Below are 72,089 nucleotides of genomic sequence, written 5' to 3' on the forward strand. Positions count from 1 at the left end.
ATGAAGTGTGAATACAATTCCTTAATGAGAAATAATATGTGGTCGCTAGTTCCACGTCCTACTAATGCTAACCTTATTGGTTGTAAGTGGATTTTTAGGATAAAATGACATTCAAATGGAACAATTGAACGTTACAAGGCGCGTCTTGTTGCAAAAGGGTTTAGTTAAGAAGAAGGTGTGGACTTCTTTGAAACCTTTAGTCCGTTAATCAAGCCAACAACCATTCGTTTAGTCATTTCTGTGGATTTATCTCGAGGTTGGAACATTCGTCAGTTGGACATTGACAATGCATTCTTAAATGGATTGTTAACTAAAGTCATTTACATGGAACAACCGTGTGGCTTTGAAGACTCATCTCACCCCACATCTGTGTGCAAGCTTCACAAGGCCCTTTATGGAGTCAAACAAGCTCCACGAGCATGGTTCAATCAACTTAAACACCACCTTGTTACAAATGGATTCAAAGCCTGTCATTCTAATACCTCCTTATTTGTGCACACCTCTTCCATTGCCACCATCTACATCCTCGTCTATGTGGATGACTTGATAATCACTAGGAATAATCCACTTCAGATCCAACATATCATCAACACCTTACATCGGTCCTTTTCACTCAAAGATCTAAGCCAACTCAACTATTTTCTAGGTGTCCAAATCACAAAAACAACCACTGGTCTCACCCTATCCCAAACCACATATATTCAAGATCTTATCACCAAAAGCAACATGCTTCACTCTAAACCTATAACCACACCAGCAGATCCATCCACTCGCCTTGTACTTTCTGGTGAGCCATTCACTGATCCAAAACTATACAAACAAACTGTTGGCTCCCTTCAATATGCAACCATCACCCGTCCCAATATCGCCTTTGCAGTCAACCGTGTGTGTCAATTCATGCATGCACCCACCACTCTACATTGGCAAGCTGTGAAGCGCGTACTACGTTATCTCAAGGGCACCTTACATCATTGCCTTCACTTTAAACCTCATAATATCACTTCTGTTTTCCATGGACCAAATTTGATAAGTTGGACCTCACGGAAACAAAGTTCAGTCGCTGGATCCAGCACTGAAGCTGAATATAGAGCCATTGCATACACAACTGCTGAATTATTTTGGATTCAACAACTCCTGCGCGATCTTCACATCACCTTACCACAACCTCATATTCTTCTTTGTGATAATATTGGTGCAACATTCTTGTGTAAAAACCCAGTTATCAGTACAAGATCGAAACATATCGCCTTAGACTTCCATTTTGTACGTGAACAAGTCGAATCTGGTGCATTACAAATCTCCCAAGTTCACTCCGTTGATCAAATCGCTGACATATTTACGAAACCATTGGGTAAAGATCGCATAGCTCAGCTTCGAACCAAGCTTCAAGTCACTCCAACAGCTTGCCGGGGGTAATAACGTCTATTAAATTTCAAATGTATCATATAGAAGTAGTCGTTAGAATGGGTCATAATTGTCCTGATCTCAAGACATCATTGTTCACGTGCGTATGTATTATGAATTAGGTATTCCTTTGTATTTTCTTTGTATATAAATACATGTATATGATGTTGTATCAATACAGGGAAAATTCACTTCAATTATCAATAACTTATATTGATCAAGTTTATAAAAAAGAAAAACAAATAAATGTGACAATTACAAATTTTGGTTGCCATGACATGTAATTATCTCTTTTGTAATATTAAAAACAATTTGAATAATTGGTTTTTTCAAAAAAGAAAAAGAAAAGAAGTGATTTTGGCTTTTCATTCATGGACCGCTGGATGATCCAATAAGAGATTATAATGCCATCCTTAGCTCCGACAAACATAAACAAAAAATAAAATAATTGATTTATTGGTTGAGTTGATTATAGCATCCGGTTGGTAAATGGTAGTTTCTTTTTGTTTTTATTGTTCCGAAAAGTATAATAATGAAGAATAAAATGATGAATGCACGTTTATAGTTATACAAGCCAATTACAAAATGACAATTGTGGACCCGAAAAGTACAATTTTATTAGAATTTGAAATATTGTAAATCATCAAAACTATCCATTTAAATTAAAAAAATTCAATGATCTTAGATTAAAAAATTTCAATGATCTTAGATTTATAAGGGTGAGCAAAACACCCATAGATCCGAACCTGAACGTTAACTTACCGAAATCTAGTAACTAGTTCGGTTTTATTATCGGTTGCTTCATATTCATAAATTCAGTTCTCATTTTTTCAAAACCAGTCTGGTTCCGAACCCTAACAACTAGGAGTGAGCAAAATACTCGTTGGAACCTAACAGAACTTGAACCGAAACCGATCGTGAACCAGATATGTAATTCGGTTCGGTTATAAATTCCTCCATATCCATAAATTCGGTTCTCAGCTTTTGACTCCGTTTGGTTTGGTTCTGGAACAGAGTTCACCCCTATATATATATATATATATATATATATATATATATATATATATATATATATATATATATATATATATATATATATATATATATATATATATATATATATATATATGTTCAGGTTTATTTGATACCATTCTAATTTTGTGAAACTGTGAGACCAAATCTAAAAATAATTTTAAAATGTAAAATAAATGGAAAAATCCAAAAATTATTTTTTAAATGTTATTTTCGGAACTTGAATTAACTAAAAAAAATTAAAAAAATCCTGTTCTTTTTTTTTTTGAAAAATACGTGAAATATTCTAATAGAATATTACACTGACATATTCTAAAAAATAATTTTAAAATACAAAATAAATGGAAAAATCTAAAAATTCTTTTTTTTTAAATATTATTTTCGAAACTTGAATTAACTTAAAAAAAATTACAAAAAATAAAAAAAAATCTTGTTTTTTTTTTTTTTAAAACGTGAAATATTCTAATACAATATTACACTGTACATATTCTAAAAAAATAATTTTAAAATGCAAAATAAATAGAAAATTCCAAAAATTCTTTTTTTAAATATTATTTTCGGAACTTGAATTAACTAAAAAAAATAAAAAAAATGCGTCTCACGGTCTCACAAAATTAGGCCGTCTCACATAAACCTAACCCTATATATATATATATATATATATATATATATATATATATATATATATATATATATATATATATATATATATATATATATATATAGGGAAAGGTTATTTGAAAAACAAAAAAACCCTAAAAATCATAAAAATGCATAAAAAAAAATACCTAGAGATCACAAAACTTTTTTTTTTGACATTTTTTAAGAAAAAATCGCAGATTTTTAAAGAAAATCGCTGAAAAAAATTTGAAAAAAAAAACTTTTTTTTTTACAATATATATATATATATATATATATATATATATATATATATATATATATATATATATATATATATATATATATATATTATATTTTTTTTTCAACGAATTTTAATAAAAAGCTGCGATTTTTTATAAAAAAAAAAATCAAAAAAAAGTCTTGTGATCTCTAAGTATTTTTTTTTATGCATTTTTATTATATATCGTACTTCGGCGTTGTGTGTTATCTGTGCGGAATCGTTGAAGGGATAATCTAAAGTAACACAACCACTTGGGTTGTGGTGACTTGGTAAGGCATGTGGAAGATATGGTGGATAACCTATTGACCCATGTTCAAATCCTGGCACTACTAAGCCCTTGTGGCCATGGAGGTTCGCCTGCAGTGACTCCAGGGCATGAGGCAAAGCCTCATGTTTGCAGCGGGAGATTAATCGGTGCGCGAAAGCTGGCCCAGAAACCCTCGTTAGGGAAGTTCCCTTACCAAAAAAGTAACACTATATTGATGATGTTAGCAAAATAGTTGGGTCTATAATCCAACTTCATGGGTATCCTCTTTCATTCGACTCTACAACTTTTTTTTGGAAAGATATATGGTTAGGTGATCTTTCCCTTATTTTCCGATTCCACTGTTTATTTCTTTTGGAGATCAATAGATAGAGATTACATTGTTGAGAATCATTGGAGATCAATGGTACGTTTATAGTTATACAAGCCAATTGTGGACCCTCCACTTCGACCACCTTGTCAAAAACATCCCTCAGACTATTTTCTACTTCAAGATCGGTCTAAGTGCTCCATTCATTAATACCATCGTCTAAACAATGACAATAATCAACACAATACCAACATATACAATAATAAGTAACAACATTTATTTTCACGATATTAAGATTGTAAAATGTTAATATTATTTCAACATCCTCCATCACCTCAATCTTAACATTGAAAGAAGCCAAGATTTTCTTTTACTGAAATTGATCCACAATGTAAGTTTTTCAAGTAGAAAAATATCTTGAATAAAACTTAATGACTTTGTGAAAATATTTCATTTATAAGAAAATTTCTTCTACTTTTTTAATTTTTATTTTTTTGAAAATCTAGGTTTAAACCAGAAAAATGTAAAAACACATATCTTTTATGTAATTAACCATTTAAAATTCATTTGTAATTTGATATGATCACCAAAAGTTATTGCAAGAACATACACCATCATGAAAATGATGAAATCTCATGTTATCCCTAACAACAATCTCCCTACCACTAACCTTGGAGGCCCCACACATAACCACATGACAATCTTCACATATCCTTATATTCTTCACAATCCTAATGATTCTAGAATCACCAAGCAATCCATACGCCAATGCCAACTTTTCACTATGTCCCCACAATATCTTCATCTTCTCATCATCACTCACATCATAAGGCACACAACTCAAAACCGGCTTATACCCATCTAACCTTAATTTACACAAAAGATCCTCCAACTCTCTCTTAATCTCCAAACTCCTAGGATGACCCATGTCACCCGCAAGAAACTCGTGAATTACCCCTTTTGCCCCTTCTACCCAACTATACGCAGGGTTCTTCTTCAAACCCTTGGATCTAAACAACCCTCGAATTCTTGAAACATCATTCCATTTTTTAGCAGAAGCATAAGTGTTTGAGAGTAGTATATAGTTTCCTATAGCATTTGGTTCGAGTTCAAATAAATGATTCGCAGCAATTTCAGCAATTTTAGGGTTCTTATGAATACGACAAGCACCAAGCAAGGCTCCCCAAACACCCGCATGGGGCAAAATGGGCATTTTGTTTATAAGATCATATGCATCATCAATGCATCCAGCTCTTCCAAGAAGATCCACCATGCATGTATAGTGGTCAGCATTTGGGGTTACATTATAGTCTTTTTCCATTACTTTAAAAAGATCTTGACCTTGTTTTACTAAACCTCCATGGCTACAAGCTGTGAGGACCCCTAAAAATGTTACTACATTTGGTTTCACATCCGTTTTCACCATTTTTTCAAACAAGTTGATTGCTTTTTGTGCATATCCATGCATTGCGAATCCAAGAATTAACGAGCTATAAGAGTAAACGTTTTTCTCAGGCATTTTATCAAACACGTTACATGCATCATCAATACATCCACATTTTGAATACATGTCAACTAAAGCAGACCCTATGATGACATTATTTTGAGGTCCAAATCCAGCTTTTTCAGCAACTTCACGAATCCATTTAGCATATTCAGTTGCACCTAATTGGGCACAAGCTGAAATGACACTAGCTAATGTGACCTCATCTGTTTTAACATGAGCCTCTTGCATTTTCTCAAAATAGTCCAAAGCCTTTCTAGGATTGGCATTCTGTGAAAATCCCATCACCATTGATGTCCATGCTACCATGTCCTTTGTAGGTAGTCCTTGGAACAACTCACTTGCTTCTTCCATGTTCCCATGTCTTGCATAAGCCACAATTAATGTAGTCCATGAGATTTCATTTCTTTCAGACATTTCATCGAACACTTTACGAGCACTATCTAACAACTCGCATCTAACATACATGTCAATCAAAGTATTACCGACAAACAAATCATAAGTAAACATACCAAGACTTATAACCTGCCCATGAATTTGCATACCCAGACTAACCCCACCACCACTACAAGCTTTCAACAAAGCTGTGAATGTAAATGAAACAGGACCAATCCCTTGTCGTCTCATTAGATTATACAAAGTTACAGACTCCATAAAAGGTCCTTGTACAGAGTAACCACGTATCAAAGCTGTAAACAAAAACGGGTTTGGGTGCTTAACTTGGTGAAAGACGCGAAAGGGGTATGGGTCCATAGGGACGTTGAATTTTGCAGTTAAAACACGAATGAGCTTTGTGATTACATAGGAGCATTGATCAAGACACTTACGGATGATGTGGGCATGAATTTGCTTGGCTTGATTGAGATTGTTGGAGGAGTCGAGTAGTGAGACTATTTGCGATTCCAATATTTTTCTTTGAGGATCATATTGAGGAGGTTGTTGTTTGTTGATGATGCTAAGATTTGTGAGGATTTTGGAGGTCGTTGGTGTACGAGAAATTGAAACCATCATACATGAAAATGATACATCTACTTAGAAAAAAATTGGTATTTTTAGCGCCGATATTTGATATCCCTGTAATTCTTGGAATTGAGGGAAAAAAAAAAAAGGTAAGCTGTTAGATTCGATCAATTTAATTATGAGTTTGCACGGAGTTGATCAATTTGTCAAAAGATGAGTCTCAGCCATGTATAAAAGCAATTACGTTATGGACCAAAGTAACAATGCATGCATGTGGGTGGGTTTTAGGTCTGACTTAAAGAAAATTTCATTTATGCATTTTATCAAACACCTAATGTGCATTAAACTACCAAGTAGAGACAATTCCAATCAGTCAATTAGATGAAAATAAACTGAAACTGACTGTTGAGGCATGATATACAGAACAAACGAAGGAAAGATTCAAATGTGAGACCAATGAAACGAAGAACATTTTAAGAAGAGAAGAAAAACATTTACAGGGGATAAACATAAACAGAAACAAAAGGCGGACGTTCGTACGTTGCTAACCTGAAACGTGATGCTCGTTTTCTCTATCGATTGGCTACTGGCGTGGCATCCAAAAGAACAGAACCGGTGCAACGTATTGCAGCTATCTGATCTGCGCGATCGCTTACGGCTGTGGCATAGAAAGGAATAGAAGTGGAGGACTGGTACGTATAGAAAGAAGCAGGAAATGGAAAGAATAGTCAAAATTTTAAACTTTTGTGGTTTCCTACTTGTACTTTTATTATATCACACTTGGTGCTTTACAAAAAAAAAAAAAAAAATCCTTTTACAATAAAGCATTGTTTTTACAATACAAATTAGTTGTCCGTAAAACAAAATATGTACATAATCTTGACCTGTTTATCATATAATTAATTTTCAAAATAAGTTTTTACATTTACAATGCAACTTTCATTTTTTTTTTTAATGAAGGTTTGATATAGTGGGTAGTGACATCCGATACGACAGTAAACCATAACACCCAACGAATACGGGTTCAATCCCTCCTTGAAGAGATAACATCTTTAACAATCCAGTGATAAGGGTTTCACTGCTTAAGACACGAATCGAACTAACACCATTCCCACAGAAACCTCGGGAGGAAAAACTGGAATGTGCCTTTGCCAAATTATAAATTAAACAAAAAGAAAAAAAATCAATGCTAAAAGCCTAAAAGCGGAAAGAAAAAAAATCAAATATCCATGTATTATGTTATTTTTTTTTAACCGACAAATAAGAGGCATATATATTAAAGGAAAACATGGTAAACAACCTACCAAGAAGTTAGGAGATACAACAAGTAAAAGAAACAAACGGAAAAAACAGATAGATACAACCCTATAAAAGGGTTAGTACATTAGTCCACCCAACTAATCGCTTTTGTTTTCCCCTTGTATTTGACCCATGTATACATGGTAGATATGATGATTTCCGACACTTTTGTTGGCTGCAACCTCTTGTTGTTGAATAATCTATCATTTCTTGCCTTCCAAATACTCCATAAGTAACCTTAGCAAATCCCCAATAATCTTCGTCTTTTTTTTGGCAATTGCCCCAGTTTGAAGCATAATCTATAACATCATGTACTGTCGTAAGGTCTGCAAAGGGTACTGGCACCACTTTAAGATCCATTTCATGACAGATTTAGCAAATGTGCATTCAGATAATACATGATCCATCGTCTCCTCCTTTTCGCTGCATTGAGAACAAATTTTTGAGTTTACTGTTATGCCCCTATCGGAGATGGTCACCGATGCTGGTATACGTCCCTGTTTAGCTCTCCATACGAATGTTGTGACTTTTATGGGTACTTGTTTTGGCCATTCAAACCTCCTAATGTCCATCGGGCTAGATTTGTCCAATCTATTCCTCATAGTATTTACCTTGTAGTCACCATCTTGAGTTAATGGGCATGTCCATGTGTGACCATCCGAAGTGGATTTTTTTTCAACACCATATCAACTGATATCCCCAATTTATTCAGTTCTTTTTTTTGCGAGCAAGTTATGTTGTTCCAAACTCCCGCTAGAGTTTATAGAGAAAAAATGTGATCCGGTTTACCCTGTAGTTTGGGCATACTTGTAATTGCTTTGGCCCAAATAGATCCTGGATCCTTTCTGAACCTCCACCACCATTTGACTATCAAGGCTGCATTGAACGCGTTTAATGATCCTACGCCAAGCCCACCTGATTCTTTGCTTGCAGTTATCTTATCCCATGATACCCAATGTATCTTCGCGTGATCCACCGAGCCTCCTCATAAAAATCTACATCTGATTCTTTCCAGCTTTTCGATAACTCCCGTAGGTGCCACAAATAGAGACATGAAATAGGTTGGCAAATTACTTAGAATCGACTTGATTAAAGTAAGCCTGCCACAAAATGAAAGAGATTTTGATTTCCATTGTGAGAATTTATCTTGAAACCTATCGATCACCGGTTGCCAATGTTTTTTAAGATGTATATTCGCTCCGATGTGTACTCCCAAGTAGTTGAATGGGAGTGTAGAAGGTTCGCAACCAAGCGAACTGGCCAATCGAGCCACCTCTTCCTTTGCGACCCTGACACCAAAAACCCGGGATTTGTTGAAGTTTACTTTGAGCCCCGAGGACGCATGAAAACACCTTAGTATCCTAGCAAGGTTCTTTACATTATGCTCCGACCATTCCCTAATGAATAATGTGTCATTAGCATAAAGGAGATGCGAAATAACAAGACCCCCATTCGGTAGTTGTAGACCCAGAAAAACACCCTTTGCACATGCTTCTTTCATTGCCACACTTAAGCCTTCCATCGCCGTTATGAATAGGAATGGGGATAAGGGATCTCCCTGTCGAACACCCTTTGAAGTGGTAAACTCGTTAGTTGGAGTTTCGTTGATCAAGACCGACGCTTTCGAGGAGGTTAGGCATCCGTTAATCCACATCCACCATTTTTCACCAAATCCCATATGTGATAGATTGTTGTCTAAAAATCCCCAGTTAACGTAGTCAGAGGTTTTATTGAAATCTACTTTAAACAGCAGTAGGGATGAGCAGTTTGTCCCAAATCCCGTTCCCGTACCGGTACCCTACCGGAACCGGTACCGAACTATACCAAACTTAAAAATATGGGATGGTACTCGGTTCTCCAAATACATGAACTTCGGGATTCGGTACCGGTACCGGTAATGTTAATTCGGTCCGGTACTCGGGATTGACTTTTGATCAAATTCGGTTTTCGGGAAATCGGGAACGGTACGTGTCGGTACCGGTTCCGTCCCACGCTCATCCCTAAACAACAGAACTTTCCTTTTAGTTCTTTTAGACCAAGAACATATTTCATTAACAAGAAGCAGACCATCCAAGATGTTTCTTTCTGCCACGTAAGTTGTTTGAACCTCGTCTATACAGCACCCCATGACCTGTTTCAATCTCACTGCAAGAATTTTTGCAATTATCTTGTAAATGCAGCTAATCAAGCTTATTGGTCAATAGGCGTTTAATTGTTGTGGATCTTTAATTTTGGGTATAAGAGAAATGAAAGATGAATTGAAAGATGGGTCGATTTTTCCATGCCTTTCAAAGTATTTCTCCACTGATGCAATATCTCCCAGCAGAATGTCCCAATATTTTTTTATGAATTTAAATGTAAATCCATCAAGACCGGGGGATTTGTCGTTCCTGCAAGCCCACACAACGTCTTTTATTTCCTGAAGAGTTATAGGCATTTCAATATTTGACTTGTCAATCTGTGAGATCTTGTTGAAGAGGTTACTTTGAAATTCCGGTCTGCTCGGCCATGCTTCCTGGAGTTTTGATTGAAATAACCTGAAAGCCTCCGCCTTAATCCTGATGGGATCAATGCACCATTCTCCATTGATAATCAGTTCATTGATATGATTCTTTCTATTGTTGTTATTGATGAAACCATGAAATAGCCTTGAATTTTCATTTACATCAACCGCCCATCTTATTTTTTATTTTTGGTTAGCGTCCATGACCAATCTTTTTTCTTTTTCAATTATATTTGTAACATACACGTTCAGTTATCTTGTTTTGTTAGTTTAAAATTGAATATTATTAAATATTATATGGTTTTGAGCATTGAGTTCTAATAAAATAGATTTATGAGATTTAAAGTAAAACTATTTTTAGAATCATTCAGGAAGTATTGGAAGTCTTATGAGATTCCGATCAAAAATCAACTATCAAAATTAACGAAAATATAACATTTAAGTTGGAAATAAGTAAAAATATTGTTATTGATAGTTGTAAATTATCTTGTTAGAAACGTTTTGGCAAAAACCTCATCGAAATCTCAGTTATAACGAAGAAGTTATGACTTATCAAAATTTCACGACAGAACCGGCACGCCGCCCTATGACGTAAAAAGTAAGTTTCAATAAAATACTTTTTAGCTTTAGTGATCTAAATGAAAGTTGTAGTATTCGTTAAACCGAGAACTTTCATAAAAAGAATGTCCAAATCTTACTTCGTATGAGGAAGTTATGATTTTTCTAAGATTCGGCATAGCAGTACATAGCCCGAAACTCGAAATAAAGATCGAGTGACTTTTAGCCAACACAACTTAAACGAGAATCAAAGATCTTATTAATAGTGGTTCAACGGTAAAAAGACAGACGAAAACGGACGTCAGATGAAGAAGTTATGAATTTTTAACGGACTTTTCCTGTCCCGGTCTGTTAAAAATATAATATTAAAAATGAAGTCAAAATTAGCCGACAAAGTCTAAACGAAAGTTGTAGCGTATAATCTCACCTATGCATGGATATAAAGAACGTCAAAAAAGGAGCCCGTATGCGAAAGATATGCATTTTTGAAGTTTTAGACACAAACTTCGAGGTTGGTCCGAAGGAGTACGCCCAGCGTACTTGTGTTCACGGTCCGAGATTGGCCACGTCGCCTGCTCCCTCGCATGTTGCACACATGTTCGTAGCCTTGACATGTCCGAAGTAATCCACTCCTATGCTCAACGTACGGAAGTGTACGCCCAACGAAGAGCCTTGCGAGGCAGTACGCCTCGCGTACTAGGAATTACGCCTTGCGTAATGTGAGGCTTCGGCCACTATAAAAGGGGTGCGAGACCTCCCGGATTTGTTTAGAGAATTTTACACTTTTACACCTTCTCATTTCTTCTAAGCTATCCTAACATCCCCCCGAAGCCTAGGGAACTACCCCAACACCCGAAGCAAGCCCCGGAGCACCAAAGACCCCGAGAAAATAATATTTTTAGTTGAAACTCTACCCGCACACAACCCAGTTTTCTACAAAAACTCTCGGTTTCATCAAAGAAAGTCATTTTAGACACGAAGTGCTGCCCAAATTACCATTTTATCATTCGGTTATTTCATGGTGAGTTCAATATAAGGACAATTGTATGTTATGTGGTATATGTGCAATGTGCTTTCTTGTGTTATTCAAGTAATAGTTTTAATACCTTTGGCCATGTAGAGCATGTCTCGTATCACTTTGGTATTGGTTTTGTGCCTTTGGCCATGTAGAGAATGACTCGTATCACTTTGGTATTGGTATTATGCCTTTGGCCATGTAGAGCATGTCTCGTATCACTTTGGTATTGGCTTTTTGTCTTTTGGCCACATACAGAATGACTCGTATCACTTTGGTATTGGTAGTGGGCTAGGTAGGGCTAAAAGCTTGTATATAGTAGCAAAATAATAATAAGAAATCGTTTATTTTCTGTGTCTCTTGGGTTGGAGTTTTTATGATGTATATCATGGTGAAATCATTATGTGTCATTGATCGTAAATCTTTGAATCAAATCATTGGTTGATATGGAGAGCATGTCATAAGATACACTTATGCATTTGTTGTTCTTTGTTCCTCTTTGATTCTGTCATATTGTCATATATAAGGCATAGCGTATATTGTAACTATTGTTGAACTCACTAAGCGTCACCGTTTATCTGTCTCGGTGTTTAATTATTTCAGGTAATAAGCATCCAGAGTAAGCATATTTTATGGGAAGACTTAGAATAGTTAACACTACTATGTTTGTACTTATCATACATATATGTATATGTACATGTGTTATAAATTCTTGGGTAGTTATGTATTTTATGAAATCTTGTAAAAGCCTTAATAGTCGGTTTGTATCCAGTCTTTTGTAATAAGATATAAATATGCATGTAGCATGTTTTTGACTTTATGAAAATGTTAAGTATGAAAGGGGTCTTTCAATATCTTTGTATCTCGTCCTTCTAATCTCGATTTCTTTGTTGGTAAGTGCCCGCGATTTAGCCTTTATATCTAGTTTATCAACTAGATCTTTAATTTTCTTGATCTCCATTTCTTCCTTCAGATAATGAGTTCTTCTCCATTCTTTTAATGCCTCCTCGACGCATTTCAATTTGGCATTTAGGTATCTGCTATTATTAAGAATCAATTATTGACTTAAGAAAGAACATATTCATTTCAAATTTTAAATAAACATAAACAATACAAACTTACATTTTTAACCCACCAACAAGAATTACCAACGAAAATTCCAATGGTCATCTAAAAAAAATCCTCACAATAACCAACAATTATTTCGATGCCCAGTTGCCCACCAATGATTAATATTCATTCAAGATTTCAAGGTGTTTTTGCATACCTCTTTATATATATATATATATATATATATATATATATATATATATATATATAGGGCTAAGTTATAATGTGGATGGACAACTATTGTGCGGATGTGTGGACAGTGCAATTCTATATATATCGTTATTTTCATGTGAATACGTTCAACCTCAAACAAGAATAGGTTGTTTAGTAATGTGAATACGTTCAACCTCAAACAAATATCGTCATTTTCATGCATTCTCACTAATTCTTATTCATTTTTGTTCTCATGCATCTTTTTTTACTCGTTTTCATTCTTACAGAATATGACTCAATAAACTCTGATAGAATGAGAATAATAATAAAAATTCTATAATAACCTTATAGATAATTTAATTACTGAGAATGTGTGATAATGACAATAGTTATGTAAGATTGAACATATTCATATTATCAAACATATTTTCTTTGTCATTCTCACAGAATAACATTGTCCACACGTGTAACATCCATAAATTTTACACCAAATTTAAACTTTTTCGATCATAAATAAAAATCAAATAGCATTGTTTACAAAAATGTTTTCAAATCAATATCCATCAGAGTGTCCCAAAATCATAACATAAGGATGAGGAGTGGTACGGTCACGCCTTCGCCTTGCCATGATCTCCTGATGTACCTGAAACAATAAACTGAAACTGTAAGCCCGAGGGCTTAGTGAGCTACCCCCAAAATACCAATACCACACTGACAATGTCATATCAGTGACAATTAATCAATCAACATGCATACTGGCCATTGGCCTGACTGGACCGTCCTACTGGGCCTACAGTCTATCTGAATCTATCCCAAGCCTTCGGCATGACTGGTCCGCCTCGTGGGCCTGCAGTCTCCCCGGACCGCTCATAGGGTATGTTGGCCTTCAGCACAAAGCAGGACCGCCTCAACTCAACCAACAAGCAAATAACCATGTGCGCATAACTATAATATACTGGCATATACAAACATAAAACATATCTATCACATTGATCATCAATCATAGAATTCTCTCGTAACTAGAGTACACACCTAGCAGGTCACTAACATACCAATCCTTACGGATCATAAGAGCATAACATACTATCTACCCCGATTCCGATCTAAAAGATCATAACCACATGTAGCATACCATAACATTAACAACTAAAGGGTCAGCCTTGGTGTCGTAGGCCCTATCGATATAGTGAGGATAACTCACCTTGTCAACGTCGACTCAGACATAAACTCCAACTCTCGGATCGCTTGACACAGGCTCCACCACCTATGATCATAGTACAATATACTCATAAGTCCTTACCCTTATAAGGTACTCCATAAACCACCATTCAACCCCCAGGTCAAAGTCAAAGTCCACAGTCAAGGTCAATAGTCCATGTTGACCCTAACTCGTCGAGCACCCTTGGCTACTCGCCGAGTTCCTTGAAGTACAATCCAACTCGCCGAGTCATCGGGGTGACTCGTCGAGTTCCTTCGATTCTCGTTCAAACTTTAAGGCCACCCGTTGAGTTCCCTCCTTGCAACTCGACGAATACACATGCATACATATTCTAGGGAAAACTCATCCGACTCACCGAGTTGTTCTTCAACTCGTCGAGTCTTATGGTAATCTTCATCGGACTCACTGAGTTGTTCATCCAACTCATCGAGTTCACGACCATCTTCATGTGACTCGCCGAGTCAATCTTGCGAGTCGCCGAGTCCATCCAGTCCACTTTCCATACATACTTGTTTTTATCCATGCAGTAGCTCCAAATCACAGATCCAAGCTTCTAGGGCATGTTTATCAAGTAAAGTTGCAAACTTTACGTGCATACATGGCTATAAAGGCTCTAAATGTCTATTTTAAGTTCTTAATGGAACTTCATGCTCAAGAGGGACCTTAATCAAGACCAAAACTGAAACTTTATGCTTCTAGAATCCAAGGAGGGTCCAGATCTGAAGTTACAACTTCAGATCTAGCCCATAGCTCATCTTTCCAACTTATTATCTCACCAAAAACCCTAAAACTCAACCACTAGAAGAGATTCACAAGGAAAAAGGCGACGTGGTTACCTCCATAAGATGATAACTGAGATAAGAGTTGATTCCCACACTCTACTTGCTCCAATCTCCTTCTCCTCCAAGCCTTCTCCCTCCAAAGATCCTCTTTTCAAGCTTCAAACACACAATGGGCACACACACACACACGCGTATTAGGGTTTTAAGGGGCTCTCAAAGACAGCAAAAAGGCCAAAGGAGGTTGAGGCTCCTTTAAATAGAGGTGCAAACTCCGGGATTTAGGGCTTCATCTGCCAGCTCCTACTCGCCGAGTCCCAATATGGACTCGTCGAGTAGGTCACTTAACACGCAATCCCACCCCGCTGCTACTCGACGAGTAGGTCAACCAACCTACTCGTCGAGTAGAGCTTAACCCAATAAATATTATTTAAACAATACCTGAGAATCGAGGCGTCACAACACGTCCGCACAATAGATGTCAATCCACATTTGAACCTAGCTATATATATATATATATAGGCACACACACGAGATGTAAAGGTCTATACTAAGCACGATCAATGGATGTTTCATTTGGAAAGTGCTTTAAAATGAAAGTAGAATGTTGTAATTTATGAATTTCCAATGTACAATCATTTAAAATGAACTAAAATGAAAGTAGGATGCTAAAATGAAAGTAGGATGCTATAATTTATTGATTTTAAATGTAAAGTGATTTAAGATTACATAAACTTAGAGTATGATGTTGTAGTTGGTAGATTTTCAAAATAAAGTGCTTGAGATCCAACAAGAAGAAATAAGTGTGGATCAAACCCATAAAATGATATCATGTTGTAGTCATTTTCTAGCTCGCCATGAATAGAAAAGGCTAAGGAGTAACCACTGAAATAATAATAAAAAAATATTACATATCAAATACATTGTATAACTTTGTTTAAACTAATCAAACACAAAAAAGTTAGTTTCATACGTAGGAGAAAATGTAATATAAAAACAAATGAAGGTGAATGCATGTCTTTTTTCATAAAATGGGAAGATTGTTAACTATGAAGTTGAAAGTAATGAATATATAATATGTAGTAATCTCATTTGAATTATGTATTGACCACATATTCTTCTCAAATACTGAAGTCCTGCCATCCATTATGAGATCAAAAAAACATTAAAAAATCAAACAAACAAATGATGAATATCGCTGATCAATTAATGAAACAACCATGATCATTAGTAATGAATCACGTACAAGAACAATAAGAAAATACCTTCAATTTTAGCTAATACCTTGCTATGCAACTTCATTTATATAAATTTTTAGCGATGCGATTGCAAAAGTTTATCAAGACACATATGTCAAATTATTCAAATTGAAAGCAAGAAAATGATAATAAACAAAAAGATTGGCAAAAACACAATAGCTTATCATATGGTGCATGAGTCAAGAGTAATAAAGAGGACTAAAAACTTAAGAACATGATTTTTTTCTATACAATATTTTTCTAAAACAATATACCTAAATTTTTATTTTCAAGTAATTAATAGACATATGATTTTGTTTTTCGATTTTTTTTTTCATATTTACATATACATATGCACGTATGTTGATCATAAACATATATACATAAAAAATAACATTAAACATATAGGTGTGTCTAAAACATTCATCATTCAAGGATTTTTTATTGGTTTAATGAGCAAATTATATTTGGTCTTGTTTCCATGTTCATTCTCGATACAATTTCATATATTGGATTTTCCGTTTGCATCGTACCTCTATCACTTATAGTGATTTATTATGGTAGACTAGTTTATAACCCGTGAGAACCATGGTTATAAAATTAATTAAACTTTTATATAAAAAGTCAAAATTATTAATTAATTATTTTAAATAAATTATTATTTAAGAGAAATTTTTTTAGTTATATAAAATTATAATCGTTGATTTAAATAAATACATGAAGTTATATCATGTTATAATATGTATTAAATTTATTTTATTTTTCAATCTAATTTATTAATTTAATATAATTAGAGTGGGAAAATTTAAAATTTAAAATTTAAATAAAAGAATCAGTTATTAGTTTAATGTAATTAGAGTGAAAAAATTTTAAATTTTAAATGAATAATTAATAGGTTGACAAGTGGCATGATAATGAATATATATAACATTAATGAGATGTTCTAATTGTATGACACTTGTCAATAGAAAATTAAAACTATTCTTTTATTAGAATAGGGATATATATACTAGCTGTTTACCCGCGCAAAGCGGCGGGCGAAAAATAGTTTGTTTCGACAATTAATTTCTTTTCGATGGAGAATGATTATTTTTATTTCAAACATTAGTTTGTTTTAGGAAACATGTCATATTAAAAATAAAAAAAATTCATGAAATGACCAAATTATAGGGTGTTGAGTATTTATTTGGATGAAAAAAGATCTGATCAAAATCTTGGAAGAGAAGATTTATAGGAGTTTCTTTAAATTTTAGTATTATTTTATTAGTGATTAGTTGTACAATTAGCTTAATGATTTGGACGTCTAAAAAAATATTATTATTTTATTCAATCTATTTTTAGAAATAGTGGGATTTGTTTTATAAGATAGTATATATATATATATATATATATATATATATATATATATATATATATATATATATATATATATATATATATATATATGCTTCTTAGTTTGAACTATAGGGTTTGTAAGATATTTTGTTATGAAAAACATTATGTAAAAATTTATCTATTTAATTGGAGTTTTTAATATATGAAAAAAAAATCATTAATGGTCCCTTGGTTTTTCTAAATTTGAAGTTTAGTCCTCATGATTTAAAAGCATCATAAATGGTCCTTGTGGTTTTAAAACTTTTAACGATTGGTCCTTATTGCTAACTCCATTAAGTTGTATCCGTTAATTGAAGGGTATTTTCGTCATTTCACTACCAAATGGACCATTTATGATGTTTTCTCTTATTTTATTTTATTTTTTTAAGAAAAAAATATATACCACTCTCCTTCACCCCCTATTCTTCCTAATAAGGGATCACAGGGTGACAAATGAACACCCTAATGTTCTTCAACGCCTTTTCAACTTCTCTCTTCTCTTCAATCGTTAACTCTCTTGTTTTTCTCTCACGCCTTGTTCCCGAGTTTTTTTTGTAAATTCATTAAAGGAAAGGGAAGGAAAATTTTGACAGAAAGAAAGGGAGGTGAAGGAAAATACTCATTATTCCGTGTTCCCGAGTTCGAAGGAAATGAAAGGAAAGGAAAGGAAAATTTTAGTTTTTGTGTTCCCGAGTTAGAAGGAAAAAGAAAATAAAACATAAAATATTTCTTCCCCTCACTTTCTTCCTAAATCCACTCAATTTGGGAGGAAAATTTGGAAGGAAAATATGACTCCAAATCCTTCCCCTCCCCTCACTTTCCTTCCATTAATGAAACTCGGGAACACGATTTTCCTTCGACGCCCCTCATTTTCCCTTCGTATCCTCCCATTTCTCTCCTTAAGTAGAACTCGGGAACAAGGCGTCAGAAAGATCATTAAGAAAAGAAAGATGTTTCTACAAATAAGGGATCACTTCTATGCTTTCATGAAATGTGGTGACTGTTAAGTCTACATTGAGTGCAAGCCCTTGTTGTGTTGGTTGGAGACTTTGAAAAAAAACCTTGAAGTCCAATTGTGCCACCTCCTATGTCTTTAGCACCTCCCATGGAGGTCCAGTAAAGTGAACGCCATAAAGGGATGCATTCTGACAAATGGTTTTCACGAAGGACAACATCTAACGCTTGTAGATAGTCTTGTGGAAGTGGGATTGAATAGATGTCTTCTTTACTCAGGTATTTGCTTAATTCTTTGTCGTTGAGTATCGATACAATCTTGATGTTCACCCTAAAAATCTTGGATTTTTCTTGATTCTTCACAATTTGGAGGAATCGAAGGATTACCCATTGGAATTGGGATGTTAATAAATAGTTCAAGTCTGTCTTTCTGAAACTCGATTGGGCTAAAAAGGTTTCTCTGACCATTGTAGCTAGGATTGGCACGGGATAAAATAGTGGGGTTTTGTTCGACGAGTTTTTGTTTAATCAATCGAGCAATATATTTTGAAGGTTTAGGGGAGATGTCGACATCATAATGGTAAATTAGCTGTGAAGGGTCGAATTTTTCAAGGAAATGAATGGCTAAAAGTGAGATAATTGTACTTTTGGAGTGACTGGAATTCGACCTTCTACCGTTAATGGTGGTTCTGGTAGCGATGAATCCCTAACAGGTCTTAGAATCACCTCTAGAGTTATTTTAATCACAAATATTTAAAACATTAGCGTTACAGTTGATTTAAGTTTTAGATTTTTCATACTAAATTCTTCAAGAGATACAAAACAAAAAAAAGGGTTTTTTCTACCTTTTTGATGAGATAGATATGAATCAGAAATAGCAACAAGAGGTGGAAAAAGATGATTTTGCTTCCATGGCGGTTTCTGTAAATGGGGTTTTGGTATGAAAGCGTGATTTAGAGGTAGAGGTAGATGTAGAGATAGAGTAATGGCGTATTGAGGTGGAGGCATAGGAAGAAGAGGGGGTGAAAGAGAGGTACAAAATTTTGTCTTTAAAAAAATTAATAAGAGAAAACATCATAAATGGTCCTTGTGGTAGTGAAATGACGAAAATGTCCTTCACTTAACGAACAAAACTTAACGGAGTTACCAATAAGGATCAATTGTCAAAAGTTTTGAAAGCACAATGACCATCTATGATGTTTTTTAAACCACGGGAACTAAACTTCAGATTTGGGGAAACCACATGGACCATTTATGATGTTTTTTCTTAATATATTTAAGTTGTGATCTGAAGTCTCTCTCTCTCTCTCTCTCTCTATATATATATATATATATATATATATATATATATATATATATATAGAGAGAGAGAGAGAGAGAGATAGATGGTGGTTGTCGAGGCCAACACAAATAATAACCCTAAATATTACACACTAAAATAGTGTATAGTGGTAAAGGGATCGAATCCACGGAGATTGGTTCAATTTGATAACTCTATGAAAAATCTCTTTGTAAAATACTTGGAATATGACAATGAATTAAAAATGGAGGTTCTGATGTTTTGAAATACTTGAAACAAACTAGAATTAACTATGATTTAAATAGACAATTGCAACAAAAATAAGAATTTGATGTAAAATCAATAAGGGAAAGATGGTTGACTTAAAGTTTTCTCACTTTGACTTTTGATGAACGTATCATTAGAATTCAATGGTGCAATACTTGTTTTAAATCCTCAATTTGGCTATAGTAATCCAAGGAGCTTGAGATTACCTAGACTTTTCTTAATTGTTGAAATGGCTAGAGAAGCTCATAACAATTTCCTTAGTCAAAGTCACTAATTCCAAATAGCATGTAATTAGTGAAAGTCAACTAGCATTAAGAACCAAAAAGTCACCAAATCCAAGAGGGGTCAAATGCTTTCACCACCATGTTGGAGGAAATGTTTTTATGATTGTGTGAAGCAAAAACAACACAAAAATCATTTGTTGTTTGCTAATTTGAGGATCCTTTACTTAATCAAGAAATTAGCCAACTAATCACCACAAACACATTTAAACTCATGAACTAAAACATACAAGTAATGATAAGATGTTAAAACACAAAACATTTCCATAAAGATTCAAGAACATGTTCATGGATTCTTCAACATTCAACAAAAGTTCAAAGGATTAACCAAAAGTCAACCAAGATTAGCTTAGCCAAGCATGGCTAAACCCAAAGAAACAAAGTTAGAGAAATTTGTACCAAACATTAAGCAAGAATCAAGAGGTAAAAATATGATGTTCTTCAAGGGTTCTTGGCCTTCAAAAGTCTCCAAAACTCCAGAGAGAATCTTCAAAAATCGGGTGTCCAAGAGTATGCAAAAGATGGGCACCAACCTTCCTCAAATAGCTTCAAAGAAGAATTTCCGAAACTGCCCCTGCAGGAGGTTGCGCAACATGGTCAGAATTGATTTCGCTGCTATCTCACAACTTTTTCATCCGATGACAATGGAACCATAAACCACAGCCAGGACAACTCCTTTAGGTGAGTAAGGAGGGATGAGCAGTCGCAGCCTCAATGGAACATGTATACAATGAAGAACATCTGTAGTAGGGAGAAAGCAACTGGATGGGCTCGGGTGGAGCTCTTTTTTAAGTGTACACTCTGATCTCACATTTGCCGGTTTCTCTCATGTGTAACTAGGTTTAATCGCTCGGGCACCGTTGTAGGAATCGATTCACTTGGTGTTGGCCCAAACCTCCCGTAGTATCCGACTCGACAGTCTCCCTAACATCACCAATTTGCGAAAAACAACTCGATCTATATACAATAAAACATACCTAAATAAATGAATATCAAACGCCGGGTGACCAAGATGTTGGGAAATTTGTTCAATAATTGAACCGGCCACCTATCTAAGATAGTTGCAACTGAAAATTTGCATGCTTCATTTTGTTTTTGTTTTTTTTGTTAAGAAAACCCTTTGACTCAAAATTTGGTTCCCAAAGGTGTGTAGGTGGAACCGAAAGGGTAATGATATAATCCGAATGGCCTAAGTGTGAAAATGACCATGTGTGGAGCATAAAGATGTAATGTAAGCTCCTTTTCAAACTTGTGGTTTTTCAAAGATAATGAAAATGTCCAAATGTAGACTAAAAGACTCTCTAAATTCTAAGAAAATCGCAAAAAGATATGGTGATGTAAAGAGACCGGATATGGATTCTACTCGGGGACAAGCACCAATGCTTCATCCTAACAGTTCAAACATGATCAAGTGTGATCCTCTCCGTGGTAGTGACCGCAAGGCTAAGAACACCTATTGTTATAGTATATCCTACAGTTGTTAGTATTGTATGCATAATTCTTCATGGAACTACCTGGCCATGATCACTTACCCCTTTAAGCTACCAGCATCTGATCCCAAGTATGAAATCCCAAACTGCAGCTAGTGGTCCCGATTCGATGGGTGAGATAGTAACAAGATCCTGGACCAATAATGATACAATAACTGTGAACCTGTTCCATGGCATCCAAGAGAGGTGAGAATAAACAGACAACAAAAATGCATGAATGCTAATGTCTTAAGCTAAATGTTATGCAAAAATAAAAAGTGGAAAAAGAAGAAAATAAAATCTTTTTGGAATTAAAAAAAATGAATGATGATTAGCTTAAAACTAAAATGTTATGCAACCTAATTAAAAATGCATGAAAAAATAAAAGGAAAATGAAATGCCCCACCCCAAGCTTAAGAACAAGCATTGTCCTCAATGCTTGAGGAAAAGGCGGAAAGGACCTAAATCGGGGGGTCGGGCGGTGGTTTCTTGAAATTATGACCGATAGAACTCCGCTAATCTTGAATTTTCCGGTGAGGTGGGTGCTGGAAGGTTATATGAGAGGAATGGAGTGGGAGGTCAAGATGATTAAATGAAGAAAAAGGGAAGCTGAACATTTTAATCTATGGTTCAAAAAGGGTCAATTTCGGTCAATGTTGGTCAAGAAAAGTCAAAAGGTCAACTCATTAAAACCTTTGGTCAACACCTGGTCAAATAATAGCCAAAAATAGCCCAAATTGCCCAGCACAGTGCGCGGGTCGCGCAGTGTAGCACGCGGGTCGCGCAGACCTTGCAGTTAAGTCTTGGGCCAATGTCGCTTCATCACACCTGGCCGCGCAACCCCCTGATCCTGATCTTCATTTTTGCTTCATTTTTCTTCGTTTTTCACCCGTTCTTGCTTTGAAAGGCCCCAAACACCTAGAAACTCTTGATTTCTTCAAAAACAACTCTTTTGAATCCCAAAAATATCTTTCAAACTCATTTATTCAAATTAAAAACACGAAAACACAATGCTTTCCAAAAATGCCCTTCTTTAACGTCTTTGGCGAGACGCCTCCAAACTTCACTTTAACACTTTGGGGGGTCCAAATGGACAACATCTTGGACATTTGAATCAAAAAATTCATTGAATGGCTTCAATCGATGTCCATTAACCTTGTAAGTTTTCCCCGTGTCGACATTTTTTAATTTCCGCACCTCCATTGGGACTCTTTTCTTGTATTTGACTTTCTTTTTACGGGAGAACCATACCGGACTCAGACCTTTGATAATAGCAATCATCCAACCATATTCTTTCTTGTACTTGTTTAGTAAGGTGACCAACTCTTCCCTCTTTGACATGGTGGTTGAGTAGGTGACCGGTTGGGCGTCTTCTTTCTCGGGATAGGTATCCTTTGAAGGGTCCGGCAGATTTATCGTTTCCGGATCTTGTGATTGTTCTACCACTAGAGTTAGTTTCTCATTGGTAGTGGGTGGCTCAATCTCTCTTCCGTTAACCCTTATTACTTCGTTTATAGTTTCATTGACAACATTCTCAATTTCTTCTTCCTCTTTGACAACTTCTTCCACTTCTACTTCTTCTTCCTCTTCTTCATATAACACTCTTAAGCCATCAAAAGTTTTCTCATCTTTCAAAGGAATGCAACATGCGTTATGACATGGGCTCTCTTCAGATGGTAATTTGTGTTGAGCTTCCACTATACTCAATGATTGAGCAATTTGTGTTATTTGTTGCTCTAAGCTTTTGAGGCTAGCTTGAGTTGTTTCTTGGAAAATTTGGGTAGAAGTGGCAATGCTTTTCACAATGTCCTCTAAGGACATGCTTGGTGTTTCAGTTTGTTGAGGAGGGTAAGGATAGGGTTCTAGGAACAGTGGAGTTGGTTGGTATTGGTTATTTCCCCATGTTTGGTATGGATTTTGGTAATGGTTATTTTCCTAAACTTGGTTGTTGTCCCACCATTGATCATGTTGAGGCTTATCATAACTCCATTGGTTTGACCGGTAGTAGCTTCCCTTATCTTGAACTTCTTCCCATTCTCCTTGTAAATATGGACACGTGTCGGAATGATGTCCATTTTGGGCACAAAAATCGCAAAGAAGAGGTGTGGACTGCACACTTTGGTCACTTTCAATCATCATAACTAACTGAGCTAGCTCAGAAAGTTGGTGTTCAGTGCAAGTAGTTTTCATTTCCAAATCATACATTTTTTTAATTTCCGGGTTTTAAATTAGAGTACCTGCACAATGAGATGTAGGCATAGAGAAACAAACTGATTAAATCAAAACCAATCCCCGGCAACGGCGCCAAAAATTTGGTGGTTGTCGAGGCCAACACAAATAATAACCCTAAATATTACACACTAAAATAGTGTATAGTGGTAAAGGGATCGAATCCACGGAGATTGGTTCAATTTGATAACTCTATGAAAAATCTCTTTGTAAAATACTTGGAATATGACAATAAATTAAAAATGGGGGTTCTGATGTTTTGAAATACTTGAAACAAACTAGAATTAACTATGATTTAAATAGACAATTGCAACAAAAATAAGAATTTGATGTAAAATCAATAAGGGAAAGATGGTTGACTTAAAGTTTTCTCACTTTGACTTTTGATGAACGTATCATTAGAATTCAATGGTGCAATACTTGTTTTAAATCCTCAATTTGGCTATAGTAATCCAAGGAGCTTGAGATTACCTAGACTTTTCTTAATTGTTGAAATGGCTAGAGAAGCTCATAACAATTTCCTTAGTCAAAGTCACTAATTCCAAATAGCATGTAATTAGTGAAAGTCAACTAGCATTAAGAACCAAAAAGTCACCAAATCCAAGAGGGGTCAAATGCTTTCACCACCATGTTGGAGGAAATGTTTTTATGATTGTGTGAAGCAAAAACAACACAAAAATCATTTGTTGTTTGCTAATTTGAGGATCCTTTACTTAATCAAGAAATTAGCCAACTAATCACCACAAACACATTTAAACTCATGAACTAAAACATACAAGTAATGATAAGATGTTAAAACACAAAACACTTCCATAAAGATTCAAGAACATGTTCATGGATTCTTCAACATTCAACAAAAGTTCAAAGGATTAACCAAAAGTCAACCAAGATTAGCTTAGCCAAGCATGGCTAAACCCAAAGAAACAAAGTTAGAGAAATTTGTACCAAACATTAAGCAAGAATCAAGAGGTAAAAATATGATGTTCTTCAAGGGTTCTTGGCCTTCAAAAGTCTCCAAAACTCCAGAGAGAATCTTCAAAAATCGGGTGTCCAAGAGTATGCAAAAGATGGGCACCAACCTTCCTCAAATAGCTTCAAAGAAGAATTTCCGAAACTGCCCCTGCAGGAGGTTGCGCGACCCGCGTGCTCTTGCGTGGGTGGGTTGCGCGGGTGGTCCCTGGATGTAGCATCTTTGAGGTTTTGGGCCTCCATAGCTTAGCCCACTTGGCCCAGATCGAATCCAATCACCTCCTAGCCCATTTTCTTCAAGTTTTTCTTCATTTTAAGCCCAATTTGACCTCTCCAAATCTTCCAAAGCTCGTGAATTCGCCCGATTAATAATTTACGTACGCTTGAATATTCCCCCGCATCTTGCAAATTTAAAGTTTATTTCTCTCCAAGTCTTCAAATAATCATCAAGATCACTCCATGCATCATCGCCACTACCCATCAAGCCCAACGTCATTTTTGTCTACCAAATCTCATCGCCTCCTATACGTCCCGAACACTCCCGCTCCGCTAGACCCGAAAACCTGCAATTATGCTCACAAGATTCGAGAGTACCCGAAATAGTCATAAAATAACAAAAAGGAAAATATGCATGGAAATTATCTAAATTATGAATGAAATATGCTAAAATAAACTATAAAAAGAAGTAATTAAAATGAAGCTATCAATAGAGAATTGAAAAAATGGTCCCTTTGGTTGTCAAAATTATGTGATTTGGTCCAAAAAAGTTTGATGATGCATAATTGGTCCAATTTCGGATCTTTTTAGTGATTTTGGTCCCTACACACTTAAGAAGATGAATATGCCCTTATAATTTATATTTTCTATTTTTTTTAAAGCTGAAATACATAAATTAATTTGAATTTTTTTAACTTAAAACAAAAAAAGAAATAAAAGAAATAACTAAAACCCATCCTATAAAAGCCCCTTCATTACCAGCTTCACCCTCCACCACCGGTGAATGGAACCACCGTCGCCAAACACCATTCTTGTCAGAGTTCCCTAGAGCTTATTCTTCTTCTCTCTCTTTTTGAGTATACATTGTTCCCCATCTCTTTACATTTCCTTTTCCTCAGGATAGCTTTTCATCTTCTCCAACTTCTCTACGTTCTATCAAAACTCACCAGAAATCTCTCAAATTAACCACCTTTTTTTACTAGAAGATTGATCATTCACCGGAGTACAACCCTCATTCACATAGTTAAGTCCATTGGAACCCTAACATGATTATGATTTGTTCGACTAAAACCGTCAAACTGTTTTGCCATCACAACTCTAACCTTTGTGCGTCGCTATCGGGACCCTAGACGCCATATATCAACAAATGGGGAAGGATTTGCCATCATTTCTACATCCAACGGAACCACCAGATCTGCACTCAGCCACTGGATCACCACCATCATCGACCTCCTTATGCCCCGATCTGAAACCACTAGGCCTCTTCTCGTCGTCGAAACTAAGGTAACGGAGTTGTGGATCTCATTTTAAGGTGTGGTGGGGTGTGATATAAGAGGAATGGGTGGTCTAGATCTGGTAGGTGGTGGATCAATAGGCTGGTGGTCCAATAGTTGGAGGTCTGACAGTTGGTCGTCAGGCAATCGGAGGTCCGACATATGGTCCTCCAGTAGTAGTAGTAGGGTGATGGTGTTTTTAGAGAGAGAGAGAGAGAGAGAGAGAGAGAGAGAGAGAGAGAGTAAAGTGAGTGGATAAGGGTGTACTTTTTTCTTTTTCATTTTAAATAAAAAATTAAATAAATAACTAAAAAAATAATTATATAAGGGAATATTCTTCTTTTCAAGTTCGGTGTAGACCAAAACCACACATAAATGTTAATCATAGGTGCCAAAACCACACAAAGTATCCAAAATTACACCAATGATGCACCATCAAACTTTTTTGGACTAAAACCACATAACTTTAACAACCATAGGGATCATTTTTGCAATTATGTCACACATATATATATATATATATATATATATATATATATATATATATATATATATATATATATATATATATATATATATATTATGACCTCTTAATTTGTTCCATATTTGAATGGTGCATGAAAGAGAGGAAGTTCCTCATTTTGTATATATAACATCAATGTTAAATACATATGTGGGATAAATAGGGTCTGACTATGCATGCATGCCATTTGCCATCATGAATGCGTGTAATTATGTAAAAATGGTGGGTAGAACTTCACTTCTGAAATGTACCATCCACTCTTTTATGGTCCTTAAATTTCATGTTTCAATATATCCAAAAAAAACTTCAAGGGTACGTTGAAAAATAGGTTACGACATATCTGAAGTCCTGAGGTTGTTATCTTTTTACATTTTCTTTTAATAAAGAACTAACTAGAGATGGAAAATGCACATAAAATAATAATTATTTAGCTTCTTTTTTCTGAGATGGTAAGTTTAAAATGAAAGAAATGCGAATTTATAACTTTTTAATACTTTTGTTTAAAAAATTATATTGTAATTTTATATGTATATATAATACGCCGCTCGGATGTGTTTCCAACTTAGTCTCACCTCCGGTTAATTAATTATTTCCCTTCAATGCTTGACCTGTCTGCCTCCTGTGTTTTATTTACTTATTTAACCATAGAATAAGTAATATTCTTATCATTTTTTATTAAGCAGTGAATCATTATTATTTTAATGATCTCTAAATATTATTAAAAAAGAACTTTTAATTCTATAGTTACGAAATCACGGTCATTGATTGTATTTCAGTCTTATATTCTAGTCCTTTAGATTATTTGTTGACATCATCACTTGACCCAAACACCCGTTACCTAATGTTGGCTTATGTCCTTCGTCATTTACTCTCTTTATCTATCCTTCCGTCGTAACCTAAAAGAACAGAGAAACCAATCCCTTCTACTTCAATCGATGCCAAAAAACCTAAGAAATGGTTTTGAAAATATGATTGGTTTGATTTTGGAATTCACGAAACTGAATGTCGAGTATCGCGCATCCTTTGAGTGATGATTATCAGACAATCGATTGAGAATCGGCCAAGCAGAAAATCGATTCAAACCAAAAGGTCTAAGATTTCCTTGCAATGTCTTAATTTCTTCTTCAATCTCTCATTTGCGGGTACAAATACAAGTTTCTTTCATCCTCCTCATGTCGTTCTTTCTCTACTCTATTTTATGTTCACATGATCGATGACGTTAGACTCTGGATTTTCTTCCAACCATGTTAATTTTTATAAAGTTCTCATCTTTATATACATATATGCTTCCAATGTTCATGAGGTCATGAGTTTTTTAACCTAATCAAAAAAGTGTTTTCGCCTAAAATATAGGGTTTCTTCTGCTTAGCTTATTTCATGTAATTGAAATTGACGATAACGCTATATTTGTGTATAGTTCATGTAAATTGATTACGATAGTTGATTTGCATTTTTTTTCTGGTTTATATCATTAGATTACGATTCAAACACACTCCTAACCAAAATCTCCTACTGAACTCGAATCATGACTGGAACCCCACCCTTGGCTCCCCTCCCGAAGCCTGTTGCTAACACCAAGAAGACGCGAACCCAATGTTACCGAACTCCTAACTCACACAATTCTCAATCCGAACAACCACTTGGACCGCCCTCCTCCCCGATGGGGATGCATAACTCATCCTAGTTTCCAACCTGCTTCTGATCCTGAATACCTGAACAATTCTCCCCCACTTTGGTTCGACTAAGTCCTCGCATCACGTGCGAATCGAAGGACTCCCAATCCTTCTTACCTTCAAATGAATGATCAGTTGACGATCGGCGTTTACCAATGCTAATGATGCATCACTAGCCAAATCCCAAAGGACCGCACAACCTCTAAATACCAGATGAAAACTTCTCGAATCCTACGGAACTGATAACCCCATATGCCTTGAAATGATACCATACTCAAATCTTGAATTCCAAATAACTGACGCTCTGACCAAAACCTCAACAATAGACCACTTCCCTTGGCACTTCCAAAAGCCAACCTCAATCACAAAAATTGAACTCCCGAACCCCGGATAACCACCCCGTTGAACCTTGACCGCAGACCTTCCACATAATGCCCCTGAACCAATCCTCGACCACAACCCATAATAACGTTAAACACTCCAAACCCACAAAAAGGAAAACAACCTTTCACTAATCACTAATAATTCACGGCATGCAAATGGCATATGGAATTACTTGAAGATATAACCCATACATAATCAAAGAAAATAAACCAAAGATACACTTACCCAAACCGACGCACGATAACAACCACAAAATACAGATGGAACCGAAAAGAAGCAAAACATATATACCCGCAACATTGCCTGCTGGAGTCCTGGACTCCTCCGTCTATCACTAGAAAGTCTGACTCCTCCCCGTTGGGGATCCTGCCTTACTCTCTCTTCCATTAGTGATCCTAAAAGTAGTCGGAGCAGGCTCACTCACTGCTCCTCCCCTTAGCCTTGGACAGTTGGACTTCTTGTGGCCCACCTGATTGCAGTGAAAACATAACGGGCTTCCCCCTAAGGACTATCCATGCTGACGTGACCAACCCTGCCACACTTGTAACAACCCAAACCCATGGAATGACAAAATCCATCGTGCAGTTTCTTGTACGTGCTACACTGAATCCGACCTTGTTGGCCTCTCGACAGCCGATCAGAAATCTTGGGTCTCTTCCCAGGACCCTCCAATGAATGCAATTGACATGACCCCCTATTCCCATTGTGCTCCAGATCAATCTCCCACTCTCGGGCTCTAGAAATCATTTCATTAAAGGTCTCGCACTCCGAAATACTCACAAACTCCCTGATATCATCCTACAACATATCATGATACCTCACTTTCTTCATCTCCTCATCTGTTGCATATTGTGGTACCAACAAAGCCCTTTCCCGGAACTTGACAGTGATGTCTTCTATAGGCTCAATCATCTGGCGGAGATCCAAAAACTCTCGCGCCAATTATTGCACCTCAATCTTCGGTGCAAACTCAGCTCAGAACCTGGTTGAGATGTCATCCCATGACATAGCATCAACAACATCATCGTCTAACTAACTACTAACCTCATCCCACCAATCATGTGATCGATCCTTCAATAGGCAGGAAGCGTATCTGACCTTCGCCTCCTCTGTGGGCAGAAACTCGTCATGAACGCATTAGCTATATTCACTAACCACCTCCTACTGACAATGGGGTCCCTCTCCCCATGGAATGCAGGAGCTCCACAAACACAAAACTCCCGAAAGGACAGCGTGTAAGATCCAATGATAGCCATACCATCCACATGGAACACACCCAAACGCTCATCCAACATCTCTAAAACACAACGACAAATATCCGGAGAGATGAACTCCCACAACCACTCGCTAATCGACTCAGCATCCGCACCTGAGCCAAAAACCGAACCAGAACCAAAACCTGAACCAGAACCGCCTCCCTGAGAGCTCATCTCCAACTGAAATACGACATACCAAGGATCTAAACATAACCAAGGATCCTTCTCCCATAAACTTCTTAGATTCTCCAAGCCTCTCACTAATTCGAGTATGGATCATGTGCTTTCAGTAGTACGGCCCCAATACTACCTTCCACACCTATCCATACTTTCCTCAGCAATCATCTCGAATCCTCCAAGTTACTTTCTCAACAAAAGAACCAAAACTCACTAAACCACACCACTAAACTCGTTGAAGCATATCCTAGGCTCTCCTGGGTTCCCAAACCCACCCAGCCCTCAGTTGTTGAAGGATTCCCATTAATGTCAACTAGCTACCTCATGAATATAGTCATATGCAACAGAGATCAGATAATCCTTCGAGTAAAAGACTCAATCCTAGAACGGTTGGACTTAGACGAGAGTTGCGTAATATGGCTAAGTCCATCACTCTAAGATTATCCAGCCTGTGCCACATGTAACTTAGTATATTCAATTAGTATCTGGCTCACATTACTAAGAGTCCCACAAAGCACAAAGAAAGTAGCATTCGGATAACGAAAAAACTAACCAACAACTCCGACCACGCCATTTTATCCTCTTATCAGGAATCTATACTAGCATGCAATTCTAAAGCTCATACAATCAGGCATATAAAGGCATATCTCTTATCAAATGTTACTGAGCAGATCCTTAGCCCTAATCTAGCATGTAATTCTCATAATCATAACATATATCATAAATAACATGTATTAGTATTTTAGGAACCACCTACTTGAGCTCGACCGATTGCACACATCACACCCTTTCTTTGATTAGGAAATTCCTTTTCTAATTAAAAGTTTATTTTATAAAAATTTCCACTAACCCTCAGTTTGAGTTCAAGCACACCCGAGAGCATGCCCGAATCCCTCAAACCAAGGCTCTGATACCAACTTGTAACGACCTAAAAATCCAAGGTAATTTTTTTTATTATACTCAAAACACTATAGTAACTTTTTTCAAAGAATTGAAAAGCATTTCAAATAAACAATTATCAGAGTCAAATCCCAAAGATCACGAACTGTGGAAAACACGGGTGTATGCGTTGCGATCGTCCCGAGCTCTTTCAAATGAAACTGGAGTGCTTGAAACAAAAACTAAAAACCGTAAGCATGAATATTAGTGAATTCCCCAAATACCACATACCATACATATCCAGCGATCCACACAAGTCATACATAACCGCGAGCCATACATATCATTCATATATCATAATCAATAAAGGTGCTATGTGTCGTACATAGTCTTGCCATTATGCCACGAGACACCTCTTAGTCTTTCTTGCCATGCTGGGGGCCACAACCCAAGGTCTTACAGACAAGTGCCAAGAGCCACCTCCTGGTCTTCCATGCAAGCATTACAAAGACAACTAGCATACAATCTACTCTACTTAACTAATTAGCATACATTGTGCCAGGAGTCGGCTCCTGATCTTTCATACATAATGCCAAGTCTAACTCCCAGGTCTTCCTATAATACATAATCCAAATGGGCCATCATTGGTGCCTTCGACCCATAGAACAGTGAGGAGACTCACCTCGAATGTTGAAGCTCACTGCACGAAATCCTTAGTTGCTGCCTTGACGATTTCCTAAACTAACAATTACCAAAACAACATCCAATTAGCAACTGAATTCCAAACCATGATCCATAATCTAAACTTGGGGTAAAATGACCATTTTATCCCTATCCCAACAAGAATCACAACCAAGGCCCAAGCCCAAAACCATTGGGCCCATCAAAGCCTAATATAAAATCTTGGCCCAACTAGACATACCCAAACAAGAGTCCAAGACTCTCAATTTCCTCTGACTATAAATCCCAACGAACAAAACCCATCCCAATTCCGAAGCCCAAACATGAAACAAGCCCAAATTCCTAAAGGACCACGAACGCGGGGCATACGCTCAGCTTATGTTGGGCGTACTCGAGGAAACCTGGATCATGACCAAAAGGATGTATGTAGGGCGTACCTCTAGCTACGTGGGGCGTAATCGCATATCCTTTAAACTTGATTTTTGACTTAACCAATTAAGCACTTTGCACCCAAACTTTAGGGAACCTCAAAATAAAGCTCTTAAAGCATAAGGTTGGGACCTTTATGCATTTGCATGACTCAAAGGGACCCAAAGACCAACTTAACTCAATAATACCCATCTTAATCCATCTAGAACATGCATGGACCATATCTAACCTTAAAGATGGTAACTTTATGGACTTATAACCTCAGAAATGCTAAGAGTAACAACTCAAAGCTCCTAGAGTGGTGTCCAACTAGTAGATCTCACTTAAGAGGTCAAAATAGGACCAAAACCATATAATCATAGATCTCAACTTCTAATGATCAAGATAAGAGTTTTTTTACCTCCAATGAGCTGAAAATGTAGCAAAGAGTTCAGATCCACTCGCCTTTCCTTGAACCACCACTTCTTGAAATACACTAAAATCCACCAAAAAATGCACATAAAAGGCACACAACCCTTTTGGATGAAGCCATGAATCGAGATTTAAGGTTTAAGACACTGGAGGATGAAAGAGAGGCGCACACCCTGAACTTAAGGTGCTTAAATCATGATCCAACCCTTAAAATTAGGGTTTTTGGGATCCTGAACGTACGTTGGGCGTACGTCTCCCAACCTGCATTTCACTTATCCAGCACTACGTTGGGCGTACTCACGCGCATGCCACCTTGCATGCATGGGACTGCCTTGGCAATTATTTCCATTAGGGACCAAAGCTGCCAAAAATTTCAAAATAACATCACTCCCTCGTCCTTGGCTCGTTTCCAACGAACCTTATATCCATGAAAAGGTGGCGAGAATCCCTACGCTCCTAATAACACACCCAAGCCTTAAAACCTCCCGAACAAAAACCTAAATTCATAAAAGACCAACATATCAAATTACGATTATACTGTTGGCTTCCAAAGACACAATAGAATACCTGGATCACTTAAACCATGACACCCACATCCGAAATGGGATAAAAACTTTCTTTTCCCGAAGCCCTACGCCTTGAGGAAACTAATGACTAGGCCGCAACCCCAAGCAATGGAGCAAATACGAAACTAATCGTTACAAATTGGTTTAGGATTTGAAACTTTGGGTCATGAGGATCGTTGATAATGTCTTGAATGAATTGTCAAATGGCTGTACACCTGAGCTGATGAGGGATTTGGATGCCACGTGAGACTCTTGGATGGATCATCATTACGCTCGTGGGAGCAGCAGGCTGGTGATGACTTGTTAGGAAGTTAAGTGTGTGTACCCTATATAGGATTGGTTGAAATTCACGATCGATATGTTTTTTATTTTTCATTCTGCATGGTTTGGTGGTATTCCTAGTCAGGGACTAGAGATAGGTATGACGAATAGATGATCATCGATCTTAGGGTATGGTTTTTGAAGTTTGGACTGATGGGTCCTGAATTTAGGAGCTTATTGAGGATTTAGTTTTAGTTTCAATTTTAAGAGTTCTTGGTTTAAGTGGTTCTCATTGGAAGTTTCGTCTTACAGTTGGGAAGAGAATATTGTGGTTGTGGTTGAGTATTTTGAACAATATTGGGTTGTTTATTGGCAACTATGGGTTTCCTAATGATATCTCGAGTTTTATGTATATATATTCTTAGATTTCGAAGTGGTTAGAGGGAGCTTATGGAATATGTTGGTGTTGTTTTTAGAGATTCTAACCAATGCGGATTTCGAAGACGAAATCTGGTTTAAATGGGGAGAGTTGTAACATCATGTCTTGATAAATTTCTTATTTCGGGATTGCGGACAATAAATGGATCAAGTAAGGGCCTTAGGATTCAAAGTAATAGGGTTTAGCCCCGATTGTATGTTGATGATATTGGTTATGTGATTTAAGCCCTTGGTTTGTGTTTTGGAGCTAAGGGATAAAATGGGAAAAGTTATATGATAGGCTTCTTGCATGGATTATGGTTTTTAGTTTGACATGTGTTAAGCCAAAATTAACTATATATAAGCATGGGGTTCGTTAATACCTTTTCATGGATATAAAGATCATCGAAAACGGAGTCGAAATGAAGAAGTTATGGTTGTTTGAAGTTGACGTGGTTTTGGGTGAAAATGGTGACCACAATGTGGGGATCAGTCAGGCCCAAGCTCATAATTTATTTTAGGGTTTTCAACATATTTAATCTTAATGTTCCACATTTTTGGGCATTTTATCAGCCTTCATCATCTCTAGAACCTCTTTGGAGAATCCTTAGCCTCCACCTTCAAGATTTTAGCATCTCCTCTCTCCTCTCTCCTATTTTGGATGTTTTTCATGTTATTTTGATGGAATAAAAAGATCAAGAAGTTTATTTTAGTTTTAAGGAACGATGCTTCTATTTTGGATCCATCAAAGGCACTGCATTTTTGGACCATTGTGAGTATAAAATTCTACTCTTGCTATCTAGTTCATTAGATCTTATCATTAAAGGCTATTTGCACTTTTGGTCCATTTTATGAGTGATCTTGGAGTTGAGTGGACTCCAACATATATATGATTATTTTGGAATGTTTCTTGGACCCCATGGACTAGGAAAGTGATGATCTGTTGCCTTCCCTTTTAGTCATCCAACTTTATCCCTCTAGACATCTTGTTGATTCAGATCTGGAAGTTGGAGACTTGGACTTAATGGATTAAGTTGAGAAAGATGCATTTTGGGTCCATTTAAGACTTAAAATCTAGATCTTGGTGGTTTGGACCTCCCTAATGGATAAAGTAAGAAACTTTATCCATTAAGACCTTGGAAAGGATCAGATATGAGCTTTGGAGCTCTTAAAATCAGAAGAGAACGGATTAAGCTCGTTGAGCAGTCCACACCAGTCGCCATAGTGTGGCGACTGGGGGATTAATTATTATTTTGGCATTTTGTGACTACGACGTGGCCAAGGAAGTCCACGACGTGGAGGGCTGTTGATTGGCAATTTGACCTTGACTTTGACCGTTGACTTGTTTACCAGTTTGACTTTTGGTTAAACTTGGTTATAATCGAGTATTTGAATAAGGATTGGTCTCAGTTTGGTTTTAGGAAGTTTGGGTTGGTTGTTTTGATGTTGGGGTAGCTCTGGGCTTCTATTGAGTAGTTCAAGTGAGTTTTCTCACTATGCTTGTGGGTCGAAGGCAGCAATGTCATCTCACTAAATTATTGTAACGAACCAAAATTTAAGACCAAAAATTTCATTTTTAATTAAGTTATTATATATAACCATTAGTGTAGGAACATTCATATTAATATCTCATGTCAAAACCAAAGTGTCGATAATCAAAACATATTATCATAAAACCATATCAGAGTGTAATCCCAAAAATCTGATGTATGGAAAACATAGTGTGGTGTGTTGCGATCAAGTCGGATCCTTTCCTTTGAAAATGAGTACCTGAAACCAAAACTATCATGCTAGCTAAACAACTATACATAACACATAAGTCATGCAAAACAACACATAAGGAAGCCTTGGAAACCCTCCTGAGTCTTACTCCAGGTGTCATGGGAACCCCCACATGGTCTTAGCCCAATGCCTCGGGAAACCCCACGAGGTCTTCGACCTAGGATGCTAAGGAAACCCTCCAACGTCTTACACTTAAGTGCCTCGGGAACCCCCCGAGGTCTTTGACCTAGGATGCGAAGGAAACCCTACAAGGTCTTACACCTAAGTACCCCGGGAACCCCCCGAGGTCTTCCATGAAAGTATCACAAAGACCACTAGTATATCATGTACCACAAAATCAATTAGCATACCTCATAATCACTAGCATACTCCCTATCACATAGCCAACTAACATACTACATAACACAACTTCAGCTAGTGTATCATATATCATAAAATGGGTCGACATTGGTGCCTTAGACCCATTGGTATGGTGAGGAGACTCACCTGTCACTGCTGAAGTCCCGCAGATAAAACCCCAATTCTGGTTGACAGGTTCCCAAACTATCAACATCAAACAATACCCACTTAATAGTTGGTTCCCAATGCATAACCACAACTCCATACTTTAGGTAAAAGGCCATTTTACCCTAACTTAGCTTTATTCAATCTAAAGGCCCAAAAGTCAAACCATGGACCAAAGCCCAATAAACAGCCCAATTTTCCAAATTGGGCCCAACCTTTACATGGTCTCATTTAAAGGCACGACCATTTAGTCCAGTCCAAACATTTGGCACTCTAATGGCCCAATAACATATAATCATTAAGGCCCAAACTATGGCCCATCTATGGCCTAATTTTCCAAATTAGGCCCAAACCCCTTCCATGGGCCTTACCCTAGGCCCATTAAATTATTCAAGTCCAATTGCTTGACTTTGGATGGCCCATTAATAACCCAATCATCAAGGCCTAATAGAAAGGACCAAGTGAAATTAGGGTTTCACATAAAATGATGATTATGGTTAAGTTTTCTACTTAACCCATTAAGGACTTAATCCACTAAGGACTTAATCTATTAAGTCCAATACTGCATAAATTAATTTTTGCCAATGTTTATTTTTTAATATTTCAAGTTATGAAATAATTTACGTGCATCCTGGTTAATTCCCCAAATTAGGGTTTTTTTGGCATTATGGGTTTTCCAAACCCTAATTAGGGTTTTCAACCCAAATACTAGCCCATTTTATCAATTTGTTGGGCTTTTAGGTCAATTAGGGCTTTATTGGGACTATTAGGCCCACCATAATATCATTAAGCCCATTAGGGTTTTCACTTAGCCCATTAGGGCTTCAAGCACCCTAAACGGATCGAACTCAACGAGGTAAGCACACCGCCACCCGACACGACGGCTGGTGGCAGTAGCCACCACCCTACGGTGGTGGTTTGAGATTTCTATTATTCAATTTTGGTTATAATTTACAACGCCAATCTGATTAACACACGCACACACACTAGTCTAATTAAAACACACACACACACACAGCTACCTAATGGTGGCCGACGGTGGCGCATGGCAGCAGCTACCACCTCACAGTGGTGGCAGTGGCGGCTCTCGGTCTTCCAGCTATACCAAACACTCATACACACACTTCAGGTTGCACTATTAACTCCAGCCACCCACCTGGTGGCTCGTGGTGGTGACAACAATGATTTATTGATAGCAGCCACCACCTCACGGTGGTGGCGATGGTATCTTTTGCTTCCCAGCCAAGCAGCAACTACAAAACACACGAGCATTCAACCCATGACCGGGAACAAATCGAATTCAACGGAAACAACATGTAACATCCCAAAAATTACGGGCCAAAAATTTCATTTTTAATTAAGTGATTTGTAAAACGTTTGTAACAAAACATCATACGATAATAACTGTTAATAAAACATGTCTCGTGATCGAAACCAAAACGTAAAACATAATAATGTCAGAGTACAAAATCCCAGAATGACTCATGATGCGGAAAACAAAAGTGTGTGTGTGATGCGCCGCTACCGCGCCAGCTCCTTCCCCTTGACAGAAGAGGTACCTGAAACAACAACCGAAAATCGTAAGCACGAAGCTTAGTGAGTTCCCCCACTGTACCACATACCATATAACCACATAATATACATATATTTTTAGGCATATCTGGGTGCCTGACCTACCCCTTCGGTCCTCTCGACCGGGTACTGACTAGCATATCTGGGTGCTGGCCTCCCCTTCGGTCCTCTCGACCGGATACTGACTAGCATATCTCGATGTTGGCCTCCCCTTCGGTCCTCTCGACCAGTTACTGAGGATTATTACCCCTACTATCACTACATAACACATATCACATAATCTACCTAGCATGGTTGGGCATGACTGCCCCTGCGGCCCTATCGACCGATAATCTGGGGATTATCTCCCCTACTGTCACTAGCACATAGCATCATATCATACTAGTACATAAACATAGCACAGATAGTAGCAACCCTAGATGAATATCACAGAGACAATCATATAACATACAACTCCTACTGGTGGGCCGGAATTGTGATCGTAGACCCACCGCTACTGGAAGGTAACTCACCTCGTAGTAGCTGTTGATCTGTATAGGAATTGTCTGTCTGCTACAGCAGCTGCTCCGGAAATCCTCCGGCTGTAATTTCCTACAAAATACTCAATCAAACACTGCTAACTGCCCTTGGGGTAAAATAACCATTTTACCCCTAACCAAGTCAAAGTCAAAGTCAACTACCTGACTCGCCGAGTTGGTTCGCCAACTCGTCGAGTCCCTATCCTTCCCATTTGTCCTCATACCCAACTCTACTCGTCGAGTTAGGCGATGACTCGACGAGTTATCCTTCTAACTGATGACCAATGATCCTTCATCCGAGTCGCCGAGTTGTATGAACAACTCGTTGAGTTCGTCTTCATCCGAAGAACACTCTAGCCTGTGACTCGCCGAGTTGTATGAACAACTCGTCGAGTCTGTTCTTGAGGTAAGAAGATTGCCTTGGACTCGCCGAGTCATGGCATTGACTCGCCGAGTCCCTCCATAGATGAGTCTGGCTTCCGACTCACTGAGTCCACCCATGACTCACAACTCCACTCAGCAAACACGAAAAGGGGGAAAACTCGGGGACTCGTGACTCAAATCGCCGAGTACGATGAACGACTCACCGAGTCATTCACATGCAATTACTATATACTCGATTTTGCTTGAATCCAACTCATGCCATACATAGATCTGAGTTCTTAGGGTGGGTTTTACACGTAAAGTTTCCAACTTTACATGTAAACATGCATAGAATGGGGATTTAAGGCCAAATAAGGGCTAAAATGGTAGATCTAGAACATTCAAGCAATATTCTCCCGTAAAGGCCCTGGATCCGAGCTTCTGGAGCTCAAACATGCCTAGATCTAGAGGTTACACAACTCATGACAAACCCTAATCCATACCTAAGCTTGAAAATGGTTCAAGAAGGACCTTAATGTAAGGGACTTTAAGCATAAAAAAAATAAAAAATAAAAAAAAATAAATAAATAAAAAAAAAACAGAAGGAACTGAGCTATACCTCAATGAATCACTAAAATATCACCAAGATATTCGACCTCCTTCTTCTCCTCTTGATCTACTCTTCTTCTTCTCTCAGAATCTTCAAGAAATCACACCAAAACACTTCAATCTCACAAGAAAAAGGGGTTAGGACGATATAGGGAGCTCTGAGGGTGAAGGAGTCGGGCTTGGGACGCATAAGGTTGGTTTAAATAGGGTGCAAACCCTTGAAATTAGGGTTTCATCTAGACAGCGGGGACTCATCGAGTCCAGAATGTGGACTCGCCGAGTCGCCAACTTAAATGTGAACAGAATCCCGTCACTACTCGGTGAGTCGGGCCTACAACTCGTTGAGTCCAAGGCTAAAAAATTAAATCACTTAGATAGATTATACGTACCAGGAACCAGGTGCTACACAACAGCAGCAACGTCAGCAGGCAGTGAATCTTGGTCTTCAACAGAGTGACAGCAGCGGCGTCAATGACCAGGGAGGTTGCGACTTTAATACCGGCTAAAAAGTGGCGGCGTTGGACAATCTTAGCGACGTCGATGGCGTTGGCTGAAGGCAGAGCAGGAGAAACGCCACCTAGAAGTCGCTCTCGGTGGTTCTTCATTCGTGCAAGGCGTCCGGCAGCAAGGCTGCAAGCGGTGGAGGAAAGGAGATGAGGGTGGCGGCCATCCCGTGGTTGCTTGCCATCGTTGCTGGTCGGAAACGGGTTGGAGTTGGGTGATAACAACGCCGACGACGAAGGGAGCATAAGGTGATGGAGAGGTGGCGACTGTAAACGGGAAGTATAAGGGGTGACGGCTGGAGGGTTTTCTTTAGGGTTAGGGTTTCATAACCCTTTATACCTGATCCTACTTATAAGTTTTCCAAAATGACAAGATAGGTCCCTCCCATTCGAGTTCTTTTCAATATTAGGCCTTAATTTACAAAGCAGCCCCCTAGCATCCAAAATCCTTTCACAATCAGTCCATAAGTTAACATGTGAACCCCACCATCTAAAACCCTTTACAAATTAGGTCCGGATGATCAAACTTTAGCCATGTACATTTTTAGTCCCTCCTCCTCACATTCTTTTCAACTTAAGTTCCAATAATTACCACGGAGCCCCTGACTTCAAAATTTCATTATAACTAATTCGGAAATTATATTTTTAACCCCCCCTAAACTTTCAATTATATATTTTAGGGCTACAATTCGTTCATTACTTTATTTATTTATCTAATAAATAAACAGGGTGTTACAATTGTGTATGTAGAATGCTAGCTATCTTTATGACTCTTGCATGTTTGTATGGTTGGGTTGAAATAAACCCCAAGGTTGGGTCCATTATTGTATGATTAGGTTAAAATAAACCCTAGGTTGGGCCCATGAGTCTGTAATGGGTTGAAAGAGACCCCAAAGCTAGGCCCATGATTGTATATTGGGTTGGAATATACCCCAGGGCTAGGCCCAGTTATATGTTTGGTATGTAGTACCGTGGAGAACTCACTAACATTTATGCTTATGGTTTATGTTTTAAATGTTATCAGGTACATCTGGTTTCAAAAGGAAGGACCCGACTTGATCGCACTTCATTACTTGGAGATTCTTTCGTAATGATTATTTATGATTTTACTCTGATGTTTTGAGAACGTTCACTTTGATCATATTTTGGAATAATGAATGAATGATTTTGACTTAATTAAAAATCAAAAATTTTCTCGGTATCTTTGGGACGTTACAAATGCGGTAAAAAATTTGGTAAGAAGATAAGAAGTTTTTTTTTTTTTTTTTCAGAATATTTTTCTGGCGAACAAAACGTCTGAATCACTAGATGAATAAAAAAATAACATAATTCACAGAAAAAATTCCCAAAAAATCATCTTGACGATTCATTTTTACGATGATTTTCTTGATATTAACTAAAATTATCATAAAAGTGAATTTTTTTCTTAATTTACTTAAAAATAAATCATGAATGTGTTTTTTAAGAAATTTTTTCTTATGAATCACCTTATTTTTTAGACAAAATTGCAAAAATGGTCCCTGTGGTATGCGTTTTTTTGGGGTTTTAGTCCAAATCACGACTTTTTTGGATTGGTGGCCCTTTTGAGGTAGTTTCGTTGTGTTTTTGGTCCCTCGGTAAACTGAAATGACTGTAATGCCCTTTTGATATTTCTTTAATGTTTTTTTCTAATTAATTTAAATGAAAAAGAAATTTAATAAATAAATTGGACCTACATTTCTCTTTTTTTTTCTCTCTCTCTCTCTCCTAAAAGCCTACACCACCACCGCCTCTATGTCATGAATCGTCGGAGGATGGAAAACTCATGTTCTTCCTATAGGAGGCTGCTGTGTTTTCAGATTCATACATGAATCTCATATTCCTATAATTAATCGTCTTCCAATTCAAATAAAAATCACACAGTTGCAGTCATGGAGGTGGCGGTTCAGAGGACCCGATTTGAATAATGTGTTTTCTAGAGAGTTCGATTCTATCAGTTTGAATCGGTGATGACTATTGGAGAAATTGAGTTGTAGTGATTGTTGCTCTGTTTTTTAATCTTTAGATTACTGAAACTGAAATTGATTTTGATGGATTGTTAGGGAGAACACAACTCTTTTTTGGGGATAAATGGGTCGTGACAGTAGAGATAAACGATATTATGTTCATCTTCTTCAACAGATACACAAAACAAAGACACTCGTAATGGATCAAACAATGAAGGAACGAAAGAGACTAGAGGCGTTGGATGGGTCAGATTGGAGACGAGGGTAGACATTTGGAATGGGTCGATATTGGAGCCACACAACGAAGCATCATCTGGTGAATGGATCTAGAAAACAGGTTGGTCGATCCTATAATTTTTTCAATTTGGTTGTTGTGGAAGCTTGATTGATGATCCTCATAAATGCTTGGTTCTAATATGGTGACCTATTGAACTTGGAAAATCCATTGATGGATATTTTAAAGTGGGTATTTCAGGATTTTGGTTTCTTGATTGAAGGTTCGTGTCCTGCAAAGTTGAGGAATATGTTGAAAAAAAAGAAACAAGGGGAATATGAACTCGAGTAGAGTACTTTCTCTTTGAGATCTCAAGCTTCTGGGTGAAGATGATGATCTAGACGATGAAATCATGTTTTAGTTCCAGATTCAAAAAGCATTTTTCGGACTCGATGTATTCGGTTTTAAAATTCAAAATCTTGTATGTGTTGAAGAGCAAACCCAGAAAATCAAATATATTATTCAAATTTTGTTTTCTTGAGTATGTATGTTGAAGAACAAACCCATAAATCTAGATTTAATATGTGTATGTGTGTTGTTCTTGAATCTAGCCAATGATTTGTTTTTCTATAATGAGTTTAGATGTTTTTATCTTGAGATGAGCTCATTTTTGTTGCAACATGATAGTACAAATATGAAGCATTTAAAGATTGAAGCTTTCAAAGATTGAAGAAACTTCATCTTCATCAGAGAGAGAGAGAGAGAGAGAGAGAGAGAGAGAGAAAAAGAAAGAGAAAGAGAGAGAGAGGGAGAGGTGGGTCCCTTTTTTTAATTATTAAAATAACTATTAGATTTAAAAAATTGAAATAAAAATGAAAAATAAATACCCCAAGGGTATTACAGTCATTTCACTATTTAGAGGGACTAAAAACGCAACGAAACTAGCTCAAAAGGACCATGAAACCAAAAAAGTCGAGGTTTGGACTAAAACCCCAAAAAAATGCATACCACAGGGACCATTTTTGCAGTTTTGTCTTTTTTTAATCATCTAGTAGTTTATTTTTGTTTGTTTGCTAAAAAAATATGTATATAAAAAAATTTTCATCTTACTACCAAAATTTTCCTTTATTTATTTATATATATATATATATATATATATATATATATATATATATATATATATATATAAAATGTTTAATAAAATCTTTTGCTTTTATTGGATCTGAAAAGATTATTTTCTTATATATATATAATATTTTGAAGTTTTCAAATAAATAATAAAAGATGTAATGAGGCTAAAAAGTATGATCATTACTAACCGAAAACGGTTAAATATCACTTCATCTCTATTATATATTTACTACTAGACTATTACTATACCATAGAAATGATTATTATTCTATATTATTATTATTATTATATTAAATAAAAATACATAATTTTAAACTTAAATAATCATTTTACTATTAAAAAAATTATATATATATATATATATATATATATATATATATATATATATATATATATATATATATATATATATATATATAGTTGAGGGTTAAATTTAATTCAAAAATAATTAGAAGGTATGATGTGATTAAGAGACACAATTTCAGGGACCATAACTGTAACTTTCTGTAACTTCAGTAAATGAATAGTGCTTTTAAACCCGTTTGCCTTTTTGGTTACCTTCTTCACCCGTTTTCTGTAAAACGGGTCATTGACCATTATCAAAATTCAAAGCTTCAATTCACCTCTTTTAAATCCATTTAACTACATCTAAACTACACTCTCCAGTCAATACATTCGATCTACACAAAAGAAACAGTCAAACGGCATTTAACCAATCAAACTCCTGGTGGTCGCTCGTAGCCAGATCCACGTCGCACAACACCTACGCCCCATGCGCGGAAAAGTCCGACATGTCAGCTATTACGCGTGAAAACGGAAAGCCTAAAACAACACAAAAGTTTTTGTTATGATTTGGTTTATTTCAGAAAAAAAATGCAATGATGGAGGTATGTGCAGGTGAGGCCCGACACAACGCAGTGGGCATCTGTCTCTATGGAAATAATTAAAATATAATTTCAAGTATTTTTATAAATTGTCTTTATGGATATTTAAATTTAATATATATTTTTGAATGTTTGATTGAGAATCAAAGAGTTTGTGTTAATATTATATTTTCTTAATTTATAGAATATATATAATATAAAAAAATTCCTATTTAATAATTGTTATTTTTCTATTATTGTAAAAAAAAAAAAAAAAAAAAAAAAAAAAAACGAAAAAAAACCCCTAAAACATGCGTGTATTTCTTGCACAAAATTTAGAACCTTTTGGCCAGTAGAAAACAAGGATTTGTTGCGTTGGCTCCAAATACAATTCCAACATTCCTTGATTTCTGTGTGTGTGTTTTTTTATTAGTATGATGTAATATACTTCGGATTATTGATCATTTAAAATATGAATTTTGTTTAATAAAAGAAAAAAACTTTGTTAAATCATTCTCTAAAAACAGTTTTTATACATATATATGATTAATAATTAGGTGGTTTTTGGCTAATGAGCATAAGTTATATAGATCATTTTTTTTTTTTTTTTTGTAATTTTTCTTGGGACAGAAGCTTGGTTAAAGAATATGAATATATAAAAGGGAGTGAAACAAAAAAAAGAATTTGGAAATCTTTTAAACATGTCAAGGACTTTTGATTTTGCCATTTTGGTATAAATTCTTATTCTCATTCCATCATACTTGTAGTCATTTTAACTACAAAAAGAAAACACATTAATTTTACATCGTTCCTTTATTGACATATTCTTAAAAACCTTTAAATTGTTTTGAAGGAATTTCAAATCACCTAAAGCAACTCAAATTCTTCAATCAAATTTTATATAACTTGCATTAAATATAGCTAGATGGAGATATAATAAAATAAGAAAGAGAATCTTAAATCCTCAAAGATATATATATATTAATAAAATTTTATGGTGCAGAGTTGTTAAATCAAAGCAGTACTTAAAACACACACTACAAGTCCCAACTGTTTGCTTTCTATCTTCATCTTCACTTGACTTGAGATTACTTCACATGGGACTTCCCTAACAGGTTAGAAATATATAAAGCTTCTCTAATCTCTTCCTACTCATACACCACTCAAAGATTAAAAAAAAAAGTCGAACTTTTGATCTTCAAATCCAAGTAAATACCTTTTTCAAATTTAAATCCATTCTCGATCATTTCATTCATGTATCGGTATCGTTTATAGCTTTAATCATTTTCTTGTAATTAAGCTAACTTATGCATCGGTTGTTCTCGTTGATTTTGAGGTTAAACGTAAACCTGTTTGACATTCAAAAGTCAACTTGATGAACGATGTTCTTCTTTTCTTTAATTCCCATGTTTCGAAGACTCCGAGAATTTACATATGCGATGTGAAGATTTCTCCTTCATCAGTAGATTTAAACCCAAAATCAGAAAAAGAATTCCTTTTACTTAAATATTTCGTATATAAGTTGAAATTATATCTACATGATCATGATTTTGTATTCATTTTTTTTTGGCTTAGAGAGAGAGAGAGAGTAATTAGTATGGTTGATCTTATACACAAAAGTCAAATTCGCTCACCTATTAGCTAGTAATTTATTGGTATTTCAAGAACAAAATTCAAACCCATAATCTCTTTAAGTATGCGAAAAAGATTCCAGAATAAAATTTTGTCAATTTGTAATGCAAAAAAAATGTGTAGGAAATGCGTCTTGAAGCGTTATTTGGATGATTGAGATAAACCGATACTTTTATGCTAAATCGAAGAACAAGAAGAAATCGATCAATGGAGAAATTGCGTCTACCATTACCCTATGATATGGAATGCATGAAGATGGCCATGTTAAAGCATGAAGAAACGTTCAAACAGCAGGTAATAACTAATTAATATCTCATCAAAGTTAAGTAAGTAGTTTTGTTTGACGATTATTATTATTACCATGTGTCAATCAGTTTTGTTTTATTTTCTTTTATATATAAGGTATATGAGCTTCATAGGCTATATCAAATCCAAAGGCTGCTGATGAAGAACATGCAAAGAAGCATGCAGAATCAAGAAACATGGAGCTTGAAAAATGGAAGCATAAGCTTCGATTATCAAAACGATTACAATTTCAACATCAACAAGCTTCAAACCCAAGATTTGGAACATGAGCCAGCAAGTAACAACGAGTATGAGATTGAAGACGAGAGTGAAATCGAGCTCACATTGGGCCCCACACGTAGGAGGAACAATCACAATCCGACACAGTTAAATATTTCAGATTCCATGCCAAGTTTTTCATCGTCTTCAACAAGTTCGAGTCATAAAAGCAGAATTACAGTAGAAAATTCAAGAGTTTTGAGCGTAGAAAAACAACTGAGACAAGTTGATAGATCACTCAACCAGCCTCCATGGTTCCATCGTGTTTTGATTTGATCAAGAAATGATTGTGGGCTTTAATTATTACTTTATAAGAAGAAAGGAAAAAAAAAAAATAGTGCATGCTTTAAATTTGTTTGTGTGTGTGTGTTTTGTTTAGATGTTAGTAACTTGGTATTTCATATACTAGGATTTGAAGTTATATATGGTACGTTTTTAATATTTTAATTAAATTCGATCTTTCGAGTATCAACATCAGAATCTATATATAGTCAAAGAGACGTGTTCATGCATCCTAGCTACTCTATATCTGGACTTACGTAGCCATGATTTTGGCACATGGAATTCATGTTGATTGATATATTCGTGAATCGTGATGGAGTTTGTTGTTAGATTGAAGCTAAAGCTTGAAAGCAAGGGAAAGGGGTGGGGGCTGTATGTGATCCGTTATCCATATGTTTTCAATTTTCCACCAACCAATAGTAAATGATTATCATTGATTATAATAGTTTTTGAATTATTAAACCATTATATTTATAGTTGTTTATTAGAGGAAAAAAAAAAGGAACAGCAAAACGATATTATGCACATAGATTTGGGACAACAAAAAGAGGGTAGTTATTGTCAAATTGTTGGACACCACAGTACAGCAGTGGGATTTAATTCAGAGGCACAGTTACCCAACGGTGTCGCGAGTTTGAGTACATTTATCTCTGATTTGTGAAACTTACTCATAATTTCTTATAGTTTTATATTTCAAAATTAAAAGAAAAAAAAATTAAAAAAAAAAAAAGAAAAAGAAAAAGCAGAGGCCCATTGCAGAAATGGTCCGTATGGTTCGGTAAAACATTTAAAAAATAATAATAAATGGCGTGTGTGTTTTCAAAGTATTACTGGTAGTATTACTCGTCCGTACAGTAGAATGGTTTATATTTTCTTGACAAAACTGTAAAAATGTTCCTGTTGTTAGATGAAAATCATTATTTTTGTAATTTTGTCCAAAATAGTTTGAAAAGACACCAAAAATCTAAAATTTTTATTATTTTGTTATGTTTGACTTGGTTTTGAACTTTTTATAACGTGGATTTAATTTGTTCTTATATTTTTCTTTTTCAATTTGTTCTTATATTTTTCTTTTTCAGCTTTATATTAATTTTATTAATTTTTTGATTAAAATAAATAAAAAACAAAAGAGAAAGCCACTTAACCTCTCTCACAAAAAGCATGTGCTTTAGATTTTTAGAAAACTTATCTCCTTCACCACCCGCGGCGATGAAGACTTTCGGCCAAGAGGATTTTAGTTCCAGCAAGTGAGAATTCTGACGACTTAAGGTTCTGGTGGAACCAAAGGAGTGAGAAGACTAGATGCATTTGGAGCACCACCATCTCGTCATTCACCTCATCCATCTCTCCGGCGCCAAATTCTTTGCACCACCGTAACGCCCGCAACTTCGGGCTAGATATTTAAGATATAATAGATAATAATTATAAATATAAGTCATCAATTAGGGTTATCCTTAGTCATGCGCGTTGCAGGCTACGTATTATAAATTCATTTTAGTAATTTATCGATATGCAATGAAATGACAATCTTGATAAAAGGTTATTCAGGATAAATAATCTTGCCAGGAAATATAGGAGTTGCGATATGAATCTCGTATACATAAAGAACACTCAAATTCAACTTCACATGCAAAAGTTATAAACTTCTGAAAGTTTCACGATCAAACAGTGTATCGCAAATAGTGAATTGGAGATAGGTTGCTTATTAGGTTAAGTAATCTAAGCAAGACTCGTAGTAGTCATAAAACCGAGAGACTACATATAGAGAACGCTCAAATCTGACTTCATAAGAGTAAGTTATATATGGTTTTTATAAGTTTCAGTGCAACATTGTGCAACACTGATACTGACTTTTAAATCGGTTAATTATTAGCGGAAAAAATCTAAATGAGAATCGAAGATCTCATTAATAGGAACCCGACAATATAAATGATGAGATATGGTCCATTAGCATGGCCTACAAAGCTTTGGCGCTCCAGCCTTGCCTGGCGCTCTCTTGTCAGTCTTGCTGGGGACTCCCTTGCCAACCTTGTTGGGGACTTTCCTGTCGGCTCGGCATGGTGCTCTCTTGTCTGGCGCCCCCTTGTCTGCCTTTCTTGGTGCGCGCCCGCCAGCCCCGCCCGGTGCCTTCGGGCGGCCTTGCCCAACTCCTTGCTAGTTGGGCCTGAATTGGGTTGGCCCAAGGCCTGGCCTAATTCCCCTTGACCTAATTGTCCCCTATAAAGTGAACAATATCTCCTCCATATAGGGGTATCTCTCCCCGGCGGCTCAATCGCCGCCCTATACTCCGGTCGGGTAGATCAGCCACCACGTGCCACTATCAACCACCATACACCACCACCAGCACCAAGATGGTTCTCTCCAGATATGAAGAACCATCTCTTCCATCAAGCTGATCTAACTTGATCGTTGGAGTCTACTCCCGGGGGACAGTTCCTAGGGCGGCTCAACGCGTCTCTCTGTTGTGACCTCGTAGATCCTCACGTGCACATTCAAAAGAAAAAAGGAATTGGGCTAACAACTCTTCTCCAAATGGGCTCCTACAATGTTATTGGCATTTTCCCTTACACAGGCCCCTTCACTTTATGTTTCGATTATCTTAGGCTTACCATTTCTCATATGTTTCGCATACACAAAAAAGTAAAAAGATAACATGAATTTGGGCTACAACAAATATATTTGGGTTTTCCCCTAATTGGGATTTTACAAGATTGGCCCATCTAAAAAAATATATAGGCCTAAGGGACTGAAATTTTATTTTAGGCTCCAACAATCTTGTTAGGTTGCCCTAAAAATCAGTCGCAGTACATGTTCTGAGATTCCGTCCAACAAAATCTAACTTTAGAAAACACGGTACGGCCCGAACCACTCGACGTTCTTTAAAAAAAAGGAAAGTGTTTGGGCCAACAACCTATAAAATGGGCTCAAACATTTCTATTTATGGTTTCTTTCAAGTCTTTGCTTTTATGGGCTACTCCAACAAATAAATATGGGCTAGTAGTGCAAGATAATTCTTTCCAGTCAGAGACACTCAACACTTTCTTGCTGCGATTCAGCCTAGCAAAATCCAATTTGAGAAGTTGTGTTGCAGTCGGGTTCATTTGACACTTCTAAAAAAAAGGGGGGAGGGGGAAGAGTAGTATGCTACTACTACTCGTGATGCACTTCGAAATAACCCTCAGCAACTGTGCTTCCCGGCCCTCACCAACCGTGTTGACCAACTTCAAGAAGTCTCGCTCCGCAACTCTCACCATTCGTGATGATCGGCCCCCGCTAGTCTCACTATGCAGCTCTCAGCAATTGCGTTTCTTGGATCTCAATAGTTGCGCAACCCGGTCCTCAGCAGACATGCGACCCAACTTAGCAGCTGCAAAGCCCAATCATCAGTAGTTACATTGTCTGACTCCCACCAGTTGTGTTGCCCAACTCTCGGCAGCCGCACTACCTAGTTTTTGTTAGTACTTGTGTCTCCTGGTTTTTTCAACAGCTGTGTCACCCAGTTTCCAACAACTACGTATCTATCATTCCCAGTCTTCACCTTCTCTAAGAAGGAGGGGGAATGGTTGGTACGACACCATGAAGAAGTGATTGTTATTCTGAAGGGGTGGAGTTAAAGTACATGAAGAGCTGATACTATGCATGATAGTGCATCCCTGAGGTTGCATTAATATTCCAGATCGAAAAGTAGCATCATGGTCCAAATCTTGATAGCCTCGCTGCATAACTCTCGACAAAGTCCTTAGAAGACGAGGCATCAAATGTCAATACAGCTAATGGTGCAGCAAAGCATCAGGTGCCATTTCAGCACGAACTGATCACCCGGGCTGGACACATAGATTGTCGGCCGCTATGCCCAAACCTACAAGGTTCAGTACTGTTTCCTTGAGTCATTTGGATTCTTAGCCCGACTCCATTATTACGGCAAGATCCGCATGAAAGGTTCAAGACTCTTGCCTTGAGTCGCCTGGCTTCTCATCCTGACTCCATTATAGCGGCAAGCTCCACAAGCGATGTTCAACACCCTTGCCTTGAGTCGCCTGGCTTCTCAGCCCGACACCATTATAGCGGCAAGCTCCACGGCCAGAAAAAACCGATTTGGTTATGCTTTATTTTGAAAATCAGAGAAACCTTTTAAAGAAAAGTTTTGCGGAATTTATTCCCAGAAAAACATGATAAATACATTATCAAGCATTTATGAAGAAATGTATTTTATTCATTTTTAAAACATTGGGACGTCATCGTCAATACAGAAACATAAGCATAAACATAACTTACATTCATTATCACTAGTGATTTACATCTTCTTAATCTCTCAGTGTAATGTAATTTCATATCGACACCTGTGATACAAATAAATTGAGTGGGTCAGGTTGGGAAACCTGGTGAGTATATAGGGTTTTCAACCCACAATAATATAATTATTATGTTTAATCATCAAACAATTAACCCAATTACCCATCTCCAATATCTTCTTTATTCTTAAGGGTCTACCTTAAGAATCATTTATCCTATATCCATTCAATCCGAAGTCCATTGCTTCCATGGTTTATACAACATGCACTAAGTCCATAGTTGTCAATGCGTGTTCATAAAGCACTAATTCCAAGCTGCTAAAGTTCATTTTTGTCGGGTACTAAATCCATAGCTACCAATGTTCATCTAACGGGTACTAAGTCCATAGCTGCCAACGTTTATCCAATAGACACTAAGTCTATAGTTGTCGATGTTATTTAGTAAGAACTAAGTCTATAGCTGCTAATGTTCACTTATATCATCTTTCATCTCTCATCATTCATTTACCCATGTTTTACCCAACATATTCGTAGATATAAAATTCATACACAATTTAAATTATTTAAAAGTGTATAAAATACTTCATATATGCAAGTATACATGTTATATGCACACATAGCATGTAATTTATATATAATACTTCATATCTATGTGTAATATGAAAGTAACTATGCACTCACTTGTTAAAGTGATGATTCCAAATCAGGCAACGCTTCACTTTTAATGATTCTATTTTCCTTCGACGAAACCTAGCATTATTATCGCTAAGTTTTAGTCTAATCTTTATTGCGACTAATTATTAGTCTAGTTTCAACATTAACTCAAAGTCTACTTTCATGATCTATCATGTAAGGAATAACTAGGTACGATCATATCGAAGATAGGTTCCATTTAGTATATGAAGTATACTGTTTGGAAATACCAATTTCAACACCTCACTAAATCACAACCTAGACATCACCCCCATAAGTACATTAATCAGTATAATGACTTGGAATCACTGATAAATCTTGTTTATAAGTTCATAATAATGATAATGAACTTAAACATAAGGTATACTTAAAGTAGGGTCAACATAACTCACTTACAACGAGTTTTTCTCAAAACCAGACTTCGTGAAGTAGAGTTTCTGAGCCGAAAGCTCTGCTTCTCGAAGCCTTCGGGTGCTCCGGGGATTTTCTCTAGTGCCTTGAGGCTACTAGGGCTTTAGGAGGGTTTTTGGGGGTTTGGAGAGTGTAGAGAAAGAGAAAGAGAGAGAGAGAGAGAGAGAGAGAGAGAGAGAGAGAGAGAGAGAGAAGTGGGTTTTGGTGTGAAAAATGAAGACACTCTTGCATGGTAATTATAGGCTGAAATACAGCTGAACTCGTCAAGTTAGGCCTCCAACTCGTCTATTTGCGTGCCACATGTCACCATCCAGTGGCAAGACTTAGGGAGAAAGCAATGGCTCAGATCGCGTCACGTCACCCCTTTCGCAGCAGCACACTCCCGACTTCTAAACCCCGTAACTTGTGCATACGAGCTCCATTTTTGATGTTCTTTATATCCACATGTAGGTATTGACAATATTACAACTCTCCTTTTGACTCCATCGGCTAATTCTTGGCGGATTTTAAATTTAACAGTATGAGAAAATTACACTGTTAAATAAGCGTGTAGAATTCATAACTTCTACATACAGACTCTGTTTTCGTCTGTCTTTTTATCGTTGAGCTCTTTTTAATGAGATCTTAAATTCACATTTAGGTTGTGTTGGCCAAAAATTGATCGATCTAAAATTTGAATTTCAGGATGTGCACTGCTATGCCAAATCTTAGAAAAATCATAACTTCCTCATACGAAGTCAGATTTGGGCGTTCTTTTTATGTATGCTCTCAGTTTAATGTATAATAAAACTTTCATTTATATCTCAAAGGATAAAATTTACTTTATCAAAAAAATCACTTTTTACGATTCCCGGTACCGTGCTGGTTTTGCCGTAAAACTTCGATAAGTCATAACTTCTTCGTTTTATATGTACGAAACGCTCGTGACATATACTATAACTTGGTTATGATTATTTATTCTAAATAACCATCTATTAAAAAGTCATCTTTGACGCTTATTGTCTCTAAATTGACTATCCCGAATCTGCGGGCATTACACATTATAGCAGCAAGCTCCGCGTGCGAGGTTCAGCACCCTTGCCTTGAGTCGCCTGGTTTCTCGGCCTGAATCCATTATAGCGGTAAGCTCCGCGGGCTAGGTTCAACACCCTTACCTCGAGTCTCTTGGCTTCCCAACCCGACTCCATTATAGCGACATGCTCCACCAACAAGGCTCAAAGGCTCGCAACCTTTACCTATATGATTCCATACGATGCTCTCCCGCGTAATGTATCCATGATCGTTGGCAGTAAAGCCCAATTCATTCCACGCGATGCTCCCCCACATGATGTACCTACGATCGCCAACTACTAAACCTAATTTGCATACAATGCTCTCCCACGTAACATCTCGATGATCATTAGCTGCTAAGCCCAAGCTATTCTTCTAATTCGCGCATCGTCGCGCACCATAAGTTGCGTATCACAAGCTTATTCAACACCTAACACCATGCTCTCGATGTTTCCTCTCTCACAGTCATCATGGTTATCTTGTGCGCGAATGATCAATGAAACATTTTCCACATTACATCCTACTATAGTGAGGCTACTCTCCAGCAAGAAGGTTATCCCAACAGCGGCCCTGCTATCTACTACCTTTCAGCATCTTTGTTTTCTGGCTCTTGGAAACGGTTTTGCTGTGCAACCCTACCTGTAGCCTCGCCGTGTATCCTACAACATCTCTATTTCCTGGCCCTTGGAAACGGTCTTGCTGCGCAATCCCTACCTATAGCCTCACCATGTATCCCTTAACATCTCTGTTTCTTGGCCCTTAGAAACGTTCTTGCTGCGCAATCCCTACCTATAACCTCGCCGTGTATCCTTCTGAAGGGTTTTGAGCATTCTAACACTCCTAAGGTGTGCATGCAACCCTAGAAGCCTTGGATCTATGATTTCTCTATTATACATGCAAACTTTCATGTTTTTCAAGGTTTCATCCTAACTAGCATACCATGAAGTATATGTAATACAAAAATCTAGTAGAATGACATACCTTTTCTGGTTGCTTGATTCCTTAAGCCTTTAAGAGCCTAGCACCCCAAGTATGATGCCTCAAATGCTTCACACAACACCACCAACAATTGGAAGAACTTGAGAGAAGTTTACTTGCTTCACAAAATTGACTATGGCTCTCTAAGAACACTAGGGTGCCTATTTTGTTAGCCTATGGGCTTATTATATACTGTGGTGGAATTAGGGTCACACCATGTATGCCTTAATAGCCAGGACTTTTCACATTCCTCATGCTCCATGAGTTTTAACCTCCATGGAGCATCCATGGGTTACGACATGGGTTTAGCCCAATATAAGGAATCTCGGATCATTGACCCACACCATAAGAATGAATGATTTACCAAATCAACCCCCTATATTTAATTAGTCTCTTTTGATCACAAAATTAATTCCAAATTACTAATTAAATAATATGATTTCATATTAATATATTAGAACTTATAATATATTAATAAATCATAAATATCCTCCCCTCATAAGTATATCCTTACAAATTGTTCCGGTGCCATGCAATCCAAATGGACCATGCTACTCTCGGTTCAAGTACATATCAATTATAGTTATGAGCTTAGACACTAAATCCAATAGTCTCCCACTTGGACAAGTCTAATAACTATAACTGCAAGTACGACATAAAACACCGACTACCAATCGTAGCTCTTAAAAGCCTTTATCAAAACGAGACACTCCATTTTAGATAAGTGATCATATAATTATGTGTTCTTAAGATATTAGTCGGACAAATACATGGGACAACATCATACTTATTGTCCAACAGTTTGTTTCCCGATTTCCGATTTGTTTGACATATAACTTAATCGAACACATCAATTTAGTTCTGATCGGACCCAATACATAGGTCAAAACAAAATCATCTAGGGGCCCAAGATATCGATTTTAATCCTCCAAGGACTAAAAGGAACAGATAAAGTTCGATAATATATGCTTGTACTAACTATTCATTGAATCATACACAACAACACGTTTTATAACACCGACTACCAATCGTAGCTCTTAAAAGCCTTTATCAAAACGAGACACTCCATTTTAGATAAGTGATCATATAATTATGTGTTCTTAAGATATTAGTCGGACAAATACATGGGACAACATCATACTTATTGTCCAACAGTTTGTTTCCCGATTTCCGATTTGTTTGACATATAACTTAATCGAACACATCAATTTAGTTCTGATCGGACCCAATACATAGGTCAAAACAAAATCATCTAGGGGCCCAAGATATCGATTTTAATCCTCCAAGGACTAAAAGGAACAGATAAAGTTCGATAATATATGCTTGTACTAACTATTCATTGAATCATACACAACAACACGTTTTATAACATCGAGTTACCGATGCGGTTTCATACTATTAATGTACAACCAACTCATAGTCAACAACTCATATATCTAGGTTTGAATACTTATATGATATTGTTGTCTCACAATCACTCGAGATAAATTCCATGAAGTGATACAAGTGAGCGCGGGTTGAATCCAATACTCAGACCTTATGAGCACTCATGAATGTTGTAGCAAACTTGCTATGTCTAATAGCATTCAGACAAATCTATAAACCAAATTCATGATAGTCATGATTCAATACCTACTTCCAACGTATGATCGACCGTGGATAGTTGGAATAATATGATATACCATAACATAATTATTCTGGAAGTCAAAACATGCAAAATGAAACAATAGTAAATGATTGGCACAAGACAGTACTATATTAGTAAATAAAAAACACCTTTTATTTAAGCATCAAAAGTCAATTACATTTCAACTATTACAAGTTTCGAAAGATATCTAATCATTAAACATATATCATCCTTCAGCCCGATGCGCCTCACATGCTGTAAATGCTTAACCCTACTCAGTCCCTTCGTGAGGGTATTTGTCGGGTTCTCCTCTGACGATACCCTATTTGCCACGAGGAGTCCTTCTTTTATTCGATGGATAATGCGGTGGTATTTTCTGTCAATGTGTCTGAATCTGTTGTGATCCCTTGGTTCCTTGGCCAAGGCAACTACACTCTCGCTGTCACAGAAAATTTCAATAGGCTCTTTTATAGCTGGTACAACTCCAAGGTCTCCAATGATGTTCTTCAGCCATATCGCCTCCTTCGCCGCCTCGCTTCCTGTTATGTACTCTGATTCGGAAGTTGAATCAACTACTATCTCATGCTTGGAACTTTTCCAAGTTATTGCTCCTCCATTCAGGGAATGTAGTTGCAGGTTATGGTAACTAAATGGGTATGGTTGTGTTCATTCAATATCTACATTAGCGTATTTAAACATAACACCTGATGGACCATATGTAGACCCATTATACCTGGGAGCCTTCTTCCATAATACCTACAAATAGTCCATTTGTGGCATGAATGGGATGAACATGTGGTCTTCTACAAACTTTATACCTCCATTGCCTCCTTTAAAAAGAAGAATGTCAGGCAGGCTAACAATGAAAAAAATATGGGATGCTTCTAAAAGGTCTGGAAAACACATGGTTTCAAAGGCAGGGAAAAATGTTTCTTATGGCATATGCAAACAGAAAGGGAACAAGACCACTTGCACTAAAGTGTCAAGACCTCTTAAAACTAATGTCACAAAGAAACAAAAGATCATGCAAACACAAGACTAAGTGAATATGTAAGGGGGTGGAGAAGATATTATTATGGGTGATGCGTTGAGCCACAAAATGATGAAGTTATGAGGGTAAATGAATCTAAGAAAGTGATGAGGGTTAATGAAGCTGAGGAACTGGGCATGGTTAATCAAGTTGTTGGTCATGTGTATACTATAGGTCAACCAATCAAGAGGAAAAAGTCAGAGAGAATTCTTAAACTAAAGCTTGTTGAAGGTGAAGGTAGCAGTGTTGGATCGCCAATGGAGTTAGATTAATTATCACTTTAATTATATGTCTGTTATGTGGATTGAACAAGGGAATTTATGTTTGTTATGTTCATGTATGTTATACTAATCTTAACATTTGATATTTGGATTTGTGTATGTATTTATAAATATAGTCTTATTTATATTAGTATGTACGGGGTACTTTAGTCATTACAAATATTTCAACAAGGCATGTTAATGTTAGTTTAGGGGTACTTTAGTAATTCGAATCAGTTAATCCAAAGGTGTATGTTATTTCAAGTAATTATTAAAGTAGGGGTATTTTAGTCAATCAAAGAAGTTAAATTAATTATAGTCCTGTTAGGTGTATTAGTGTCACTTTAATTAGGTAAAGAAATAGGGGTATTTTTGTCATTATTTTTTATTTGAGTAAACCCATCAGGGGTATTACAGTCAATTTTTTTTTATGTGACTTAACCCATTAGGGGTATTTCAGTTATTATTTTTTATTTGACTAAACCAATCAGGGGTATTACAATCAATATTTTTTATGTGACTTAAGTGATTAGGGGTATTTCAGTCATTACTTTTTTATTTAGCTTAACCCATTAGAGGTATTTCATTGCTTCAAGGCAATTATCCAAAGCGGACAACCAGAAAAAAAAAATCCATTGTTTTCCATTTTTGGGTTATAAGCAACGAAAAATCTGGGTATTAGATTCTTCTCTTTTGTCCCATATCCCACACACAAACATTAGGGTTCATGCTTTAATGGTTTAAAAAGTTTGACTTTGTCATGTGGTCCGAGGAAGAAAATCAACAAAAAAATATGGGTATTACTTCACGACACATGCACATTTAGATTTATAACAAGAACATTTTAACTTAACCAACATTTTATTCGTGGATTTCTGTTACATCTTTACATCTATTAAACTAGTTAAAACAAGATTTGTACCTCCATCTTACTACATACGACAACATCACCTGTGATTAACATCAAAAAACTGATCATCCCAACAACATCATCACAAAACCACCAAGCATGACCACAAATACTACAACCAGAAACCAAAAGACAAAGAACAAAACGCCTTACTAATAAGGAGAATAAACCAGATACACATCAAAACAAAATAGAAACCCAAGATAGAAATGTTGTAACCTAAAGTTCTTCTGTCAGTTTAAGAACTTGTAGGTTAACACTCCCACAATAGCAACGGCAAAAACCCCAAGAACCCATTTCACTTTGTTGCACATGTTTTTACCCAAAACGATGTTGACATACAACGCTTGCAGTGAACACAAAATGCTTCTTCAAATCACCAACCATGTTAGATAGATCGACCTGACATGCCCTATAACATCATCCACTTCATGATTTAGGGCGTCCAACTCTCTAGTGATGTTGTGTCGTAGTTCACGAAGGTCGTTTGCAATCTCTTCCCTCACAAGAGACACCTCTAACTGTGTTTGCAGCAGATTGATCGCCATGTCTTCATTGGTGACTCCATTAGAGACATTTTCAGCCATGTGCCGACTATAGTTGGGTGACAAACTGTGAGTTGGAGATGATCTTGAAGGTATCGTTTTTGCGATTGGTATTGAAGTTTAGGGTACAGTTAGGGTAACCAGGTTTCGAATTGTGCCATTTTAGGGCACAACCTTCATCTTTTATACGGAGGCGAGGGGAACAATGTGAACATGGCCTCTAAGTTTCACATTCAAAAATGACGTCATTTGGGTCCAAGACATAAGTACAATTTCGTCATGTCATCGATGATGTGTCAAATTGGGATGATGTGGCATGGTTATCGGGTATATTAAGTAAAAGGGACTAAATTGCTAGGTTACAACACACTTCGTTCCCTCATAAAGCTACTTAAAAAGTTAAGTAATTAAAAAGGTAAACCCTAGAAAGTTCATAGGTTGTATGTGTCATTTTCTCTTTATTTTTCATCCTCTTTCCAAGTAGACAACACTTCTCTCCCTATAAACTTTTTTTTTTTAATTGTAAAGTAGTTTAATTTTTCATACTATCTTTGATTTTGTTTGCACAGTTACTATGTTTTTAAAACTAGATGTACCGTTCAACCACATATCAGCTTTTTTAATATTTTATACTTCCTTTCAACTTACCTTTCGTCTTTAATGAAAGCCTTCTCAAATGATTTCCATCTATCCGACCTCTCTTTCCTTCTTTTTTTGTGTGTGTGTGTTTGTTGCACATTGTCTTCTTTTTGTGTGTTTTCAACAGATACATCATCATCATCATCATCATCATCTTAAAACACAATTAGATTTCAATCAATAACATGATACTCCAAGGTCCATGAATGATCACAATTTACACATTACAAAACTACAACAAATTTAACTTGAATGCTACGCTACATTCCATTAACGAATAGACATTAGACATAAAAATACTTGAACAAAATTGGAAGAAGAAAAAAAAAACCTTGATGAAAAAACTTTAAAAACTTACTTGAGAGTCTTCATTGGGGAAACCAAATTTCCAGCAAAACTAAAACTAACTTGAAAACAACTTGATCTTTGGTTCATTTGTGATCTTAATATCAATCAATATGAACTTGGGAAATAAGAAACAAGCTGTGAACATGGGTGTGTCGACAACAGAGAACAAGGTCATGAAGATCAGCTTATAATTTCCATACATATGACTTAAATTGAGCATAAAGAGCTATATCGTATAATATACATAACATTAAAGCTTTCAACAACAATCGTCCAAATCCCATATACATCATGCAAAAATGTGTTTTACAACATGACATTAAGTATTTAATATTTACCAATTATAATTTAAGCAGCGGAAACCAACAATCCTACTGCCAAACTTCAAGATACCGAATGCCTTCGATCTTTATCAGGTTTGTTCTTGCCACGTGTACTCGAAGGCAAAAACCCATCCGCATGTAAAAATGGTGTAATTTTCCCAAGCTTTTTCGTCACTGAACTTATCAACGACTTTTTTGGCAATGGTGGCTTACCACTACCAGCTGTACTCGTATTGTTATTAACCACCCTTGGTTTATTACCACCTGATCTCTCGATCTCCTTCAATCTTGTTTTCATCTTCAGAAGCTCGAATTTAAGTTCTTGATTTTCTTTTTTTAAGCTTGAAATTTCATCTGATACTGATGCTACTGATCTTGGAGATGAAGGAGTACTAGTAAACGATTTGCTATTAGTTGCGCTTTGATCATATTCATTTCCACCTGTAGTTGTTTCTTGCAATCGTTGTTGTTCATAGTAAAGAACTTGAACCACAGTTTGAACAGGAAGCCTCTCGTTTTGAGCTGCATGAGCACGTGCTTCACGTGATAGCTTCTGACAATCCATTAAACTGCAAACTTTCTTTCGATCCATGTCACTTATTGCTGGATGAGCCTGAAAAGATTATATTTACAAATATTAATTACAATAAGTGAATCAGAATCAAACCTTTAATTTTCTTGTATAATTTTACTACAAATTAATGTTACCTTCAAGTAGATATCAATGGCTCTATACATTCCATCTTCTGTGACTTTTACTTGAGGTGGAATACATTCAGCAAAGTTTATAAATTTTGAAACCAACAAGTTTCGATCAGACGCTATTTTTGCAAGAAAGCTCTCGATGATCTTCCCGACATTTTCGTTATCGGTTTGTGTTGGTGAAACATGGTCTATAGGACACGTGTCTGTGAAATTGTTTTCAGTATAAATCATCATCATTTGTTGAACTGTATCAACATCAAACAACGTGTCGCCATCGAAGCAAAAGGAAGGAATCAAGATATCGTCTAAAACTGCATGCCCTAATTGTAATCCCATTCTTTTCTCTAAATCGAGTTTGCATGAGACTGTTGTGTCTAAATAATTGGAAGCTCGAAGCAACATTGAAAGAAAGCTTATTGAAACTGCGTTCTTTTCTCTTGGCAAGAGCCCGACAATTGTTTCCAAAATTACCCTCTTCTCGTGTTCTTGGTTTGGGTCCAGCTTTTTCTTGGATTTTCCAAAGATTTCCTGTTTGATTGATTGTATAATCACAATTTTACCTCTTAATAAATACAAAAGTTAAATCGAAAAAGAAAAGGGGGGTAATTTAGGGATCTTACCAAACCTCGAAGACATTTTTGAGCATAAAGCATTAAAACGGGACCAAGTGCGAATTGTTTGAATCCTCTTGAAACTAAAGCAATAAGAACCCTTTCAAAGATATCGATTCTAAGAACAATCAAATCTTCAGCCCACCAATCAACGACAGATCTCGCATGCGACGAAGATGACAAAGAATTCGAATTCAATTCATTGCTGCTGTCTGCACTTCCGAACAAACAAACTTGACTTTCTTCAGTCACCATGAACGCGATAGTGTCGATACATCGATCAATCAGTTTTACTTTTTCAGAAATCGGTAAGAAATCCGCTGACGATTGCAAAATGGAAACTGCAGAAGATAAGTTTTTGAATCCCGATTCGTTTAAATAGGATTCTGTTACTGATACCAGGTTGCCGATTGCATAGTCTTCCGTCATTTCTAGGTATTCTGCAACACATCTTGCCATTGCAATGTTGTCTTTAGATAACTCGATATTTGTTTCGTAACAGAATTTTGCAGCAAGTTCAAATCCTTCAGGTCCTCCTGGGATATCAGGGATTTCCACTACAGAAAGATCAGCATGATTGGGGTCTGATAATAGTTTCTTTATGTAACCACACTTTGAGACTAAAGGAAACTGCACACAGTTTGAAAAACGTTAACTTTTATCGTTGTTTCAAATCTTTATCAAAAAATGAGTTATAACTTATAGTGAAAGCTTACCTTGTGTATGGAAAAAGAAACACCTCTTACACAAACTGTGACATCACTTGGGATCTCTTGGGAGAAAATCCTGAAAATTTTTGGAAGAGAAATTCATATGGATTTATATCTAATTAACAATATAGATTAAGAAAGAAGATGAAGAGAAATGAAAAGAAACCAATCGCTAATCCTCTTCATGGCATCAGAATTAAGCTCCTTTTTTGTAGCAAGCATGTCAAATCCCTCTTGATGAACATCGACCATTGTAGATTTGTAGTAATAAGCTTTGCAAAATTATGTACATGTTACTTTGTCATATACAGGGTTTAAATGAAAGTGTGGTGTATGCTATTAAGCTTAGATTCTGTAACATGTGAGTTGCGGATTAAATTCAATCGACATATGTAATGAAATACCCATAATGGGTATCATTATTAGGCTAAAAGGAGCATGGAGTAGGGATAAAAGAGTCTTATCAAAGTTAGGATTATGGTATGTGTGAATGTGTGGTGTGGGTGCGAATGTCTGTGGAGAGAATTGGCAGTTTATCAGTGAGACATTTTATCAACCACATAATGCTCATCTTCTACACAGTGAAATGAACAGAGTCACGATCAGGTTCTTCGTCAAATTGTGATTCAACTTGGTTAATTAATAAATCACGGCGGCGAAAGCTTCGGACCAGAATCGTGGGTAACTAATCGATGATTTTTGGTCACACCCACATGCGAATGCCATTAATGAGTCCAAGAAATAAGAATGTGAGTTTGACATGTACTAAAAAGATGATGTATATAGGGTAATTTTGTCCTTTCTTCATTGTCCATGGATCATATTCATGATGCGGTCAATGGAAAAGTTCCCTCGGGTTGATAGTGCATGGAACCACTTATTAATTACTTCATACTTATCTATCAAATTAATTACTTTTGTTTTTATTTTGATTTCTATTCGATAAGAAAAATAGGTTGCCAAACATGATTTTCTAATTGAATTTAATCTAATTATACTTAGTAAATGAGAAAAATCGGTTGGAACTGATCGGTCAGGTTTCTAGTTCTTCCAATCCATTATTTTCGGTTTTCAGTTAGTTCGGTTTCAGTTTGATTCAGGTAAGTTCCGGTATCAAACATCTTCTTTGATAACACACTTCTTAATAGAACTAAATCGAAATAGATTGGAACCGATTAGTGATATTCGACCTAGTTCTTGGTTACCCGTTCAATTCTTAATCGGTCTTCGGTTAATGTGGTTATACTTCTGATCTGGTTCCAAAACAAATTACAACCCTAATTCTGTGTAGAATTAAGAACTCAATCTTTGTATCTTAATATTGTCTTTTGTTTTTGTTTACAAGAACAAATAAAGTAATTATATGTGGAATATTAATTTTTTTTTCATGATAACCTAAAAGTTGTAGGTTGAAATGTTAATGTTGGTATAGTTCAATAATTTTGGAAAAATTTAAAAAAAAAACCCACATATTTTATCTAGTTTTTTTAGAAAACCCACCAGTGCATGAAAATTCTTATATTTGCTTAAATACCTAATTTGAAGGTTTAACAAGGATAAATCCTAGATAGTCATAAATAATAGGTAACCGATTCTTAAGAGTTTGCTAGCTTTAGATTAGAAATTTTCAAAGAATATAAAGGATTTAATATACAAAAAAATATAGTATTTTTTTTAATAGTTTAATGAAAATAGATTAGTTTCACTGAAGTGTGAAAGACTTAAATTGATATATATATATATATATATATATATATATATATATATATATATATATATATATATATATATATATATATATAGGTTCATTTGAGACCATGTTAATTTTGTGAAACCATTAGACCAAATCTATAAAAAAAATTACAATGCAAAATAAAAGAAAAAATCCAAAAAAAAAAAATTAATTATTATTCTCGGAACTTTATTTAACTAAAAAAATAAAAAAGTAAAACAAATAAAAAAAATTACCTTTTTTTTGTTTTTTGAAAAATACGTAAAATATTTTAATAGAATATTACATTGTACATATTCTAATATGATTTTTAGAATGTTTAGAATATTGTACTAGATTTGCCAGATATGTAGAATATTATAATATTGTACTAAAATATGTAAAAAAAAAAAAAAACATATTTTTTTGTATTTATTTTTTTATTTTTTTGGTATTTTTTATTATTTTTTTGGAAAATATATATTTCGAAAATAATATTGGAAAAAAAATTCAAAAATTTTCAATTATTTTAGATTTTAAAAATATTTTTGTTTTATCTAATAAATGAGTGGCTAGGATTGCATCTCACGGTCTCACAAAATTAGATCGTCTCACATTAACCTAATTCTCTCTCTCTCTCTCTCTCTCTCTCTCTCTCTATATATATATATATATATATATATATATATATATATATATATATATATATATATATATATATATATATATATATATATACACTAAGAAATAATATAGTATTTTTTTTTAACATTATATATAAATATATTGAATTTTTATAAAGTTAACCCATATTTTTATTTGATAGGATTTTACATACCTCCATGACTTTTTAATATATTACCCAAACAATTGATTATAAAACAATCAGTTTTGGGCCAAAGCCAGCCCAGGTGAGCCCAGCCCGTATATGCCATTACCTTCACAGATACACACACAAGAAATGAACACTCGGTAAAACCTTATCCACCCCCAAAACCCCAAGGAAACCTCCGTTGTCGACCACCATGCTTCCCCGAGTTTTGAATTCAATCACTCGACGATCTTGATTGCTTATTAACGTAATTCAAAACTCGATACTCGATACCTACTTCTGAATCCTTAGCAGATGGAGCTTTCTTCTCCATTAGTACCCTCAAATTCAAACATCTTTCACCGGACCCATGACCTCTCTTTCTCCTCCTCCATTTCACCTTTCCCAGTCAAAACCCACTTCCAAAAACTCAAATTCCGAAAACCCATTTCTAACCCCGCCATTTTCGCCGTCGTGGACTCCCAGGAGAAACAGGAACAACTCCCTCAAAACAGCCCACAAAGACTTCTCAAAGAGCTCTCCCAACGCAAGCAATACGTTTCTCCCAAGAGAAGAGTACCCCCGAAGCGATTTATCCTCAAACCTCCATTAGACGACGCAAAGTTAGCTCAAAGGTTCCTCAACAGCCCTCAATTGTCGCTAAAGCAATTCCCATTACTCAGTTCTTGTTTACCATCAATGAAATTGAACAATGCTGATAAAACTTGGATAGATGAGTATTTGCTTGAGGCAAAACAGGCTCTTGGGTACCCTTTGGAACCATCTGAGAATTACGGAGATGATAACCCAGCTAAGCAATTCGATACATTATTGTATTTGGCTTTTGGGCATCCGCATTGTGAGAGAACGAATGCGAGACACGTGAGATCTGGGCATTCCCGATTAGGGTTTTTGGGACAGTTTGTTCTTGAAATGGCGTTGGCTGAGTTTTTCTTGCAGAGGTATCCAAGGGAGTCACCAGGTCCAATGAGGGAAAGAGTATATGCTTTGATTGGGAAGAAATATTTGCCCAAATGGGTTAAAGCTGCTAGTTTGCATAACTTGATTTTTCAGTTTGACGACATGGATAAGCTTCTTAGAAAAGAGCGAGAACCACCAGTGAAGTAAGTCCTTCAATTTTTGCCATAACTTATTATATCTGAAGCTATCATACTTAGGGAAAATTGATGATGGTGTGAGATTGAATAATGTGAATCATATTCATATAATCATTTGTAACATGATTGAAGTGATAGTGCCCTAACATTGAATCTTAAATAAAAGATTACATTCTTATTTACAGGTCAGTAGTTTGGGCTTTATTTGGAGCAATTTATCTGTGTTTTGGTATGCCAGAAGTTTATCGTGTACTCTTTGAAGTATTTGGAATGGACCCTGAAGATGAAGAATGTCAACCTAAATTAAGAAGACAACTTGAAGATGTTGACTTTGTCTCTGCTGAATTTGAAGGAAAAAAACTCACTTGGCAAGAAGTCGCTGCTTACAAGGCAACTTCTTTTTTTACTTTTAATAAACCTCACAATTGTATTTGGTTTGACCCAAAAAGTCAAAACAAATTCTTTCCACAGCTCATATTTTTATTATTTACATTTTACAGCCTCCTGAAGATGCTCTTTTTGCACACCCAAGGCTATTCAGGGCTTGTGTGCCACCTGGAATGCATAGATTCAGGGGAAATATATGGGATTATGATTCTCGACCTCAAGTTATGAACACATTAGGGTATCCTTTACAAGTTAAAGATAGAATCCCAGAAATTACTAATGCCAGAAACATCGAACTTGGCCTCGGATTACAGGTGAAAATTTTTCATCTCTCTATTTTCATTATATCCACATTTTTCTAATATATCATTTTTCAAAATCCAGCTTGCTTTCTTGCACCCTTCAAAGCACAAGTTTGAACATCCTAGGTTTTGCTTTGAACGACTTGAATACGTTGGCCAAAAGATCCAGGTACTATCACTGTCATTATCAGTCTGGTACTGTCGGTCTGTCACTGTCACTGTCACTGACACTGATGTATTTGAGAATGTTGTTGGTGTTGCAGGATCTTGTAATGGCGGAGAGGCTGCTGATAAAGCATATAGATGCTCCGGGAAGGTGGTTGCAGGAGAAGCACCGGAGGCTTCTTTTGAACAAGTTTTGTGGGAAGTATTTGAGGGAAAAACACCTCCACAGGTTCATAATTTATAGTGAGGAAGTTCAAGATTCTTATGAACATAACCGGAGGCTAAGGAATCCGGCCACCACCTCGGTTCAACAAGCCATTCATGGACTCTCGTACACTGTTTATGGGAAACCGGATGTTAGACGCCTCATGTTTGAGCTTTTTGACTTTGAACAAAGTCAACCTAAAGCCGTATGATTCATGTTGTTCATGTTTGTTCTTGATGATGTACATATGTCTATGTGTCATGGTGGTTGTTTTGTTACACACTTTTACATGTAAGATTAATGTACCATTTGTTGGACAAAGTAACCATATGGAATGTATAAGTAGAAAAAAGTGGTGGTGGGGTCTACATCAAAGGCAAAATGGGATTTTTGAAAAATACATGAATAATTTATTAGAGATTTTTAGATCAAGTATCTTAATGTTTCGATCGACATAAAGTTTTATCTAATAATGTTCTAAAATGTGTTCAAGTTTTGCTCAAAAATTGATGTTTTATTGTTTGATCTGACTTTTATCGGTATGCAACAATTGAGAATTTTCTATCATTAATTGTTACCAGGAGTTAGGTTCAACTCATAAAGACAAAAACTTCCCATATTGAAATATAATATGAAAAGTTGAGTCGAAAATAAAGTAATCAAAAAGTTAAAATGATTAGTGTATTTGAAAGATATGCGACCTAATAACGAATAGAAACCAAACACATTAATAACGTTATTGACGTCAAAAATAGCAAAAAGAGAACGGTTGAGTTTTGGCTAACAGTACAAAAAGGAAATTCGTAGTAAAGCATGACATAAGAACTTGAGAATGAAGAAAGGCAAAAACAAAGTCGTATGAAAGAGATACAATTTTTATAAAAAATAAAAATGTAACATCCAAAAAAATCATGCCAAATTTTAACTTTTTAAAACATTTCAAAACCGATGATTATTACAAAACTTGTTTCCAAAATAGTATAATATCAGAGTATCCCAAAAACAAAGTCATAAAATGTGAGGAATTGTACGATCACGTGTTTGCCTTCTCACGATCAATCAAAGTACCTGAAACCAAAACAGAAACTGTAAGCCTGAAGTTTAATGAGTTCCCCTAAAATACTGATTCATAACAAATAGTACACATAATAACAGCATGTAATGGCTCCACAACTCTGCAGACTGGATTACCCATGGTCCCACGGTGTGAGTCTGGCTTGCCTTCCGGGCCTACAACTCACATCTGGCTTGCCTTCGAGCCCACAACATAAGTCTGGTTTGCTTTCAAGCCCACAACTTATAACTGGCTTGCCCCCTTCAGTCCTAAGACTGAAATCTAACTAATCAGCCCTCAGTGCGAGTCTAGCATGCTCCCTTGTACCTAAGTATGAGTCTGGCATACCACTTGGTCCTCAGCTCGTATCTGGTATGCTAATGAGTCTTCAGTATGATTCGGGTATGTTTTCCCGGCCCTCAGCTCATATCTGGCATACTCTAGGGTTTGTTGGTCACTACACGAAGTAGTGCAACCTCAACCCTACCCACACAACATGTCTAGATATACAGTTAAATGCAAATACAGATAAACTAACACAGGTAGTCCTACAGATATACCAAACTGGCATAGAAAACTAGCATGTATAACTATCGCATACTCAACATATCATCATCTACTGGGATATTAAATCCAATGGGTCAGCATTGGTGCCTTCGACCCCTTAATATAGTGAGGATAACTCACCTCACAAATGTCGAACTGTAGTGATAAGATCAAACTCTCGAATCTCAGCCACGAACTCCACCACCTATATTCATCATAAAAAATACTTCCATAAATTCCCAATTTACTAAAACACACCCAAAAGTCAAACTAGTCAACCCTTAGTCAAAGTCAAAATCAACGGTCAAAGTCAACAGTCCATGTTGACCCGACTCGTCGAGTACAGCTAGCAACTCGTCGAGTTTCTGAAGAACTCAGAAGTCACCCAAAACCCTAATTAACTCATTGAGTTTCCAACCAACTCGTCGAGTCCATGCATGTCCAGATGAAAGGGAAAACCATAACTGACTCGTCAAGTCCTCTTAGTGACTCATCGAGCTCATGCAGAATCAAATACGGGAAACCCTCATCCGACTCGCCGAGTAGGCTAAGCGACTCGTCGAGTTCATGCAGTCCTTTACTTATACAAATGTTTTTAAGCCACCCCAAAGCTCCATATTGCAGATCCAACCTCCTAGGACATGGTTTCCACGTAAAGTTGCAAACTTTGCGTGCATGCATGGTCCTAAATGCCAAAACTAGACTAAGGGAAAGGTTAACTCAAAGGGAAAGGTCCATGCTTGCCAAATCTCATAACTTTATAGCTATAGGGACCAAGGGAAGTCCAGATCTGAAGTTACAATTTTAGATCTTGTCCTAATACTCGAAATGACTCCAAAATGTACTAAAGATGGCCCTAAACCCAAACATAAAGAGAATTAGCTAAAGATAAACCAAGATAACGACTTGTTACCTTCAAAATGATTCCAAGACGAAGTAGAGTCAATCCCACAAGATCCTTTTTGCTCCAAGCTTTTTATACTTCACACCTTCTTCACATAACTTTCCTTTGAATCACTCTTTAAGCCTCACAAACACTCAAGAACAAGGTTAATAGCGATTAGGTTTCTCTCAGCCGTCAAGGGGGTGGTAAAGGACCGGAGGAAAGGACTTAAGACCCTTTAAATAGGGTGAAAACCCTAAAAGTTAGGGTTTCATCTCCCAGCTCCTACTCGTCGCAGCCGGGTCCTCTGACTCGTCGAGTAGATCCAATGATCCACACGGGCTAACCCGCCTCTGCAGGACGAGTTGGTGGCAACCAACTCGTCGAGTAGATCCATTAATATATATATAATGCTTTTAAAACTTGTACCTGGGAGTCGGGGTGTTACAAAAATATTGGGTTAAAAATGAAAGTTAAAATTAGAAGATGCATTTTAAAGGAAAGTTGTAGTTCTAGGAAAAACTAGACAAATATATAAAGAGGGTAAGAAACAAAGTACATATGAAGAAAATATGAATTTTTAAAAAATAATTAAAAGGTGTGCGTCAATGTGAGTGTCATGCTCGTCGCGCACATTTGACCCCAGATTCGTCGGAGATTTGGAAACATGGACCACCAGAAAGGTGACACGTGACAAGATTTGGATGGGCCACGAAGCGAGTGCATGTCGCGCAACAGAGTGGCCGACATGCACCATCACTATAAATAAAGGTGTTTGCTTCTTGGTTTTTCATCTCAAACCAACCTCTAAACTCTCTCTCTATACTTCAATGCCCTCCCGATACCAAAAAAACTTTGGTTGCAACAGTTTGGGCGCTCCTCGATACGCTATTAGTGTGAGTTCACGACCCCAATTTTACTGTTTTAAAATGTTTTCATGGGAGGAATACATGTTTAACAAATGATTTTATAAAAATATATATCCTATAAATATTAAGTCATTTTATTATAAGCAGGATGTTTTAGGATAATATAATTGTAGATATTATGTCTAGATTTGAGCTATGATCTGTGTCTAAAATATATGATGCCCGATAATCTAAGAGTAGGTAATACCTAGATATTATAATGGTCAAATTCATATGAAACTTTAAGTACCTAGAAGTTATGTTAGACAAGATTTGGGATATGTATTGTAATTAACTATTATGCTTCCCAAATATCATGTTAAAATAACCATAATTACATTATATATATATATATATATATATATATATATACACACACACACACACTAGTCGTTTACCTCGCCAAACGACGGGTGCGAATAGTTTCTTTCGGAAAATTATTTTTATTCGAAACATGTATGATTGGACACCCAACTTTGACACAAAGGTAATGATAAAATACACCCCTAAACTGTGAAATCTAATTTGTTATGGAAGATGATAACTTGTATCTTGAAAACTAACCCATGATCTTTAAGTCAAGATTAAAAAAAACAAAAAAAGGAAAATAAAAAGACACCTGTGAGCCTGTCATTAAATGAACATATATCTTAAATAAATACATATTTATATATATAATTAGATCCACACATTTTTTTATATTTATTATACAATCCATTTATAATATAATTTTTGTTTATTTATTAATGTAATTGATTCTATCTTGGCATTCCAGTCCGATGACTGATTGGGACGGGGTAATATAGCCCGATGGTTGTAGATCCGAGGTTATTCTAGTTTGATGACTTATGGGACCTACCATGCATGATTGTATATGTTCTGATTGTATGTGGTACTTTGAGAAAACTCACTAAATTTTGGCTTACAGTTTTCAATGTTATGTTTCAGACACTTCAGATAATCGGGGGAGCTGATTGTGACTATTACTTTTGAGAAAAATGTTTTGTGAACAATTGTGGTCTTTGGTTGGATTTTTAAAATGAAAATTTTACATTGATTTTTGTGATGTTACAGTATCGATGATGGTAGCGGTGGTAGTTTAGTAGTGGTTGTAATAGTGGTGGGTCGGTGATTGTGGTAGTGGTGGTGGTAGTTGGGTGTGTGTGTTCTAGGGGTTAGGGGTAAGGTGGGAGGGTGACATGAGAGTGGGTGTGTGTTTATATATTAGAAAAAAATAGAATTAGAAAAAATATGGACAATAATAATTATCAGTTTTCTAAAATTTTCAAAGTTCTTTGTAATTTTGAAAAACAATAAATTTTTATTTTTTGTGAAAACTTTCGAGAACTTGTTAAACTAAACGCATTTTCAAAATTCTCATTTTTCCTAGAATTCTTTTCCGAAAAATAACTCATTTTTTCTGTAACTAAATGCACCCCAAGATTTGCAGTTGTTTTTTGTTTTGGTTTTTCCCACAATTTGTAACTTTCGAAGTGTTTATTGAGAAAAAAAGGGTGAATGACACAAAAGCCCTACAATGTTTCCAAAGTTAGTTGATTCAATCATTAACGTTATTTTGTTACCTTTATGGGGTCATAAAGTGGATGTCTATCTGGCGATGAATCCGACCACCAAACGATTATAGCCTTAGTGACAATGTTAGTGAAACAGAGAGTTATCGGGCTTCCTCTTTTGATTCTCATGTCGCTTCTACTTCTCGCAATACTCCGTCGATGGTAGGACCTCAATCCACCTCGTACCTTCTGGTCCCTTCTCCAACTAATCCATTGGTTGCCATGAGCAACTGCTTGGGGGAAGTTAGGAGTGAAAACCTGATTGGTAAATTTTTTAGTTTGTTCCATCATTCCAAAAATTTCCAGATGAAGGCATCTTCGAGGTTATGGTAAGACACAGGTTTGATTTATACATAAATCTTCTAACACTAAGAAAACTCGATGACATACTTGTAACCATGTGGTGAATATGGAGTAACGAATCGTGGGTTAGACGTTTTCGATCATGGCGGAAACTATATAACAACTGCACAGTTATTGTTGGAATCCGTAATTCGGTAATTGATTACCTGGAAATGTCATCGGAATGCA

At 36.3% G+C, this 72,089-nt stretch overlaps 4 protein-coding genes and 1 long non-coding RNA gene across 9 annotated transcripts; 2 read left to right on the top strand and 3 right to left on the bottom strand.

Annotated features, from left to right (window-relative positions):
* Positions 1-4,460: 4,460 nt before the first annotated feature.
* On the bottom strand, positions 4,461-7,086 carry LOC145031996 (Pentatricopeptide repeat (PPR) superfamily protein). Of its 4 annotated transcripts, XM_078980660.1 has the most exons (3): positions 6,926-7,086; positions 6,244-6,498; positions 4,461-6,105 (listed from the first exon to the last, which is right to left on the bottom strand). In XM_078980660.1, exons 2-3 carry the CDS (start codon positions 6,425-6,427, stop codon positions 4,496-4,498), a joined length of 1,794 nt encoding a protein of 597 aa, XP_078836786.1. In that variant the 5' UTR covers positions 6,428-6,498; positions 6,926-7,086; the 3' UTR covers positions 4,461-4,495. The 4 variants fall into 4 exon arrangements, with proteins under 4 accessions (XP_078836786.1, XP_078836783.1, XP_078836782.1 ...); XM_078980657.1 differs by having other exon boundaries at positions 4,461-6,490; XM_078980656.1 differs by having other exon boundaries at positions 4,461-6,498.
* A 38,165-nt stretch (positions 7,087-45,251) lies between these two features.
* Positions 45,252-46,952, top strand: LOC145031997 (uncharacterized). Of its 2 annotated transcripts, none has more exons than XM_078980661.1 (3): positions 45,252-45,399; positions 46,040-46,210; positions 46,319-46,952. In XM_078980661.1, the coding sequence occupies exons 2-3, from the start codon at positions 46,091-46,093 to the stop codon at positions 46,754-46,756; spliced, it is 558 nt and encodes a 185-aa protein (XP_078836787.1). In that variant the 5' UTR covers positions 45,252-45,399; positions 46,040-46,090; the 3' UTR covers positions 46,757-46,952. The 2 variants fall into 2 exon arrangements, with proteins under 2 accessions (XP_078836787.1, XP_078836788.1); XM_078980662.1 differs by lacking the exon at positions 45,252-45,399 and adding an exon at positions 45,407-45,492.
* Positions 46,953-59,757: 12,805 nt separating this feature from the next.
* On the bottom strand, positions 59,758-62,379 carry LOC145031998 (BTB/POZ domain-containing protein SR1IP1-like). Its single transcript, XM_078980663.1, has 5 exons — positions 62,061-62,379; positions 61,901-61,970; positions 61,194-61,814; positions 60,577-61,101; positions 59,758-60,481 (listed from the first exon to the last, which is right to left on the bottom strand). Exons 1-5 carry the CDS (start codon positions 62,144-62,146, stop codon positions 59,930-59,932), a joined length of 1,854 nt encoding a protein of 617 aa, XP_078836789.1. The 5' UTR covers positions 62,147-62,379; the 3' UTR covers positions 59,758-59,929.
* A 2,183-nt stretch (positions 62,380-64,562) lies between these two features.
* Positions 64,563-67,028, top strand: LOC145032000 (Ribonuclease III family protein). Its single transcript, XM_078980664.1, has 5 exons — positions 64,563-65,540; positions 65,720-65,924; positions 66,035-66,235; positions 66,306-66,392; positions 66,487-67,028. Exons 1-5 carry the CDS (start codon positions 64,732-64,734, stop codon positions 66,802-66,804), a joined length of 1,620 nt encoding a protein of 539 aa, XP_078836790.1. The 5' UTR covers positions 64,563-64,731; the 3' UTR covers positions 66,805-67,028.
* A 474-nt stretch (positions 67,029-67,502) lies between these two features.
* Positions 67,503-72,057, bottom strand: LOC145032001 (uncharacterized). The gene is made up of 3 exons (XR_013677061.1): positions 69,107-72,057; positions 68,335-68,398; positions 67,503-67,661 (listed from the first exon to the last, which is right to left on the bottom strand). It is a non-coding gene; the product is annotated as an uncharacterized LOC145032001 (long non-coding RNA).
* Between the last annotated feature and the right edge of the window lie 32 nt (positions 72,058-72,089).

Source organism: Lactuca saligna, chromosome 2 (genome assembly GCF_052625555.1).
Source record: "Lactuca saligna cultivar CGN05327 chromosome 2, ASM5262555v1, whole genome shotgun sequence".
Lineage (NCBI taxonomy): Eukaryota > Viridiplantae > Streptophyta > Magnoliopsida > Asterales > Asteraceae > Lactuca > Lactuca saligna.

Bases quoted from the DNA above. Each gene is read 5' to 3' on its own strand.
- LOC145031996 (XM_078980657.1), bottom strand. From the start codon at position 6,427: ATGATGGTTTCAATTTCTCGTACACCAACGACCTCCAAAATCCTCACA.
- LOC145031997 (XM_078980661.1), top strand. From the start codon at position 46,091: ATGCTAAATCGAAGAACAAGAAGAAATCGATCAATGGAGAAATTGCGT. The intron at 46,211-46,318 runs GTAATAACTAAT...TTTATATATAAG, and splicing joins AAGAAACGTTCAAACAGCAG to GTATATGAGCTTCATAGGCT.
- LOC145031998 (XM_078980663.1), bottom strand. From the start codon at position 62,146: ATGGTCGATGTTCATCAAGAGGGATTTGACATGCTTGCTACAAAAAAG. The intron at 61,102-61,193 runs GTAAGATCCCTA...TCAATCAAACAG, and splicing joins AAAAATGTCTTCGAGGTTTG to GAAATCTTTGGAAAATCCAA. The intron at 60,482-60,576 runs GTAACATTAATT...TAATCTTTTCAG, and splicing joins CCATTGATATCTACTTGAAG to GCTCATCCAGCAATAAGTGA.
- LOC145032000 (XM_078980664.1), top strand. From the start codon at position 64,732: ATGGAGCTTTCTTCTCCATTAGTACCCTCAAATTCAAACATCTTTCAC. The intron at 65,541-65,719 runs GTAAGTCCTTCA...TCTTATTTACAG, and splicing joins GAGCGAGAACCACCAGTGAA to GTCAGTAGTTTGGGCTTTAT. The intron at 66,393-66,486 runs GTACTATCACTG...TTGGTGTTGCAG, and splicing joins ACGTTGGCCAAAAGATCCAG to GATCTTGTAATGGCGGAGAG.